The sequence below is a fragment of the Coregonus clupeaformis genome, unplaced genomic scaffold (assembly GCF_020615455.1).
Source record: "Coregonus clupeaformis isolate EN_2021a unplaced genomic scaffold, ASM2061545v1 scaf0526, whole genome shotgun sequence".
Lineage (NCBI taxonomy): Eukaryota > Metazoa > Chordata > Actinopteri > Salmoniformes > Salmonidae > Coregonus > Coregonus clupeaformis.
Genome location: NW_025533981.1, coordinates 85,354 through 154,389, shown reverse-complemented (window position 1 = coordinate 154,389; position 69,036 = coordinate 85,354). Strand labels below are relative to the sequence as shown.

At 44.1% G+C, this 69,036-nt stretch overlaps 6 protein-coding genes and 1 non-coding gene across 13 annotated transcripts in view; 6 read left to right on the top strand and 1 right to left on the bottom strand.

Annotated features, from left to right (window-relative positions):
- Positions 1–2,303, top strand: part of LOC121559076 (ADP-sugar pyrophosphatase-like) — a 2,929-nt gene extending 626 nt beyond the window's left edge. For both annotated transcript variants that reach the window (XM_041872364.2, XM_041872365.2), the window contains 9 exons: positions 1–77; positions 168–235; positions 322–371; positions 450–557; positions 691–786; positions 908–1,009; positions 1,156–1,164; positions 1,262–1,315; positions 1,464–2,303. The exon at positions 1–77 is cut by the window's left edge and continues 22 nt beyond it. In XM_041872364.2, the coding sequence (XP_041728298.1) occupies positions 27–77; positions 168–235; positions 322–371; positions 450–557; positions 691–786; positions 908–1,009; positions 1,156–1,164; positions 1,262–1,315; positions 1,464–1,573 (648 nt within the window). In that variant the 5' untranslated portion in view covers positions 1–26 and the 3' untranslated portion in view covers positions 1,574–2,303. The remainder of the gene's footprint in view (positions 78–167; positions 236–321; positions 372–449; positions 558–690; positions 787–907; positions 1,010–1,155; positions 1,165–1,261; positions 1,316–1,463) is intronic.
- A 99-nt stretch (positions 2,304–2,402) lies between these two features.
- LOC121559077 (F-box DNA helicase 1-like) lies at positions 2,403–3,656 on the top strand. Its single transcript, XM_041872366.2, has 3 exons — positions 2,403–2,730; positions 2,929–3,093; positions 3,226–3,656. The coding sequence occupies exons 1-3, from the start codon at positions 2,709–2,711 to the stop codon at positions 3,555–3,557; spliced, it is 519 nt and encodes a 172-aa protein (XP_041728300.1). The 5' UTR covers positions 2,403–2,708; the 3' UTR covers positions 3,558–3,656.
- LOC121559066 (F-box DNA helicase 1-like) lies at positions 3,576–13,648 on the top strand (the record flags this gene model as incomplete). The annotated part of the gene is given in 13 exon segments (XM_041872348.2): positions 3,576–3,722; positions 3,835–3,969; positions 6,561–6,761; positions 6,852–7,036; positions 7,152–7,222; positions 7,312–7,325; positions 7,328–7,357; positions 7,359–7,395; positions 11,653–11,816; positions 11,902–11,977; positions 12,600–12,794; positions 13,004–13,129; positions 13,305–13,648. Coding segments are annotated over 13 exon segments (1,518 nt in total), but the record flags the coding sequence as incomplete, so codon positions are not given.
- Positions 13,649–25,675: 12,027 nt separating this feature from the next.
- LOC121559070 (interleukin-15 receptor subunit alpha-like) lies at positions 25,676–40,246 on the bottom strand. Of its 3 annotated transcripts, none has more exons than XM_041872355.1 (8): positions 39,979–40,243; positions 35,379–35,576; positions 35,154–35,183; positions 29,235–29,345; positions 28,983–29,093; positions 26,173–26,214; positions 25,981–26,053; positions 25,676–25,897 (listed from the first exon to the last, which is right to left on the bottom strand). In XM_041872355.1, the coding sequence occupies exons 1-8, from the start codon at positions 40,043–40,045 to the stop codon at positions 25,834–25,836; spliced, it is 696 nt and encodes a 231-aa protein (XP_041728289.1). In that variant the 5' UTR covers positions 40,046–40,243; the 3' UTR covers positions 25,676–25,833. The 3 variants fall into 3 exon arrangements, with proteins under 3 accessions (XP_041728289.1, XP_041728290.1, XP_041728291.1); XM_041872356.1 differs by having other exon boundaries at positions 29,001–29,093; positions 39,979–40,241; XM_041872357.2 differs by lacking the exon at positions 35,154–35,183 and having other exon boundaries at positions 39,979–40,246.
- Positions 40,247–47,582: 7,336 nt separating this feature from the next.
- On the top strand, positions 47,583–53,398 carry LOC121559064 (splicing factor 45). Of its 3 annotated transcripts, XM_041872344.2 has the most exons (14): positions 47,583–47,705; positions 48,024–48,069; positions 48,222–48,356; positions 48,489–48,605; positions 48,712–48,878; positions 49,116–49,234; positions 49,411–49,464; positions 49,619–49,757; positions 49,943–50,094; positions 50,593–50,655; positions 51,116–51,192; positions 51,300–51,398; positions 51,712–51,784; positions 52,965–53,398. In XM_041872344.2, exons 3-14 carry the CDS (start codon positions 48,228–48,230, stop codon positions 53,066–53,068), a joined length of 1,293 nt encoding a protein of 430 aa, XP_041728278.1. In that variant the 5' UTR covers positions 47,583–47,705; positions 48,024–48,069; positions 48,222–48,227; the 3' UTR covers positions 53,069–53,398. The 3 variants fall into 3 exon arrangements, with proteins under 3 accessions (XP_041728278.1, XP_041728277.1, XP_041728279.1); XM_041872343.2 differs by lacking the exon at positions 48,024–48,069; XM_041872345.2 differs by lacking the exons at positions 48,024–48,069; positions 50,593–50,655.
- Positions 53,399–55,309: 1,911 nt separating this feature from the next.
- LOC121559063 (6-phosphofructo-2-kinase/fructose-2,6-bisphosphatase 3-like) lies at positions 55,310–65,620 on the top strand. Of its 2 annotated transcripts, XM_041872342.2 has the most exons (13): positions 55,310–55,597; positions 58,766–58,894; positions 59,246–59,342; positions 59,487–59,628; positions 59,768–59,824; positions 59,990–60,114; positions 60,332–60,539; positions 60,638–60,784; positions 60,876–60,980; positions 61,149–61,341; positions 61,550–61,788; positions 61,967–61,989; positions 63,770–65,620. In XM_041872342.2, exons 1-13 carry the CDS (start codon positions 55,525–55,527, stop codon positions 63,774–63,776), a joined length of 1,545 nt encoding a protein of 514 aa, XP_041728276.1. In that variant the 5' UTR covers positions 55,310–55,524; the 3' UTR covers positions 63,777–65,620. The 2 variants fall into 2 exon arrangements, with proteins under 2 accessions (XP_041728276.1, XP_045071752.1); XM_045215817.1 differs by lacking the exon at positions 61,967–61,989.
- trnat-ugu lies at positions 57,185–57,257 on the top strand. Its single transcript has one exon. It is a non-coding gene; the product is annotated as a tRNA-Thr (tRNA).
- Positions 65,621–69,036: the final 3,416 nt, after the last annotated feature.

The following is a 69,036-nucleotide window of genomic DNA, read 5'->3' as shown; positions in this document are numbered from 1 at the left end:
ATTTCCCTGAGAGCAACACTGGAAAGATGAGCAGCCCTCCCAAATCGACAACCATACCTCACATTGTAAAAGAGGAGGTAGATATGATATAATAACATGTACATTGTGTGGTGTAAATGAGTCTCTTGGTTTAGCTATATCACATTACTCAACGGTATTCTCTTCAGGTCATTGCATCTGGGAAATGGTTGAAACTTGAGAAGACCACGTATGTGGACCCTGTTGGAAACACAAGGTATGGAACAGATCAATGAGTTGCATAAGTTACTTTTGATAAAAAATATTTGTTCCCTTTTACAATTCATTTCTGTCTTTCAATAGAACTTGGGAGACTACGAAAAGGACAACCAGACAGGCCAACGCAGCAGATGGTGTGTGTGTGTACATACATTTCATACTGATGGATAAGCAGTGACATTATAGAAATTGATTCCTGTGTTATATTCCAGGTGTGGGGATCATCGCCCTTCTGAAGAGGACCCTCCACAAAGACTGCGTTGTCATGGTGAAGCAGTTCCGTCCACCAATGGGGTGCTGTACCCTAGAGTTCCCTGCAGGTGACATGGGTTTACAGTCACATCTCAAAACTCTGTTCAGACGCAGTGTATGTAGGCCTGTCATTGCTGTGTTTTGCCTTCTGTGTTCTGATATATGTGTTTGCTGTCTGTGTTTTTTTTTGCTGTTGCTCAGGTCTGATTGACGAGGGTGAGAGTGCAGAGACTGCTGCTCTGCGAGAGCTGAAGGAGGAGACTGGTTACAAGGGGGAGGTGGTGGGAGTCACCCCAGGTAGGTCTAATGAACACACACACTCAAAACACAGGACCGATTATGTCCATGTTCCATCAGCGAGGAGAAATTCAATATGCCTGTGATCCTCCTTTCCTCTCCCCTTCTCCTGACCTCGCAGTGACCTGTTTGGACCCTGGCCTCTCTAACTGCACCACACAGATCGTCATGGTGAACATCAATGGAGACGACCTCGAAAACACCAACCCCACACAGCAGCTGGGTAAGTTAGGGGTCAGACTCTTGGAATGTTATGAATCTAGAAAATGGGATACAATGTTTTTTATTGTCAAGCTGATATGTATTGTACATCGTCCTGAACTTGTTCTTATTTCTCTGCTTTCCTCCCTCTCTTTTACTATTTTCCAGGTGATGGAGGTAAATCTTTTTTTCTTCATAATCACACTTTTGGTATTTATCCACTATTAGAATAACGTTGACCTAAATCTTATTCTGGCCTCTGTTTTACTTCCAGAATTTGTTGAAGTTCTTCTTCTACCTCTTGATGAATTCCAGAGTAAAATTGATGGTGAGCAACGATTGAAGTTTCTTCTTCACAATTCATAAGTCATAGTGGAATCCAATTTGAGACAGAAAAGCATACTATTACCGTTATTATATTCTGCTTGTGATTACCTGAAGAGATCATATTTGCATGATTTCCCCCCCTCCTACAGACCTGATGAAGAAGGAGAAGATTGTGGTGGACTCTAAGGTTTACATCTACGGCATGGGGATGTCCCAGGCCTTCTTTAAACCCAATGAACTCAGAGTGCTCAAACAGTGAGAGAAGGATGGGGAGAGAAAGTAAAGTGGAGAGAGTAAACTAGATTGATGGGAATAGAGGGAGAGTGCATTAGGCTGCCTACTCTTTTGTTGTAGTCTCTGTTATACTACGAATATGGACTTAACCAGGGATGACACTGTCAACAGGGTGGCCATTTTGTGGCTTTAAGCTGTTGTCTTGGGGATCAGTCCATGAGATTCATGGAGTGTTACCCTACAGCTTGTATTATCTAAGACCCACCGCCTTTCACGGAATTCTTCTCTCTTTATATTGAGGTATGCGCCATACGTCCATGCACCTTTACCTGTGGGGATAGTCACAATTAGATACCATCTTTGTGATTAATTTGATATTACAAGCTGTCTGATAATACAAATTCTTACCCTGATCTGAATATAGTTCTAAATAATAACTGTGATTACATACTGGAACATTCCTAACTTTCACTAACTCAACAGACTAAACGTCACTGTAAAATAACTTAAAAGGTACTGTTCTAATAATAATGTGCCTTAAAAGATGATGTTACTCGAAACCGCAATACTTTTGTGCATGTCGGTGCATTTACGTTGACATCCATTAGTTCACATCAATGCTCTGTTAGACCAAGGTATAGGTATAGATGTCTCCTTACTGGTATAAGGCTGACATGCAGATGATCCTCACATAATAATTTTACAATTAGCATTAATTGAATTAACTTGGTGTCAATAAACATGTTATTCTTACAGCAACATGTAGGCCTACTTTTCTTTTCAACCTCTTTTGCCTTTTGCTATTCTCCTACTGACCAATAGGTGGCACTGTACAAACACATTGAAGAACGTAAATTCACCAAAGAACCAAGTATCCAATAAACGCTTAGCTAGCTGTGCGTTATCAACAACAACCATGCTAGACAGTTTATCAGTAATATTCAATAGTATTTAAAAATTTGAATGTATTCATGCTAAATCCACAAGTGAACTTTACTTTGCGCTGTACATTAGCTGATATAAACACGGGCTAGCCAACTTCGCCAAGGGTTGTTTGTGTGCTCAAACTAACTAGCTAGCATGTACGCTAACATTTAGAGAACTTATTCTAAAAAGCAGGAAACGAATGATTGGATATCAGCAGGTTTTCTTGAAACAACATGATGGAATCGTCCATTAAAGGTAATGGTGCTTGTTTGAGGATTAACTACTGTACCTTGCTAATGCATGTCACATATCTGTAATCTTAGCTCTACAACGGCGTCTGTAACGTTAATATGTTACGCATTCTCAGTACTGACCCAAAACACAGGACTGGTGCCATGAAGGTGTATGAGAGAGTGTAGTAGAGATGTACTCACAGCCCTGGTAATGTTGCAGGAAAAGCCAAGCGAAGGCACCTGACCTCAGAGGAGTGTCGTGAAATGAGTAGGAGACCAGAGGTCAGCCAACGCCTCACACAGCCCCACTCCGTCACTCGCAGGCACAGCAACTCAGACCCCAACCGGGGGTTGTACCCCAGAACACCCACAAAGAGAAAGAGCGGTACTGTACATTTGTGTGTCTTTAGTTTTTTTACTCTTGAGACCTGAAGTGATGTAACATTTTGTACACATATAATTTACCTTGTCATCCCCTCCCGTTGCTCCCTCTTCTCCTCTCTTGCCTGGATCTCAGATGCGAGTGATGACAAGCAGCAGCAGGGGATCACTCAGTTTTTCCCTGTGATCGGTCCTCAGAAAGCAGCCCTGTCCCAGGGCTCAGGTTCCATAAAGACAGAGGGATTCAACGGAGAGCTCATCCCCAAAAAGGAGCCTGTTGAGGAGAAGGAGGCACTAGCCACTCCTATGAAGGAGGAACCTGAGGATGAGAAGGTGGACTATCTGGAGGGGCTGACAACGGACATGTTTGGGGACGACAAGGAGTTTGAGCGCTGTTGGTTAGATCCAGCCCCAGCCTTTATGAACCACCATGACGAGGAGGTGGAGGCCCTGCCTGACGCCCACTAAGGCCTCTTGGGAAGCAGCAGGGGCCTGGCCCATCCCCAGGGCCATGTGGACGACCTCCCAGAGGAGGTGCTGATGCTGGTGTTGAGCCTCCTGCCTGCTGAGGACCTCTACTGTCATGTCAGCCTGGTCTGCCAACGCTGGGGGAACATTGTCACCCAGTCACTGGTGAGAACCTGGGACAGGGGGAGGAAGTTAGGGTTAAAGTTATGAAGATAAGCTAGTGTGAAAATGGTAATAGATGTGGTGTGTAGATTTTTTTGGGTTAAGTTGTGTTTAGTTTGTGCCCTGGAAGAAGCTGTATTACCGCTACACGAAGAAGGAAAGCGAGGCGGTGAAGGAGATCGACGCCATCCTGGAAACCCATAGAATCAAAAAGAACGACCAGGAGAGCATCCTCCATATTTACAATTACGTCATTTAGCAGACGCTCTTATCCAGAGCGACTTACAAATTGGTGCATTCACCTTATAGCCAGTGGGATAACCACTTTACAATTTTTTTATTTTTTTTATTTTTTTTTTGTGGGGTAGAATGATTACTTTATCCTATCCAAGGTATTCCTTAAAGAGGTGGGGTTTCAAGTGTCTCCGGAAGGTGGTGAGTGACTCCGCTGTCCTGGTGTCGTGAGGGAGCTTGTTCTACCATTGGGGTGCCAGAGCAGCGAACAGTTTTGACTGGGCTGAGCGGGAACTGTGCTTCCGCAGAGGTAGGGGGGCCAGCAGGCCAGAGGTGGATGAACGCAATGCCCTCGTTTGGGTGTAGGGATTGATCAGAGCCTGAAGGTACGGAGGTGCCGTTCCCCTCACAGCTCCTTAGGCAAGTACCATGGTCTTGTAGCAGATGCGAGCTTCAACTGGAAGCCAGTGGAGTGTGCGGAGGAACGGGGTGACGTGAGAGAGCTTGGGAAGGTTGAACACCAGACGGGCTGCAGCATTCTGGATGAGTTGTAGGGGTTTAATGGCACAGGCAGGGAGCCCAGCCAACAGCGAGTTGCAGTAATCCAGACGGGAGATTACAAGTGCCTGGATTAGGACCTGTGCCGCTTCCTGTGTAAGGCAGGGTCGTACTCTCCGAATGTTGTAGAGCATGAACCTACAGGATCGGGTCACCGCCTTGATGTTAGCGGAGAACGACAGGGTGTTGTCCAGGGTCACGCCAAGGCTCTTCGCACTCTGGGAGGAGGACACAACGGAGTTGTCAACCGTGATGGCGAGATCATGGAACGGGCAGTCCTTCCCCGGGAGGAGGAGCAGCTCTGTCTTGCCGAGGTTCAGCTTGAGGTGGTGATCCGTCATCCACACTGATATGTCTGCCAGACATGCAGAGATGCGATTCGCCACCTGGTTATCAGAAGGGGGAAAGGAGAAGATTAGTTGTGTGTCGTCTGCGTAGCAATGATAGGAGAGGCCACGTGAGGATATGACAGAGCCAAGTGACTTGGTGTATAGCGAGAATAGGAGAGGGCCTAGAACTGAGCCCTGGGGGACACCAGTGGTGAGAGCACGTTGTGAGGAGACAGATTCTCGCCACGCCACTTGGTAGGAGCGACCGGTCAGGTAGGACACAATCCAAGAGTGAGCCGCGCCGCAGATGCCCAACTCGGAGAGGGTGGAGAGGAGGATCTGATGGTTCACAGTATCAAAGGCAGCAGACAGGTCTAGAAGGACAAGAGCAGATGAGAGAGAGTTAGCTTTAGCAGTGTGGAGAGCCTCCGTGACACAGAGAAGAGCAGTCTCAGTTGAATGACCAGTCTTGAAACCTGACTGGTTTGGATCAAGAAGGTCATTCTGAGAGAGATAGCAAGAGAGTTGGCTAAAGACGGCACACTCAAGAGTTTTGGAGAGAAAAGAAAGAAGGGATACTGGTCTGTAGTTGTTGACATCAGAGGGATCAAGTGTTGGTTTTTTGAGAAGGGGTGCAACTCTCGCTCTCTTGAAGACGGAAGGGACCTAGCCAGCGGTCAAGGATGAGTTGATGAGCGAGGTGAGGTAAGGGAGAAGGTCACCGGAGATGGTCTGGAGAAGAGAGGAGGGGATAGGGTCAAGTGGGCAGGTTGTTGGGCGGTCGGCCATCACAAGTCGCAAGGTTTCATCTGGAGAGAGAGGGGAGAAAGAAGTCAAAGCATAGGGTAGGGCAGTGTGAGCAGGACCAGCAGTGTCATTTGACTTAACAAACGAGGATCGGATGTCGTCAACCTTCTTTTCAAAATGGTTGACGAAGTCATCCACAGAGAGGGAGGAGGGAGGGGGAGGAGGATTCAGTAGGGAGGAGACGGTGGCAAAGAGCTTCCTAGGGTTAGAGGCAGATGCTTGGAATTTAGAGTGGTAGAAAGTGGCTTTAGCAGCAGAAACAGATGAAGCAAATGTAGAGAGGAGGGAGTGTTAAGATGCCAGGTCCGCAGGGAGTCTAGTTTTCCTCCATTTCCGCTCGGCTGCCCGGAGCCCTGTTCTGTGAGCTCGCAATGAGTCGTCAAGCCACGGAGCAGGAGGGGAGGACCGAGCCGGCCGGGAGGATAGGGGACATAGAGAGTCAAAGGATGCAGAAAGGGAGGAGAGGAGAGTTGAAGAGGCAGAATCAGGAGATTGGAGGGAGAAGGATTGAGCAGAGGGAAGAGATGATAGGATGGAAGAGGAGAGAGTAGCGGGAGAGAGAGAGCGAAGGTTGCGACGGCGCATTACCATCTGAGTAGGGGCAGAGTGAGTAGTGTTGGAGGAGAGCGAGAGAGAAAAGGATACAAAGTAGTGATCGGAGACATGGAGGGGAGTTCAAGTGAGATTAGTAGAAGAACAGCATCTAGTAAAGATGAGGTCAAGCGTATTGCCTGCCTTGTGAGTAGGGGGGGACGGTGAGAGGGTGAGGTCAAAAGAGGAAAGGAGTTGAAAGAAGGAGGCAGAGAGAAATGAGTCAAAGGTAGACATAGGGAGGTTGAAGTCACCCAGAACTGTGAGGGGTGAGCCATCCTCAGGAAAGGAACTTATCGAGTAAGGACTCTTTACTGTAAACTGTTCCTTTGGGCCATTTCTGATAATTTATGATCTATTCTGTGTGTGTGTGTGGTTTTTTTCCAGGTTCATGGCCCAGTACAAGCCCAGTCAGAGGGTGAAACCTGAGGCAGTGTTACAGAGTGTGAGGACACATTGTCTGTTCCCTCAGGCTGAGGCCTGCATTAAACACAGACTCCCAAAACTGGAGGGTATCGAGGGGGTACGTAGCCCCACACGTGTGTGTGTGTATATGTACACGGTTGGAACTACTACTATACTGAACTGATTGGACTGTGTGTGTCTTTGTCAGGGCCCTAACCCGTGGGCAGCCATGGCCCTGATGCTGGTGCTGTGTGACGGGGTGGGAGATGTTCTGGACCTGGTGGTCTGTCTCAGAGGCTGCCTGCTTTCAGCCAGTGCCATCACAGAGTACCTCAGCGCCATGGCAACCATGCTGCTCGCCATGAGGAGGAAGGACATCAACATCAGCAACAGGTCAAGATGGAAGTTATATACAGATGGAAAGATAGAGACATGTACAAACAGATGGATAGACAGGCGGACATTGACTGTCTCTCTCTGCACCTCTCTTCTCCTTCCTCCACTCCAGGTGGCACTACAATATCTTCTACGTCCTTCACCTGATAGAGAACGCCCTGCCCACAGCAATAACCAATCAGAGTGGGTGAAGACTGATAACTTTCTGGAAGGAAGTATTTTGAATGAGTCAGTCATAACCTGAGTCTCATGCCCAGTCCTCTCTCTCCCAGGAGAGCCCAGGTTCAGGTGACCCACGAACAGCAGCAGATCCTCCATCCATAAGGACCACGTGGTCAAGATCATGGCCTTCGCAGGTACCACCAGACCGCTACTACCAACATCATGTCACACCTGTGTTTTTAAAATATTTTTTAACAGATAACAAGTTAGATATAGAGTTGGTACTTTTGCTAGCATTCTCTGAATTATCGCTAGAGGGCATCCTCTCCCTGTCAGTTCAGCTCAGTCTGTGCTTCATCAGTTCAGGATGAGAATGAGAGTACTCTTTCTATATCGTGACAATTGCAGAGTATTTCAAGTGGATACACACACATGGTCCACCCCACATTGTGAGCTGTTGATCGTGCCTTATGTGTGAATGTTCCTGCTAGGATGTAGTGTAGGGGTTAAAGGTTGTTGCTGTGTTTCAGGCACAGGGAAGACCACCACCCTGGTTCGGTATGCCCAGCAGAGGCCACACCTCCACTTCCTCTATATGATATTATATTCACTTCACTTCACTTTCTTACACACTTGGAAAATTGTGGCTCCAATGTAGGCAATCTCAGAACCAAACCTAAAGTTCTGAGAAGATATTCAATACAAACACTTTGAGCTTTTGTTTAGTGAGTATATACCTGAGCGAGGGAGAAGTGTGTGTGTGTGTGAACATGGGTGAGGTAGTAGAGGTGTGTGTGTTCAACCAGGTTCAGGGCATTGACTGCTCCTCTGAAGGTATAGATTTGCTGGTGAGGGTCTCCCACCAGGATCTTCCCACAGTGCTGAGGCAGCATGATGTCCATGGTGGCTAAGACACACACACACACACTTATCATGGACCTGCTAATAGACCTGTTATCAGGTGAGTGGTGCCTGGTGCAGGTGTAATGTAGACCCAGGTTTGGTCCAGGTGTGGTACAGTGCAGTGGTGTAGTTAAGTTGTGTACCCGGAGTGCAGTCCTGTGCCTCGTCTATAAAGATTACATCATACTTGTCCAGAGTCAGCCTCTGCAGATGCCACAGCTTCAGATACCCTGGAAGACATTCAGTAAGGACCCAATCCTAAAACACTGACATATTAAAAAGTTCAAACACATCTCCAATGGATTACTAAGTAGGCTTAAGAAAAGTGCGTGCCAGTGCGTGAAGAAATGAATGAATGCGAAATTGTAAGTCACTCTGGATAAGAGCGTCTGCTAAATGTTGTAAATGTAAATTCCATGGCCCACTAGGTCTAGTTGGGGAACGGATTTCAAAATCCCTCAATCTACCGTTTGCACCCATTCAAATTATCCCCAAGGTTGCCTTGTCCAATTTAGTTCATTCTCTTAAATTAAATGCTATGTCTGTTTTCTCATTAGCTGGGAACGTTGTTTGAAATGTCCAATGCAACATACTTTGGTGATATCGTTATCAACCTACTACATACCCCTTAAAAATACAACAAATTGTGTGCAGGTGTGCTATTAGCATGCTAACAATCATTTAAAAAGACTGGTAGAATAGCTAGCCATCGCTAGCATTCACTGGTTGAAGTTGAAGTAACTTTTGAGTGTAATGGAGTTGACTGGTGACTATGACATGAATATACACTTAGTAGCATCTAGTACCGGGTCGGACCTCCCTTTGCCTCCAGAACAGCCTGAATTCTTCGGGGCATAGAAACGTTGCTCAATTGGGATAAAGGGACCTAACGTGTGCCAGGAAAACATTCCCCACACCATTAGACCACCGCCACCAGCCTGTACTGTTGACATCGGGCAGGATGGGGCCATGGACTCATGCTGCTTACTCCAAATCCTGACTCTGCCATCAGCATGACACAACAGGAACCGGGATTCGTCGGACTATGCAATGTTTTTCCACTCCTCAATTGTCAAGTGTTGCGTGTCCACTAGAGCCGCTTCTTGTTTCTGAGATACTGGAACCGGCACGCCTGGCACCGACGATCGTACCACGCTCAAAGTCGCTTAGGTCACTCATTTTGCCCATTCTACCGTTCAAAAGAACAGTAACTGAATGCCTCGATGCCCGTCTGCCTGCTTTATATAGCAATCCACGGCCACGCGTCTGTAGGAGCTAACCATTTTCGTGAACGGGGGTGGTGTACCTAATAAACTGTGTATATAATTCACAACATTTGGACGGGAGCTATAAAGAAAATGTAAATTATGTGTGTAGTTATTGCTTGAATTCAGGCTTGGCTGCACTGCTTTCAATGGGGAAAGATTGCTTCCATAGAAAACGTCACTTTCCCGTGTGGACCTATTAGTGGAGTTTTGGCTTGCCTGGTGACATCACCAGGTGGTATAAATTAATAGACCAATAACAAATAGATTTCCAAACCTCTCTGCCAATAGCTAGTTTTCAGATTACATATCCCTCCTATTAGGCCTCACCGCTCCGGCGATTGATCCACACTGTGGTTAATGCACCGCTTTGGTGCCCTTCCCCGCCCCCACTCAGAGAGCAAAATTCTTGCTTGAGAAATAGCTTTTTGCTAAAAGGGTATTTGTTTCTTTGTGACCATTTTAATGTACAACTATTACAGTAAAGGACTTAATTGTTACTCAGAAATGATTTGATATTAAAATAAGAATGGCTGCATTGGACGTTTTTTGAAGGTTGACTCAGCGAAATGACGTTGCATTGAGCGAGATGCAAGACTTCGCTCTCACACCGTCACACACAGTATCTTCGCATGTGCATGGGTTCGCTTCACGCTGTTAGAGCGTGGTGGGTATGGAACCAAAACTGAGAAGTTTAGCCTCACGCTTTAACGCTCTTAGTTGTTGCTGAAATTGACCCACTATGCTGTTTACTTGGTGCACCTACTTCATATTGCTGGGTCTAAGGTTGATTTTTCTGAACTGTGTAATCATGCCAGTAAAATATCCATGGTGTTCCATGACTACTGTGCTCTTAGTTTGTTTCTTTGGTTCTGATTGGATCCGTTTGTTTTAAAGGGAAGATTGTAGAATTAGGTTGCTGTTAAACATTCTGATTTGTTTCCTCCTTCCAACTAAAAGTCCCAATACGACATATCACTTTACATTTGTATTTTGGGAGAATTTAATATTTTATTTGACCAAAGATATGTCGGAAAAGTGACTTAAAGAGGAGCAATACACGAGCAGGAGTGAAGCCACTGTCCACATAAGACGGTGAAGACCGTTTCTGCAAAACATGCAGTATTCTGGGGATGGAGTTGTTGTAGCTTGCTTGCTAGGTAGCTAGCTTATTCCCTCACCAAACACTGTGCTAGATCCGTGTGAGTGGTGTCAAGTTGCGTAAATTCAATTCTGGTATAGGAACAAAAAGAGGTCAATACACGTCTTCTAAAATAGACTAGTATTTTAATTAATGCAAATACTTGAATGGTAAATATGATGTTCGTATATACGGGCTCACTGAAACACCACGCAGGGCAGACAGAGAACTGAGCCATTGTTATAAGTTCTTCTTTAAATACTCTGACAGAGATAGTTCCCGCTCCCTGCTGGGCCTGTCAGTAGAGGCTGGGTGTGGTTTAAACTTACCCAACCTATCGATGGCGCACAGGCTGGTCCCAGCCCCTTGGCGCTTCACTGTTGCCGGGCATTAGTTGTTATCTTTACAACTTGTCTCGAGTCAGCAACCTCAGACATGGTTTGTTCTTCTTCATTGTAGCAGAACACATGTCCTTGAGCGGTTTAACAAAGAGGCAGTGTGTGTGTGAGTCACAAGTCTGTCTCAGCCTACCCCCTAACGGTTCCTCACATTAATCACAGCTTGTTATGTTAAACAATCTATATCAGTACAGCACAAACCTATTATGTTTAATCATTAATGTATTCTTTCTAAGCTAGGCATCACATCTAGTTGTAAGAAAATAGATCCCCACAGTGGGCCATTTCGTTTTGCACGGCCCGGTGCACTTAGCAGGCTAGCTTTAAAAAAAATAACTCTTCCACTGTTTGTAGCCATCACAATCGTTTAGGGGAAAATTGAGCCCCGCATATGACTGAAGCGCCAGGGGTTCCCCTGGCCCAGTCTGCCCGCCGTATCCTCATGAAGCGGTTTCTTCCCAACTTCTCGCATTTCGACCAAACATGCATGCCGGTAAACAGCAGTTGTAGTTCACTGCCGCCACCACCAGGCTGTTCTCTTCTTGACATCAAAGATGCAATATATTGTTGGTATGCGTTTTTGATCAATGTAATTCAAATGGAGAAAATAGAAGTGTATACATTTTTTTTTTAAATACGTTTTTGCATAAAGACAATTTTAGATGGAATATCATCAATCTACGTTGTTAGATTTGTGGAAATATATAGTGCAACCTGCCCTTTAATGTGTGCGTTCGTCCACAGGCTGTGTGCAGGGTAAGGTTGTGGACTCACTGCGTCCCCTGACTTCAGGGTTGAGTCCTGGCCGGGGCAAGTTAGCAGTGCTGTCTCGCTCTAACGTCTCTGTGTTCGACCAAGCTGTCAGACTCACCGACGACAACCCCCGCTGTAGACTGCACATCGTAGGGGTGAGTGTCCATACACACCCACACACACACACAATGTGTTTGGGTCTTGTGTAACACATTGTAAGACATCTATTTTCCACTCCAGGGGTTGGAGAATTTTGGGCTGAACAGAATCATGGACATTTGGGTTCTAATGCAGCCAGAAAACAATCGCTCTCGAGGTGAGTGGCACACACACTGCCCCTTGCCTCAGTTCCGCAATTCTAATACAAGTGAATTAGTATGTTGTACCTGTGTGATATATCTGTTTTTGGTAAGACAGTATTCTTCCTTGGTTCTCAATGCTCATAGTTTTATTGGTAGATTCTTGTGTGTCAGTCAATAGCTCTACTCTACAATGTGAGTAGTGTTCGTTTTTACTCTTAATGGACAGTTAGTCAAAGCTCAAACCAATTTTATTCACCCACTGGGTCAAACAGCTGCATAAGACAAAGACATGTTTCCACCAGCACAAGTATTTATACCCCCCTTTAGGCAGTGTCCGCCTTTTCTCTAAACACTACATCTCTGTTGCTAGGCAGGAAGTTAAATGATGTGGGTAATAAACTGTTCCTTCTCCCTTCATGTGACCTGACCTGACCTCGGCCCACATTCCTCACTAATGCACAGCTATCCACCTTCATCAGTGACAGCAACCATGTGTTTGACCTTTACCTTACTTAGTAACTCTCCAGGGCCTTGGCTCTTATCCAACCTCCATCGACCCCACCATATACATTCCTCATACGTGTGACCATTAACACTTTTTAAACCTACTCCCTTCTTCTTCTCCCTGTTCTCTAGGCATCAAGGACAGCTTCATCCGTAGGTTCACCAAGCAGAGTCTGGGGGGCTACTGTGGGCTGAAGAGTTATGCTAAAAACACAAAGGACCGTGACTTGGAGGGTAAACTCTCCATGGTGGAGAAATACAACAGCCGCATCCCTGAGCTGGTGGAGCGCCTCTACGGATGCGCAGAGAGAGAGGCCCAACACGCAGGTACACACACACACTGTACAGACAAACTACCACACGGGTACATACTGTACACGCGCAAACACATAGACATACACACAAGTACAGTACATGCCACACACACACACACAACTGTACAGACACACAGCGTTATGAATTGCTGTATTTTGTATTTGAGAGTGATTTTTCAAATGTTTCTCAACCCTCCCCCGCTCTCTCTCGCTCTCTCTTAGATTTTATCCTGGGGACAGTCCATAAATCAAAGGGTCTGGAGTTTGACACGGTGGTGATCACTGATGACTTCGCTAAGGTCCCCTGTGCCGCCCACAACTTACCCAGACTCTCCAGCTGCTCAGGAGGTGTGTGTGTGTGTTATGGCTGCACCACAATTAGTTTGAACTAGACTACTAAAGACACACTAAGCATTCCATGGAAGATGATCCAAGCAATCATTAGGCATTTGGAAAACCTATCCATATACCAACTCTGATCTAAGGCCAATGACTGTTAGCTGTTTTCTCCCTTCTCCTCTAGGTGACATCCTAGAGGATGGGTGGAACCTGCTGTATGTGGCGGTGACGCGGGCCAAGAGCTCTCTGGTCATCACCAAGAACATCAACAACATCCTCACACTGGCTGGGGTGAGAGCATTGACCAGTGGAGGCTGCTGAGGGAGGACGTCTCATAATAATGGCTGGAGTGGAGTATAATGGCTGGAATGGAGTGAATGGAATGGCCGTTATGAGTTGTCCACCCCTCAGCAGCCTCCACTGGCACTGACCCCCTCCACTACACTCTTCCCTCTTATAATAATAATAATATGCCATTTCGCAGACGCTTTTATCCAAAGCGACTTACAGTCATGTGTGCATACATTTTTACGTATGGGTGGTCCCGGGGATCGAACCCACTACCCTGGCGTTACAAGCGCAATGCTCTACCAATTGAGCTACAGAGGACCACTTAACATGGTTAAATGGTAGTGGTTTCCCTGAAATCAAAGGTCACGGTTTGTTTTCTCTGTAATTGCTGAATCATTTCCTTGCTTGTCTATCTCTTCTCTGTAGGTCTGTATCTTCACTTGTCTCTCTCTGTTCTTCCACTCTATCCCCCTCTACCCCTCCATAATCCTCTCCATCACTCTCTAAAACACTCCTTCGCTCTACTTAACTCTCTCCTATTCCCAGTCTTTCTTTTTTCTATGTGTGTACTGTTCTCAAACACCATCTCAGATTTCAGAGAAATGTACTAGCTGTTAATTGAAGCAGGATGTTGTGGTTATGTAATTCTGAGAAAGCCTTATTCCTCTGTGGGTGACATTTATGTGACGCAAATGAGCACATCACTGCAAGTGTTATGACGAGTTTCTCTGGTATCTCGTACTTCAGGATGTAAGAGAATAATTGAACCCTTAGATGGAGAGTTGATTCATATTATTTAATAGTTACAGTATTGGATTCATGTGACAAGCGGTACGGACGTAGCCTCTTGTCATCCGAATGACTTACATAGAAAATCTCTGTTTATATAATGTTCTCGGAGCTACTTCCATCCAACAGTTGCCAACCATTATTGAGTGTCACTCATCTCCTACAATAGGATCCCCCTACATGGTATCATGTGGCCTTTGATGATACCCTTGATGATGACGGGCCTAGACCTGCCCCTCATGATCTCTGTTAATTGAAAGGTGTGTTCCTTGCTGATTGGATAAATGTTTGGGGAAGAATGCCATTATTGTTTTTTAGTGTGGTTATATTTTGCTGCATAGAAAATGCACAAGTTCATATCTGTCTTTAAATAGGTCTCATTTTCTCGTTTCTTTTTAAAATGTCTCTTATTTGTGATTTTTTTTTAAATTACAACAAAATAAACAGATTTGTGTCTTAAGTTGGAGTACTTTGAGGTTAGCAACATAAGCATCATCATAAGTCATGTCCATTGTTTCCATAAAGACACATAAAATAGTTGCCAATACTCTAAAGGAAACGGTAAAGTAAGTATTTATGAATTGTGGTTAGTTTGGAATGCAATTGAAAGTGTATGTGTTTGGACAGAGTAAGATGACTGTTCACACCTCCCATACAAGGAATAGGGTGCCTTTTGGGATGAGGCCTGTGGCTGTGTTCGAGAGGATCAAAACCGCAATGTATCATGGGTAAATTCACTCAGTAACAGATCTACACATAATAATGAGTCGTTATTTATGATGCAAGGTGATTTGTAGATCAGTCACTTGGTAGTCGCCTGCAGTCGTTTTGATGCTCTCGAACACGGCCTGTCTCTCCATGCACAGCTGCATCCTTACAGACACAACTGTGTTTAAAGAGTTGGAGAGAAGGGGTTTACCAAGAGCAGCTGTTTGCTCTGAGGGGGTGGCATCATGTCTGTGTTTAATTTGGTCCTGGGAAAAAGTATACCGTCTCTGCCTCCATTCGAGATGAATGAATTTAGGAATGGCCTTTATATGGGAGGGTTTTTCCTTCTACACTGAACAAAAATATAAACGCAACATGTAAAGTGTTGGTCCCATGTTTCATGAGATAAAATAAAAAATCCCAGAAAAGCTTATTTCTCTAAAATGCTGTGCACACATTTGTTTACATCCCTGTTAGTAAGCATTTCTCCTCTACCAAGATGATCCATCCACCTGACAAGTGTGGCATATCAAGAAGCTGATTGAACAGCTTGATCATTACACAGGTGCACTTTGTGCTGGGACAATAAAAGGCCACTCTAAAATTTGCAGTTTTGTCACAACAAAATGCCACAGATGTCTCAAGTTTTGAGCGAGTGTTCAATTGGCATGCTGACTGCAGGAATGTCCACCAGAGCTGTTGACAGAGTTGAATGTTAATTTCTCTACTATGAGCAACCTCCAACGTCGTTTTAGAGAATTTGGCAGTACGTACAACCGGCCTCACAACCGCAGACCACGTGTAACTAGGCCAGCCCAGGATCTCCACATCTGGCTTCTTCACCTGCAGGATCGTCTAAGACCAGCCACCTGGACAGCTGATGAAACTGGGTTTGCACAACGAAAGAATTTCTGCACAAACTGTCAGAAACCGTCTCAGGGGAACTCATCTGCGTGTTCGTCATCCTCAGCAGGCTCTTGACCTGACTGTAGTTTGGCGTTGTAACTGACTAAAGTGTGAAAATGCTTACCTTGGATGGCCACTGGCACACTGGAGAAGTGTGCTCTTCACAGATCCAGGTTTCAACTGTACTGGGCAGATGGCAAAGGTGTGGGCGAGTGGTTTGCTCATGTCAACGTTGTGTACAGAGTGCCCCATGGTGGCGGTGGAGTTATGGTATGGGCAGGCATAAGCTATGGACAATGAACACAATTGCATTTTATCGATGGCAATTTGAATGCAGAGATACCGTGACGAGATCCTGAGGCCCATTGTTGTGCCATTCATCCGCCGCCATCATCTCATGTTTCAGCATGATAATGCATGGCCCCATGTCGCAAGGATCTGTACACAATTCCTGGAAGCTGAAAATGCCCCAGTTCTTCCATGGCCTGCATACTCACCAGACATGTCACCCATTGAGCATGTTTGGGATGCTCTGGATCGACACATAAGACAGCATGTTTCAGTTCCCGCCAATATCCAGCAACTTCGCACAGTTATTGAAGAGGAGTGGGACAACATTCCACAGGCCACAATCAACAGCCTGATCAACTCTATGCGAAGGAGATGTGTCGCGCTGCATGAGGCAAATGGTGGTCACACCAGATACTCACTGGTTTTCTGATCCACGCCCCTACTTTTTTTTTAAAGGTATCTGTGACCAACAGATGCATATCTGTATTCCCAGTCATGTGAAATCTATAGATTAGGGCCTAATGAATTTATTTCAATTGACTGATTTCCTTATATGAACTGTAACTCAGTCAAATCTTTGAAATTGTTGCATGTTGCGTTTATATGCGTAACACCACGTTTGGTCTTGCCAGAACCTGACTACTCTAGGGAGAAACTGTCTGACCTGTGAAACAAAGTACCATTGATCTAATGAACAATTAATATTTAGACAGAAACCGTCTGGAAGATATAGGGGCTGTCTGGGGAATTCTGACTGTCACACATACCTACATACAGTGCCTTGCAAAAGTATTTAACCCGCTTTGCGTTTTTCCTATTTTGTTGCATTACAACCTGTAATTTAAATGGATTTTTATTTGGATTTCATGTAATGGACATACACAAAATATTCCAAATTGGTGAAGTGAAATGAAAAAAAATAACTTGTTTCAAAAAAGTAATTTAAAAAAAATACGGAAAAGTGGTGCGTGCATATCTATTCACCCCCTTTGCTATGAAGCCCCTAAATAAGATCTGGTGCAACCAATTACCTTCAGAAGTCACATAATTAGTTAAAGTCCACCTGTGCGCAATCTAAGTGTCACATGATCTGTCACATGATCTCAGTATACATACACACCTGTTCTGAAAGGCCCCAGATTCTGTGACGGTAATGCACCATAACGTTGGATGCCAACCACCGATAAACCCCACTGAAGAAGAAGAAGGCCCCAGAGTCTGCAACACCACTAAGCAAGGGGCACCATGAAGACCAAGGATCTCTCCAAACAAGTCAGGGACACAGTTGTGGAGATGTACAGATCAGGGTTGGGTTATAAAAAGATATCAGAAACTTTGAATATCCCACGGAGCACCATTAAATCCATTATTAAAAAATGTAAAGAATATGGCACCACAACAAACCTGCCAAGAGAGGGCCGTCCACCAAAACTCACAGACCAGGCAAGGAGGGCATTAATCAGAGAGGCAACAAAGAGACCAAAGATAACCCTGAAGGAACTGCAAAGCTCCACAGCGGAGATTGGAGTATCTGTCCATAGGATCACTTTAAGCCGTACACTCCACAGAGCTGGGCTTTACGGAAGAGTGGCCAGAAAAAAGGCATTGCTTAAAAAAATAAATAAGCAAACACGTTTGTGGGAGAATCTGGTCCTCTGGTCAGATGAGACAAAAATTGAGCTTTTTGGCCATCAAGGAAAACGCTATATCAGGCACAAACCCAACACCTCTCATCACCCCGAGAACACCATGCCCACAGTGAAGCACGGTGGTGGCAGCATCATGTTGTGGGGATGTTTTTCATCGGCAGGGACTGGGAAACTGGTCAGAATTGAAGGAATGATGGATGGCGCTAAATACAGGGAAATTCTTGAGGGAAACCTGTTTCAGAGATTTGAGACTAGGACGGAGGTTCACCTTCCAGCAAGACAATGACCCTAAGAATACTGCTAAAGCAACACTTGAGTGGTTTAAGGGGAAACATTTAAATGTCTTGGAATGGCCTAGTCAAAGCACAGACCTCAATCCAATTGAGAATCCATGGTATGACTTAAAGATTGCTGTACACCAGCGGAACCCATCCAACTTGAAGGAGCTGGAGCAGTTTTGCCTTGAAGAATGGGCAAAAATCCCAGTGGCTAGATGTGCCAAGCTTATAGAGACATACCCCAAAAGACTTGCAGCTATAATTGCTGCAAAAGCTGGCTCTACAAAGTATTTACTTTGGGGGGGGTGAATAGTTATGCATGCTCAAGTTTTTTTTGTCTTATTTCTTGTTTGTTTCACAATTAAAAATATTTTGCATCTTCAAAGTGGTAGGCATGTTGTGTAAATCAAATGATACAACCCCCACAAAAAAATCCATTTTAATTCCAGGTTGTAAGGCAACAAAATAGGATAAATGCCAAGGGGGGTGAATACTTCCGCAAGCCACTGTAGATCATCACACACATTCCTACTCATGTCATTAAATCAAGGTTGTCTGGTATGTTCCAGTGTGATCCTATGTGTGTAAGAATATACAGTAGAAACAAGCAGGAAGCCACTGGCACCACTTCATGTTTATTAGGGAAAGGGGCAATCTTCCAGATTTTACCATTTCAACTTCTTAGCACTGTACAAAAATGTGCCCAAATGAAAAAACAGAACTTAGCAACAGTAATAATATGGCAACTACTGTCTAATAATAATAATAACAATTAAATAATAATAATACAAAAACGTGCATATAACTTACATAATAATAATACAAATAAAAAACGTACAAATATCTTCACATGGTGATGTTTCTATTAGTTAAAAACACAGTTTGTTCTTATCATTTGAAAAAGGGCTTTCTTAAATTCACTGTGTGATTTTAATGCGCTGATTTCTATAGGTAAATTATACCAGTAAGTTGGGCCTTTGTATCTGAAAGATACTCCAACCTCATGATGTACCCTTGGAATTGTGTATTACTGCTGTTGTCTAAAGGAGCAGCATGAGTCTTGTAAAGTTAGGTGTTACTTAATATACAGTACCAGTCAAAAGTTTGGACACACCTACTCATTTAAGGGTTTTTCTTTATTTTTTACTATTTTCTACATTCTAGAATAATAGTGAAGACATCAAAACTATGAAATAACACATATGGAATCATGTAGTAACCAAAAAAGTGTTAAACAAATCAAAATATATTTTAGATTCTTCAAAGTAGCCACCATTTTGCCTTGATGACAGCTATGCACACTCTTGGCATTCTCTCAACCAGCTTCACCTGGAATGCTTTTCCAACCATCTTGAAGGAGTTCCCACATATGCTGAGTTGGCTGCTTTTCCTTCACTCTGCGGTCCAACTCATCCCAAACCACCTCAATTGGGTTGAGGTTGGGTGATTGTGGATGCCAGGTCATCTGATGCTGCACTCCATCACTCTCCTTCTTGGTCATATAGCCCTTACACAGCCTGGAGGTGTGTTTTGGGTCATTGTCCTGTTGAAAAACAAATGATAGTCCCACTAAGCGCAAACCAGATGGGATGGCATATCGCTGCAGAATGCTGTGGTAGACATTCTGGTTAAGTGTGCCTTGAATTCTAAATAAATCACTGACTGTGTCACCAGCAAAGCACCATTACACCTCCTCCATGCTTCATGGTGGGAACCACACATGCGGAGATCTTCCGTTCACCTACTCTGCGTCTCACAAAGACATAGCATTTGGAACCAAACATTTCAGATTTGGACTCATCAGACCAAAGGACAGATTTCCACCGGTCTAATGTCCATTGCTCGTGTTTCTTGGCCCAAGCAAGTCTCTTCTTCTTATTGGTGTCCTTCAGTAGTGGTTTCTTTGCAGCAATCGACCATGAAGGCCTGATTCACGCAGTCTCCTCTGAACAGTTGATGTTGAGATGTGTCTGTTACTTGAACTCTGTGAAGCATTTATTTGGGCTGCAATCTGAGGCGCAGCTACTCTAATGAACTTATCCTCTGCAGCAGAGGTAACTCTGGGCCTTCGTTTCCTGTGGCGGTCCTCATAAGAGCCAGTTTCATCATAGCGCTTGATGGTTTTTGCGACTGCACTTGAAGAAACGTTCAAAGTTCTTGAAATTTTCCGGATTGACTGACCTTCATGTCTTAAAAGTAATGATGGACTGTCGTTTCTCTTTGCTTATTTGAGCTGTTCTTGCCATAATATGGACTTGGTCTTTTACCAAATAGGGCTATCTTCTGTATACCTACCCTACCTTGTCACAACAAAACTGATTGGCTCAAACACATTAAGAAGGAAATAAATTCCACAAATTAACTTTTAACAAGGCACACCTGTTAACTGAAATGCATTCCAGGTGACTACCTCATGAAGCTGGTTGAGAGAATGCCAAGAGTGTGCAAAGCTGTCATCAAGGCAAAGGGTGGCTACTTTGAAGAATCTCAAATATAAAATATATATTTGATTAACACTTTTTTGGTTACAACATGATTCCATATGTGTTATTTCATAGTTTTGGTGTCTTCACTAATATTCTACAATGTAGAAAATAGTAAAAATAAAGAAAAACCCTAGAATGAGTAGGTGTCTCCAAATTTATGACTGGTAATGTACAGTGAGGGGAAAAAAGTATTTGATCCCCTGCTGATTTTGTACGTTTGCCCACTGACAAAGAAATTATCAGTCTATACTTTTAATGGTAGGTTTATTTGAACAGTGAGAGACAGAATAATAAAATAATCCAGAAAAACGCATGTCAAAAATGTTATAAATTGATTTGCATTTTAATGAGGGAAATAAGTATTTGACCCCCTCTCAATCAGAAAGATTTCTGGCTCCCAGGTGTCTTTTATACAGGTAACGAGCTGAGATTAAGAGCAAAAAGGGAGTGCTCCTAATCTCATCTTGTTACCTGTATAAAAGACACCTGTCCACAGAAGCAATCAATCAATCAGATTCCAAACTCTCCACCATGGCCAAGACCAAAGAGCTCTCCAAGGATGTCAGGGACAAGATTGTAGACCTACACAAGGCTGGAATGGGCTACAAGACCATCGCCAAGCAGCTTGGTGAGAAGGTGACAAAAGTTGGTGCGATTATTCGCAAATGGAAGAAACACAAATAACTGTCAATCTCCCTCAGCCTGGGGCTCCATGCAAGATCTCACCTCGTGGAGTTGCAATGATCATGAGAACGGTGAAGAATCAGCCCAGAACTACACGGGAGGATATTGTCAATGATCTCAAGGCAGCTGGGACCATAGTCACCAAGAAAACAATTGGTAACACATTACGCCGTGAAGGACTGAAATCCTGCAGCGCCCGCAAGGTCCCCCTGCTCAAGAAAGCACATATACAGGGCCGTCTAAAGTTTGCCAATGAACATCTGAATGATTCAGAGGAGAACTGGGTGAAAGTGTTGTGGTCAGATGAGACCAAAACCGAGGTCTTTGGCATCAACTCAACTCGCCGTGTTTGGAGGAGGAGGAATGCTGCCTATGACCCCAAGAACACCATCCCCACCGTCAAACATGGAGGTGGAAACATTATGCTTTGGGGGTGTTTTTCTGCTAAGGGGACAGGACAACTTCCCCGCATCAAAGGGACGATGGACGGGCCATGTACCGTCATATCTTGGGTGAGAACCTCCTTCCCTCAGCCAGGGCATTGAAAATGGGTCGTGGATGGGTATTCCAGCATGACAATGACCCAAAACACACAGCCAAGGCAACAAAGGAGTGGCTCAAGAAGAAGCACATTAAGGTCCTGGAGTGGCCTAGCCAGTCTCCAGACCTTAATCCCATAGAAAATCTGTGGAGGGAGCTGAAGGTTCGAGTTGCCAAACGTCAGGCTCGAAACCTTAATGACTTGGAGAAGATCTGCAAAGAGGAGTGGGACAAAATCCCTCCTGAGATGTGTGCAAACCTGGTGGAAATGTCTGACCTCTGTGATTGCCAACAAGGGTTTTGCCACCAAGTACTAAGTCATGTTTTGCAGAGGGGTCAAATACTTATTTCCCTCATTAAAATGCAAATCAATTTATAACATTGTTGACAAGCAAAAACAGGTTTAGACATATTTGCAAATTTATAAAAACATTATTTCAAAAAAACCTTATTTACATAGGTATTCAGACCCTTTGCTATGAGACTCGAAATTGAGCTCAGGTGCATCCTGTTTCCATTGGTCATCCTTGAGCTGTTTCTACAACTTGGAGTCCACCTGTGGTACATTCAATTGATTGGACATGATTTGGAAAGGAACACACCTGTCTATATAAGGACCCACAGTTGACAGTGCATGTCAGAGCAAAAGCCATGAGGTCGAAGGAATTGTCCGTAGAGCTCCGAGACAGGATTGCGTCGAGGCACAGATCTGGGGAAGGGTACCAAAAAATGTCTGCAGCATTGAAAGTCCCCAAGAACACAGTGGCCTCCATCATTCTTAAATGGAAGAAGTTTGGAACCACCAAGACTCTTCCTAGAGCTGGTCGCCCGGCCAAACTGAGCAATCAGGGGAGAAGGGCCTTGGTCAGGGAGGTGACCAAGAACCCGATGGTCACTCTGACAGAGCTCCAGAGTTCACTGTGGAGATCGGAGAACCTTCCAGGACAACCATCTCTGTAGCACTCCACCAATCAGGCCTTTATGGTAGAGTGGGCAGACGGAAGCCACTCCTCAGTATAGTATATTCTTTGGCCTGAATGCCAAGCGTCACATCTGGAGGAAACCAGGCACCGCTCATCACCTGGCCAATACCATCCCTACGGTGAGGCATTGTGGTGGCAGCATCATGCTGTGCGGATGTTTTTCAGCGGTAGGGACTGGGAGAATAGTCAGGATCGGGGGAAAGATTAACGGAGCAAAGTACAGAGAGATCCTTGATAAAAACCTTCTCCAGAGCGCTCAGGACCTCAGACTGGGGCGAAGGTTCACCTTCCAACAGAACAATGACCCTAAGCACACAGCCAAGACAACGCAGGAGTGGCTTCGGGACAAGTCTCTGAATATCCTTGAGTGGCCCAGCCTGAGCCCGGACTTGAACCTGATCGAACATCTCTGGAGAGACCTGAAAATAGCTGTGCAGCAACGCTCCCCATTCAACCTGACAGAGCTTGAGAAGATCTGCAGAGAAGAATGGGAGAAAGTCCCCAAATACAGGTGTGCCAAGCTTGTAGCGTCATACACAAGAAGTCTCAAGGCTGTAATCGCTGCCAAAGGTCCTTCAACAAAGTACTGAGTAAAGGATCTGAATCCTTATATAAATGTGATATTTGTAATACATTTGCAAACATTTCTGAAAACCTGTTTATGCTTTGTCCTTATGGTGTAGTGTGTAGATCGAAGTCTGTAACAAAATGTGGAAAAAGTCAAGGGTTCTGAATACTTTCCGAACGCACTGTAGTTAATTGTTTTCTAATATAATTTAGAATCTACCCTCAAACCCAGATATTTCAAACAATCAACACTTTCAGGCATTGTTCCATCACTTGAATTTTGAAATGTCCAACTGTGGAGTTCATTCTTTGTCGTACAAAACAGCATGATATAGGGCTTTGTTTGATTTAAAACCAGATTATTTGCTAGAAACCATTTTTGTAAAGTGTTAAAATCATTTTGGAGAGTTGCTTGTATCTGCAAAATATTTGAACCAGATGTATACCGCACTGTATCATCAGCATATAAGTGATAATGTGCATTCTGACAAATTAGAGGCAATTCATTTATTAATATAGAGAAAAGAAGGGGGGGGTCAATACTGAACCTTGAGGCACTCCTTTACTGAGTTCAAGAAGTTGTGATTTGTGTCCTTCTATGAAAACAAATTTTTTTCTATTGCTAGGATATGCATGGAACCAGTTTACTGATCTGTTAGTGAAACCAATCTTTTAACGTTTTGCTAGTATGATAGAACGATCTACTAAATCAAATGCTTTTGATAAATCAGTAAAGATGGCACCAGTTAGTTTGCCATGGTCAGATGAAGAATTTATATAATTAGTCAATTTCCATGCTGTAGTGGGTCTAAAGCCAGATTATTAAAAAAGTAATTTGGGTATTTCCAGAACTGCTGTGGATTAAAAAATATATATATTTGTAAGACTATCCATTTAGATGGAGGCTTTTCTAGCTTTAGTTTTACTAATGTTTCTTAATTTTCTACAGAACTCCCAATCTGTTGGACCTTTGGTTCTTTGGTACTTTGCCCAGGCTTTATCCCTTTCTCTGAACAGCTGTATTAAATCACAGTAAAACAAGTCCTATATCGACATAATCTGAAAGGCCGCTCAGCAAGGAAGAAGCCACTGCTCCAAAACCGCCATAAAAAAGCCAGACTACGGTTTGCAACTGCACATGGGGACAAAGATCGTACTTTTTGGAGAAATGTCCTCTGGTCTGATGAAACAAAAATAGAACTGTTTGGCCATAATGACCATCATTATATTTGGAGGAAAAAGGGGGTTCCTTGCAAGCCGAAGAACACCATCCCAACCGTGAAGCACGGGGGTGGCAGCATCATGCTGTGGGGGTGCTTTGCTGCAGGAGGGACTGGTGTACTTCACAAAATAGATGGCATCATGAGGAAGGAAAATTATGTGGATATTTTGAAGCAACATCTCAAGACATCAGTCAGGAAGTTAAAGCTTGGTCGCAAATGTGTCTTCCAAATGGACAATGACCCCAAGCATACTTCCAAAGGACAACAAAGTCAAGGTATTGGAGTGGCCATCACAAAGCCCTGACCTCAATCCTATAGAAAATGTGTGGACAGAACTGAAAAAGCGTGTGTGAGCAAGGAGGTCTACAAACCTGACTCATGGGCCAAAATTCACCCAAATTATTGTGGGAAGCTTCTGGAAGGCTACCCGAAACGTTTTACCCAAATTAAACAATTTAAATACTAATTGAGTGTATGTAAACTTCTGACCCACTGGGAATGTGATGAAAGAAATAAAAGCTGAAATAAATCATTATCTCTACTACTATTCTGACATTTCACATTCTTAAAATAAAGTGGTGATCCTAACTGACCTAAGACAGGGCATTTTTACTAGGATTAAATGTCAGGAATTGTGAAAAACTGAGTTTAAATGTATTTGGCTAAGGTGTATGTAAACTTATGACTTCAACTCTACCTTTGTGAATTCAGTGAAAAAGTAATCCCATGCATTTTGTGTTGTTGTGATTAGTTAGAATCTTTTCCAGTTTATGGATATTAATTAATCAATGAAATAATCAATATTACAATTTTTACATTGTCTTAAATTAATCACTTTTGGTGGTGTTTTAGATATTTACATTTTCCACACATGAGGACACATTAAAGACAATCTCAGAATGCTTATATTCTTGATTTGCCTTTGTAGCAGCACATTCACCACTCTCAAATGGCAAGGGCCTGAGACGTGAAATGAACGACCCCAGCTCGCAGTTGGCTCAAGCAGGCAAATATAGCATGCTAGGTGATAATGGCTGGGGTCATTTTTGCTTGTTTTTACTGTTCTCCAAATAGCATTTTAAAGTTGTTTAATTGTATAGAAATACAGTAAAGGAGCTTCAACTTTCAACCCCCCCCGCCCGCCCCCTTCCGGACCTCATTATAACTCAAACCCTGGTTACGGCCCTGCTCACGTACACACACACATGGTCCACGTCTTGTCCAGTCCAAGGTCATTGTTCACCCACCATCAGACTGATGCACCTTTGTCCTTTCTAAGTGGCTACTGGTTGTCCGTCAGGGCACTAAGGGGTGTGGCTCATGTCACAACATTAATTTGCTCCATTTCGTCTTGTGTTGGCGACAGATCAAGCCGCTGCATCCTGCCATAAGGGAGAGAAAGTGTTAGGAATTAAACAGAGACATCATTAGACCCCTTCCCCACAAGGAAACCAGCCAATCTTACCCTTTCCTTCTCCAAAACATTAGTACTCCAATCGCTGCAGCCAGCAATATTGTTACCACCACAACGCCTACACCTAGGATTTCCATTCAATGGGAACAAGAGACAGAAACAAAACCATCAGGAGAAAGGACTCAGACTTCCTTTCTCAGACGTACCTCCCTCCATGTAATCTCTGTGTGGTAGCCTACTCACCTGCATATATGACTGTATCAGATCTCTTCTCAGTTATTTCACCTGAGAGTGAGAGAGATAGAAAGACTGTATAAGTAAGTAAAAGTCTTGAGAGAGAGAGATTCATGAGTGTGGTAATAATGGTCAAAGAATGTTGCCAGGAAATGGTTGTAGTGAGTGTGTAGTTAGCATGCCCATGCCAGGGGAGATCAGTGGGAGTGAAGCCAGCAGGCAGAGGTACACAGGCAGTTTTCTCTAAAGACTAGCTGTCACGCCCTGGCTCTGGGGACTCTTATATGTTGAGCCAGGGTGTGGATTTTCTATGTTTTGTTTTCTATGTTTTTGGTTCTAGTTCGTTTTGATCTATGTTGGCCAGGGTGGTTCCCAATCAGAGGCAGCTGTAGCTCGTTGTCTCTGATTGGGGACCATACTTAGGCAGCCTGTTTGGCACTAGTATTTTGTGGGATCTTGTTCCGTAGGGTTTTGTGTATAACCTAGGACTTCACGTATTGTTTGGTTTATTGTTTTGGTTCGTGTGTGTACACAAATAAAGTATGTACGCTTATCACGCTGCGCCTTGGTCCGCTTCATCTGTCGACGATCGTGACACTAGCATTGTCTAGCACAGTGGTTCCAAAACTAGGGGTCGCGACCCCATGTGCGGTCGGTCGCCTGATATAAAAATGGGGTCATGAGAAAATATTCAAGATCCGTGAGAAAAAAAGTATATATTATAATATCGTCTTTGTATCTCAAAATCATTGTAATGTGGTTAACCTTAAAAATCTAAATGAACATTATTCAAATATGAAATTCTACCAGAGAGCACCCTTTGATCATGGGAAAAGTCAGCACTTGACCGTTGCACTTGAATCATTTCCAAGGTGAATGTCTAGGCCCCCTACGCTATGAAACCACACACTACTGCAGAGACTTTGATATCACTGGCCGCAAATGATATGGTGAAAACAATGTGCATCGGCACAGAAGCTCACATCAATACCTTTGTCAGATAACACTGTTAAACAAATCCTATGCCATTGCTAGCAATCAAGAGGAAACTGACTGAACGACTCAAAAACTCCCCATCTTATGCTCTCTAAATTATTGTTAGCTGTGAGGGCTGAGATGCCCATGCATTGACTTTAGTTCGCTATACATGTCGGACATAATGTTGTGTCTCACGATTCCCGAGCATGAAACGGCACAGGGTATGTTCAGTGTGCTGAGTGGCTATATTGACGAAAAACAGATTCCATGGATCGAATGGTGAGCTTTGCACAGATGGGGCTCCATCTATGGTGGGACGGTGGGCAGGCCTCTGCACTGTAGTTATGAATGTCTCCCTCTGCCATATGGACGCGTTGTACCATACACCAACAGCAACTGGCGGCAAAAGAGCTGAGCACAGAGCTCGGAGATATACTACAGCAGGTAACTTCGATTGTAAACTACATCAAACCACATCCACTGCGCGCACGCCTGTTCGCAAAACTATGTGGAGATATGGGATCAGAGCATGACAATGTTCTAATTTAACACAGAGGCTAAGTGGTTATGGAGAGGAAATATTTTTCGCATTGAGAGAGTAACTGTTGTCATTCACAATGGATGTAAAAAAAACAGACTTGGTTGACTTTCTGTGTAATGAAAAGAAAATGTGTCTCCTTGCCTATGTAACAAAAACTGAACGAACTGAACACAAGCATGCTGGGTGGGGAAACAAAACAACATTCTACAGATGACTGACGGAATCAGTGGATTCAAAGGAAAGACTTCTTATTGGAGAGTCTTTCAAAAGCCAACCATGCCCCCTTCCCTCGGCGGTGCATGTTTCCCACACGAGTGATGACTGCTCACCTTCAACGCTTGGAAGAGCACTTTCGGACCTACTTCCCAATCCGTTTGACTGTAATTCTGGCTCAGTTGACATGCTGGTAAGTGAAATCGAACAGCTGATCGAGCTGTCATGTGACCAAAAGCATTCACGGGTCACTACGGAAGAGTTTTGGTTCCTGACTCAAAGAGAATACCCTGCCGTCTTCCTCTGAGCATTAATGGCGCGTTCAAAACAAATGGGAACTTGGAAATCTCTGACTTACAACTTCAGTACGTTCAAAACAACTGGGAACTCTGATAAGAACAAGCTCCGACTGGGAAAAATCGCTTTGAACTATCATCCAACTCGGGAACTCTGGCCTCTTTCTAGAGCTCCGACTTTCCGACCTGAAGATCACTAACGTCATGATTTCACCCTGTATATTTCCAGGTTCCCAGTTGTCTTGAATGCACCATAAAACTCATGCCACCCTTCGCCGGCTCATATCTGTGTGAAGCTGGATTCCGTGCTCTCGTTGGATGTGACGGCAGAGATTAGGTACGCACTATCGACCACACCCCTGACCTTTGAGAAGCTCCGACACTACATGCATCAAGCACACCCATCTCATTAGTGGCAGTGAGATAAGATACATTATGTCAGACTAATTTGCAATTGACTGTCATAGCCCCACATTAAAAGTATGTGATGGTGATCAGAAATACTGTTAGAATGTTTTTCAATTGGCTGTCATAGCCCCAAATAAAAAAGTCACGTTGGCTGTTAATTACATTTTAATTACATTTTTTTCACATGGTTGGGGCCATGAGAATTTTCAGATATCAAAATGGGGTCGTGGGCCAAAAAGGTTTGAGAACCCCTGGTCTAGCATGAACAACAAAGAACAGTACACCAGAATGGACCATTACCCAACACAGATCTTTAGATAAATGCAACAAAAATGTATCTGTACTATTCAATAGAGTGATATACTATGGACAAGTCTCCTCACCGCCAACTGGATACTCACTGGGAGTTGGGGCTGATACTGATGTGATGTCATCGATGATGATGGTTGTCACTGTAACCGTAGTATTGACCTCTTGGGTCCCTGTGATAGGATCTAGGGTTAAGGGGCAAAGGTCAGAGTAACGGTTTTAACTGACCTGTCCAACCATACCTCTCATAGAGGCACATGGGACATTTATCATTAACATATAGAGAGAAAAAAGGCAGCAATTGATGAAAATTGGGAGGGACATACGCAGTGTTTGAGATATTGGTGAACTGGGAGTGGTTGGTCTTGGGCTAACTCTCTTTGTGGGCACTGAGAGGTGCGTTGTGGGAGATGGAGTTGTCTTGTGGGTTGTTGAAGCTGTTGGGGGAGAGAGGATGAAAGAGGTCAGTCACAGGAAATCAATACAACCAGGGCAGGGACTTACAGTGCCTTCAGAGAGTATTCACACCCCTTGAATCTTTCCACATTTTGTTGTGTTACAGCCTGAATTTAAAATTGATTGCAATGAGATTTTGTGTCACTGATCTACACACAATATCCCATAATATAAAGTGGAATTATGTTTTTAGAAATGTTTACAAGTGAATTTAAAACGAAAAGCTGAAATGTCTTGAGTCCATGGGCTCACTCTATGTGCAAAGTAGTGTTTAAAGGTCCAATGCAGCCGTTTTTAGATCAATATTAAATAATTTATGGGTAACAATTAAGTAACTTACTGTGATTGTTTTCATTTAAAATGGTTAAAAAGAAACCAAAATAGCAAAAATGTGGCTAGGACTGTCTGGGAGTGGTCTGAGTCGGGAGGGGGAAACAGAAAATTAGCTGTTATTGGCAGAGAGGTTTGGAACTCTTGTTCTTCTTGGTCTATTTAAGAAATAATGCACAAGGGGATGTGGTATATGGCTAACATACCACAGCTAAGGGCTGTTCTTAAGCACGATGCAACGTGGAGTGCCTGGATACAGCCCTTAGCCATGGTATATTGACCATATACAACAAACCCCTGAGGTGCCTTATTGCTATTATAAACTGGTTACCAATGTAATTAGAGCAGTAAAAATAAATGTTTTGTCAATACTCGTGGTATATGGTCTGATATACCACGGCTGTCAGCCAATCAGCATTCAGGGCTCGACCCACCCAGTTTATCATAACTAATTTACCGCATGGTGATGTCACCAGGCAGGCCAAAACGCCATCCCACCAAAACAGGCTGACATTTCAGACAGGCTTTTCAAACAGCTCCTACGCTAAAAGGGCATTATCATCATTTTCACAGTATTATTCCAACCTAGTGAGGACATATATACACTACCAGTCAAAAGTTTGGACACACCTACTCATTCAAGGGATTTTCTTTATTTTTACATTGTAGAATAATAGTGAAGACATCAAAACTATGAAATGGAATCATGTAGTAACAAACAAGTGTTATACAAATCAAAATATATTTAATATTTGAGATTCTTCAAATAGCCACCCTTTGCCTTGATGACAGCTTTGCACACTCTTGGCATTCTCTCAACCAGCTTCACGAGGTAGTCACCTGAAATGCATTTCAATTAACAGGTGTGCCTTCTTAAAAGTTAATTTGTGGAATTTCTTTCCTTCTTAATGCGTTTGAGCCAATCAGTTGTGTTGTGACAAGGTAGGAGTGGTATACAGAAGTATCACGGCTCAGGAGAAGACCCAGATGCAGACAGTTCGAAGTAACAAAAGTTTAGTACAAAAACAGGAGGCAGGCAAACGACAGGTCTAGGGCAGGCAGAGGTCTGTAATCCAGAGCAGAGTCCGAAAAGTATAGAACGGCAGGCAGGCTCAGGGTCAGGGCAGGCAGAGGTCAGTAATCCAGGGCAGAGTCCGAAAGGTACAGAACAGCAGGCAGGCTCAGGGTCAGGGCAGGCAGAATGGTCAAAACCGGGAAACTAGAAAACAGGGACTAGAGAAAAAAACAGGAGTAAGGGAAAACCGCTGGTAGGCTTGATGAGACAAGATGAACTGGCAACAGACAAACAGAGAACACAGGTATAAATACACTGGGGATAATGGGGAAGATGGGCGACACCTGGAAGGGGGTGGAGACAAGCACAAAGACAGGTGAAACAGATCATGGTGTGACACAGAAGATAGCCCTATTTGGTAAAAGACCAAGTCCATATTATGGCAAGAACAGCTCAAATAAGCAAAGGGAAACGACAGTCCATCATTACTTTAAGACATGAAGGTCAGTCAATACGGAACATTTCAAGAACTTTGAAAGTTTCTTAAAGTGCAGTTGCAAAAACCATCAAGCGCTATGATGAAACTGGCTCTCATGAGGACCGTCACAGGAATGGAAGACCCAGAGTTACCTCTGCTGCAGAAGTTCATTAGAGTTACCAGCCTCAGAAATTGCAGCCCAAATAAATGCTTCACAGAGTTCAAGTAACAGACACATCTCAACATCAACTGTTCAGAGGACACTGTGTGAATCAGGCCTTCATGGTCGAATTGCTGCAAAGAAACCACTACTAAAGGACACCAATAAGAAGAAGAGACTTGCTTGAGCCAAGAAACACGAGGAATGGACATTAGACCGGTGGAAATTTGTCATTTGGTCTGGAGTCCAAATTGGAGATTTTTGGTTCCAACCACCATGTCTTTGTGAGACAAGATGTGGGTGAACAGATGATCTCTGCATGTGTATGTCCCACCGTAAAGCATGGAAGAGGTTTTATGGTGTGGGGGTGCTTTGCTGGTGACAGTGTCTGTGATTTATTTAGAATTCAAGGCACACTTAACCAGCATGGCTACCACAGCATTCTGCAGCGATACGCCATCCCATCTGGTTTGAGCTTAGTGGGACTATCATTTGTTTTTCAAAAGGACAATGACCCAACACACCTCCAGGCTGTGTAAGAGCTATTTTACCAAGAAGGAGAGCGATGGACTGCTGCATCAGATGAGCTGGCCTCCACAATCCCCCGACCTCAACCAAATTTAGATGGTTTGGGATGAGTCGGACTGCAGAGTGAAGGAAAAGGAGCCAACAAGTGCTCAGCATATGTGGGAACTCCTTCAAGACTGTTGGAAAAGCATTCCAGGTGAAGCTGGTTGAGAGAATGTGAAGAGTGTGCAAAGCTGTCATCAAGGCAAAGGGTGGCTATTTGTATATATATTAAATATATTTTGATTTGTTTAACACTATTTTGGTTACTACATGATTCCATATGTGTTATTTCATAGTTGTGATGTCTTCACTATTATACTACAATGTAGAAAATAGTAAAAATAAAGAAAAACCCTTGAATGAGTAGGTGTTCTAAAACTTTTGACCGTTAGTATATATATATATATATATAATACTTTTTTCCCACTTTGACAGAGTATTTTGTAATAGTTTTTTGACAAACAATGACAATTAACAGTAACAGAAAAAAATGTGGAAAAAGTCAAAGGGTGTGAATACTTTCTGTTGTATGGAACATTCTGTACATTGCCAATGTGCCTTTCCATATACTATATCAAACAGATCACGTACCGAAAAGGATAGGACCGAAAGTGAAAGTAGTAGCGAAGGATGACAAGAAGAGGAAAGGAGAGAGGATATTATTCATATAGACTCAAGGGGCGTTCGACACGGCAGTCAGTTATTATTAGTCTGATGTATTAAAAGAAATCTGCACCCACTCCCCTATGGTACTTTCCATTTTCTTTCCATAGTACTTTCGAACTTGTACTTTCCATTTACTGTTATTTTTTTAACTGCCTTATGTTCAAACCCTACAGTAACATTATGGAAATGTTGTGCAGCTACTGAAGTGTTTTTAGATGGTTTCACCCTACGTCTATGAGGTTAACATTAACACAAGTCCCATGCTAACCGATTGGCTCATTTCCCAGATATCAGTGATAACGATTCCAGTGAGGGAAAAAAGTATTTGATCCCCTGCTGATTTTGTACGTTTGCCCACTGACAAAGAAATTATCAGTCTATAATTTTAATGGTAGGTTTATTTGAAAAGTGAGAGACAGAATAACAACAAAAAAATCCAGAAAAACGCATGTCAAAAATGTTATAAATTGATTTGCATTTTAATGAGGGAAATAAGTATTTGACCCCCTCTCAATCAGAAAGATTTCTGGCTCCCAGGTATCTTTTATACAGGTAACGAGCTGAGATTAGGAGCACACTCTTAAAGGGAGTGCTCCTAATCTCAGCTTGTTACCTGTATAAAAGACACCTGTCCACAGAAGCAATCAATCAATCAGATTCCAAATTCTCCACCATGGCCAAGACCAAAGAGCTCTCCAAGGATGTCAGGGACAATATTGTAGACCTACACAAGGCTGGAATGGGCTACAAGACCATCGCCAAGCAGCTTGGTGAGAAGGTGACAACAGTTGGTGCGATTATTCCCAAATGGAAGAAACACAAAAGACCAGTCAATCTCCCTCGGCCTGGGGCTCCATGCAAGATCTCACCTCGTGGAGTTGCAATGATCATGAGAACGGTGAGGAATCAGCCCAGAACTACACGGGAGGATCTTGTCAATGATCTCAAGGCAGCTGGGACCATAGTCACCAAGAAAACAATTGGTAACACACTACGCCGTGAAGGACTGAAATCCTGCAGCGCCCGCATGGTCCCCCTGCTCAAGAAAGCACATGCCTGTCTGAAGTTTGCCAATGAACATCTGAATGATTCAGAGGAGAACTGGGTGAAAGTGTTGTGGTCAGATGAGACCAAAATGGAGCTCTTTGGCATCAACTCTACTCGCCGTGTTTGGAGGAGGAGGAATGCTGCCTATGACCCCAAGAACACCATCCCCACCGTCAAACATGGAGGTGGAAACATTATGCTTTGGGGGTGTTTTTCTGCTAAGGGGACAGGACAACTTCACCGCATCAAAGGGACGATGGACGGGGCCATGTACCGTCAAATCTTGGGTGAGAACCTCCTTCCCTCAGCCAGGGCATTGAAAATGGGTCGTGGATGGGTATTCCAGCATGACAAAGACCCAAAACACACGGCCAAGGCAACAAAGGAGTGGCTCAAGAAGAAGCCTAGCCAGTCTCCAGACCTTAATCCCATAGAAAATCTGTGGAGGGAGCTGAAGGTTCGAGTTGCCAAACGTCAGCGTCTAAACATTAATGACTTGGAGAAGATCTGCAAAGAGGAGTGGGACAAAATCCCTCCTGAGATGTGTGCAAACCTGGTGGCCAACTACAAGAAACGTCTGACCTCTGTGATTGCCAACAAGGGTTTTGCCACCAAGTACTAAGTCATGTTTTGCAGAGGGGTCAAATACTTATTTCCCTCATTAAAATGCTAATCAATTATAACATTTTTGACATGCGTTTTTCTGGATTTTTTTGTTGTTATTCTGTCTCTCACTGTTCAAATAAACCTACCATTAAAATGATAGACTGATCATGTCTTTGTCAGTAGGCAAATGTACAAAATCAGCAGGGGATCAAATACTTTTTTCCCTCACTGTATCTCTCTCTCTCTCTCTCTCTCTCTCTCTCTACTGACAATTTACCCCAGTGTTTTACCCAAAAGGCTCAGACTTTTCTGTTTCCCTCTATGCGGGCCGGCACCCGTGTCCCACTGGGCCATAGCTCCGGCGGGCCAGCTCTGACTTGGAGCCAATGCAAGGCCCTGGGTACTTTTCAGCTCTCATTTACATAACAATGGCTAACTGCGAACTTTAACACCTTCTCACAAAAGCAACAATCTTGAATGATGCCAAGGTTGTTGATTCTGCTTGCCACAAGTCTTTAGTGTCGAACTCCTGATGGAAACACAATAACACTAGAGCTCACATTAACATAAAACACTGGTGACACCCTGGTGTGGGAGTAAATCTAGGTGAAAAGTACCAATAAGGAACTGAGAACAACTTAATAGAACTTTTATCTGCACTGTTTCTCTTTCACTTGTATTTTTTGGTGTGAATAATACAACTAAAACTAGAGAGATGCTGGATGCTGGCTTTAATCTCACTTATCTCCCCTGACATGAAACGCACTACAACCATTTCCTGCCATCACGCTTTGGCCCTTATTAACAACATTCATGAATCTCTCTTTTTCTCTCTCTGGCAGACAGACAGGCAGGCAGGCAGGCAGGCAGGCATGCAGGCAGGCATGCAGGCAGGCATGCAGACAGGCAATACTCACGTTCTATCGTAGTTGGAATAGATGGGTCAGCTGGAATAAGCATGCGAGAATCAGCCAGACAATACACACTTTTGTTCCAAATATCTAGTCTCATACCTGCTCTTTATATGTAAATGATATGCATTACACATATAGTCTATAGTTATTGCATAATTGGAATACCTGATCTTATAGGTGTGGTTTGTCTGTCTCAATGTGTCATAGGTGGGTAGTGTGCCTACTTACGAATGCACATCAGTGTTGGGCGTGTCCACTCAAGCTTCTGATCAGTCCGTTTGCACCTGATGAGATTGGAGGTCCCCGCCTTCCTCACATAGCCATCCACACACTGGTAGCGCAGAGAGCTGTTTTCTTGATAACCGTTTTCTTGATAACCGTTCAGGGGCTTGGTGAGATTCAACTGAGACGGGGGTGGGCACACGTCTGAGGGGTGATGAGAAGGTGATTACGTAAATAAGGTGTGTTCCCATAATACTGGGCTGGAACCAAAGCCTCAGTGGCGCAGTCGTTTACATCCCAATATTACACTTTAATATACAACGCAGAAGCTCAAAACATAAAACCCCCTAGTTTGTTTTTGAGGTGTACATGAAGAGTACTATTCAAAGATGCTCTGTTGGTCAATATTCCCCTTCGGTCAATTCCTATAATCTTGTCAACATATGCAAGAAAACAGATATATTATACCAATCTGTCTGTATAGGCTTTTATCCATAACAAGTCCCAGGCATCGTATCTTCTGTTTCTGTAACATGAAGCCACTTGATGTACAAGTACACCCCCTAATCTGTCACAAGGCCTTACCCCCAATCCATATCCTTAATAATGTGTGCCAAGCAGAGAGGCATCAGGTCCCATTTATAGTCTTTGGTAGGACTCACCCAGGGCTCAAACTCCCAACCTTGCAATCTCAGGGTGGACACTTCAACCACAAGGCCACTGAGGTGGTTCCAGGTGTCATATACAGTGGGGGAAAAAAGTATTTAGTCAGCTACCAATTGTGCAAGTTCTCCCACTTAAAAAGATGAGAGAGGCCTGTAATGTTCATCATAGGTACACGTCAACTATGACAGACAAATTGAGAAAAAAAAATACAGAAAATCACATTGTAGGATTTTTAATTTATTTATTTGCAAATTATGGTGGAAAATAAGTATTTGGTCACCTACAAACAAGCAAGATTTCTAGCTCTCACAGACCTGTAACTTCTTCTTTAAGAGGCTCCTCTGTCCTCCACTCGTTACCTGTATTAATGGCACCTGTTTGAACTTGTTATCAGTATAAAAGACACCTGTCCACAACCTCAAACAGTCACACTCCAAACTCCACTATGGCCAAGACCAAAGAGCTGTCAAAGGACACCAGAAACAACATTGTAGACCTGCACCAGGCTGGGAAGACTGAATCTGCAATAGGTAAGCAGCTTGGTTTGAAGAAATCAACTGTGGGAGCAATTATTAGGAAATGGAAGACATACAAGACCACTGATAATCTCCCTCGATCTGGGGCTCCACGCAAGATCTCACCCCGTGGGGTCAAAATGATCACAAGAACGGTGAGCAAAAATCCCAGAACCACACGGGGGTACCTAGTGAATGACCTGCAGAGAGCTGGGACCAAAGTAACAAGGCCTACCATCAGTAACACACTACGCCGCCAGGGACTCAAATCCTGCAGTGCCAGACGTGTCCCCCTGCTTAAGCCAGTACATGTCCAGGCCCGTCTGAAGTTTGCTAGAGTGCATTTGGATGATCCAGAAGAGGATTGGGAGAATGTCATATGGTCAGATGAAACCAAAATAGAACTTTTTGGTCAAAACTCAACTCGTCGTGTTTGGAGGACAAAGAATGCTGAGTTGCATCCAAAGAACACCATACCTACTGTGAAGCATGGGGGTGGAAACATCATGCTTTGGGGCTGTTATTCTGCAAAGGGACCAGGACGACTGATCCGTGTAAAGGAAAGAATGAATGGGGCCATGTATCGTGAGATTTTGAGTGAAAACCTCCTTCCATCAGCAAGGGCATTGAAGATGAAACGTGGCTGGGTCTTTCAGCATGACAATGATCCCAAACACACCGCCCGGGCAACGAAGGAGTGGCTTCGTAAGAAGCATTTCAAGGTCCTGGAGTGGCCTAGCCAGTCTCCAGATCTCAACCCCATAGAAAATCTTTGGAGGGGAGTTGAAAGTCTGTGTTGCCCAGCGACAGCCCCAAAACATCACTGCTCTAGAGGAGATCTGCATGGAGGAATGGGCCAAAATACCAGCAACAGTGTGTGAAAACCTTGTGAAGACTTACAGAAAACGTTTGACCTGTGTCATTGCCAACAAAGGGTATATAACAAAGTATTGAGAAACTTTTGTTATTGACCAAATACTTATTTTCCACCATAATTTGCAAATAAATAAATTAAAAATCCTACAATGTGATTTTCTGAATTTTTTTCCCCTCATTTTGTCTGTCATAGTTGACGTGTACCTATGATGAAAATTACAGGCCTCTCTTATCTTTTTAAGTGGGAGAACTTGCACAATTGGTGGCTGACTAAATACTTTTTTTTCCCACTGTATATTTCAAAAATCTCTCCTAAATGTATATTTAAAACATTACATTTACATAAAGAAATCTTTCTATCCATTTCTATAACTTATATAAGAGTATATTATGTCCAAAATAACATTATTTGATTATAGACAATAAATGTTTCATGTTTTCATGAGTGTTTGAGTTTAGGTCCATAACTGGCCTCTGTCTGCTTAGACTGCTTTCAAGGTAAGGACATGGTTTCTTTCAGCATTCCTTAAACTTATTTGTGCCAGGGACCAGTAATTAGGCCTTCTTCCTCTGGGGACCATTTGGGTAAAGAATAATTGCCCATCGCTTTTTTTATTAAAAACACATTTTTCTTTATATCTACTACCCTAAGCTATAATTGATTTAAGATAGTAATAACATGGACAATCAAGCTATTTGATTCTCTATTTTAGGAGACCTGGTAGTATCTGAAATAAATTATTTGATGAAACTTTTCAATTTGGCCTTACTGCCATTATGTCAACAAATGCATTAAATAACAAACAAACACACTGAGTGTACAAAACATTATTGAGTTGCACCCCCTTTTGGGGGGGCATGGACTCTACAAGGTGTTGAAAGCGTTCCACAGCGAAGCTGGCCCATGTTGACTAAAAATGCTTCCCACAGTTGTGTCAAGTTGGCTGGATGTCCTTTGGGTGGAGGACCATTCTTGATACACACGGGAAACTGTTGAGCATGAAAAACCCAGCAGCGTTGCAGTTTTGACACTAAAACTGGTGTACCTGACACCTACTACCATACCCCGTTCAAAGGCACTTAAATCTGTTGTCTTGCCCATTTACCCTGTGAATGGCACACATCCACAATCCATGTCTCAGTTGACTCAAGGCTTAAAAATCCTTCTTTAACCCATCTCCTCCCCTTCATCTACACTGATTGAAGTGGATTTAACAAGTGACATCAATAAGGGATCATAGCTTTCACCTGGATTCACCTGGTCAGTCTATGTCATGGTTCCATGTAGAACCCTTTCGCCAGAGGGTTCTACATGGAACCAAAAGGTGTTCTACCTGGAACCAAAAAGGGTTCTCCTATGGGGACAGCCGAATAACCATTTTTTCAACGTGTATGAGAGAATGATAGTTCTACCTGGAACCAAAAAGGGTTCTTCAAATGGTTCTCCTATGGGGACAGCCAAAGAACCCTTTTAGGTTCTAAATAACACCTTTTAAGAGTGTTGTTCAATCTATGCGGATGGCAGCCCCCAACAGGTGAGTAGCATCCTCAACAACATACACACACCAAATAACCATTAATGAATAAATGACAGAAAGAAAAACACATAATATGCTTATTATTCAGTGTGAAATAAATCAATAAATAGTAAGGAAGGGATAAAACGCTGATGTTCTGTACATTACCTTGGAATTATACAACGAGTGGGTCTAATCCTGGATGCCGATTAATTAAAACCGCATTCCAGCCGGTGTCTATTCCACAAATTACCATCGGCTAAATCTAATCACGCCAGCCTAGGCCCTCCACATCCAGCTTCTTCACCTATGGGGTCGTCTGAGACCAGCCACCAGACAACTATTTTTGTTCAGTTTTTATACTAGATCTACACTGTAAAACGCATCTAGACATTATCTCCAATTTATTTTATACTAGCATTTGGTTAAATGTTATTTCTACCGGTAAATGTGTGCTTATAGTATTGTTTTATTTGGTAACTGTGGTATAAGTGGGATAAACAGCTTAAACAAACGCAACCGAATAAACTTTGCTGTTATTCTGGCTGCAGAGCCGGGTCGTGGCTTTGTAGCCGTAGCTAGTTGCCTAGCTAGCAGCAAGCAAAGGATACCAACGTTGCAACTGAGCATGGCACGGAACATAAAGAACGAAAGACTCGCGCCCATATATATCGAACGAACGACTGGGTCGCGAATTTAACTAGCTAAATAGTTTGCTGCTAGCAACCCTGCTATATTGGACAACCTTATAAAAAAAATATAAATTGCTTAAAACAGCTGGTCAAACTAGAAAATGTGGGAGGATCCAACTCGAACTAACAACCAAAATATGATAAAGTATGAATTCGCTTATAAAAATGTAATACCAACGGAAAAACAAATATTTATACCGGTAAATGTGTGCTTTCATATTTTTTTCTTAGATATAAGCGGGATAAACGCCGCCGTTCTGTAAAATACTTTGGAAAAATGAACTCCGCAAAGGGATGACGTTTATCCCTGACATAATTGTAACAGACAAAATGTACTTACCTCGCCTGACAGTACTGAGTCGACACACTTTGATGATAAGAAGGAGGGAAATTAGACACAGCTGCATGACCCTGTCGCCTGCTATTCCAATGTTTAGATCAAGGACTCTCTTTCAAGTCTCTTCGATGATGAACTGAGCCACAGGAAAATAATATGAATTGCAGAACGTTTGATGTGGTCTGTGATAACGCCGGACACCTTTCATCTACATGTGTAGCTCACACTTTGGTACTTTCACTTTCATTCTCAGTCATTCAAGTCTACGGCTGCAACCTGGACTCAGGGGTACACGTAGCATAGTAAACGTAACTATTCAATATTAAAATAGTATGATATGTTACGTTTCCTATGGTATGTATTAATTTGTGGATGTCCATCCATTTTGAATGATATGTGACGATTTGCAATTCGTACAATATGTTACGAATTTGCAATACATATCCCGAGTGGCACAGCGGTCAAAGGCACTGCATCACAGTGCTAGAGGCGGGCCTGGTTCGATCCCGGGCTGTATCACAACCGGCAGTCCCATAGGACAGCGCACAATTGGCCCAACATTGTCCAGATTAGGGGAGGGTTTGGCCGGGGTAGGCCATGATTGTAAATAAGAATTTGTTATTAACTGACTTGCCTAGTTCAAACAAGTATATGTTTTACTGTTGCTAACGTTACCTAGGGATTAATGCCCTGTGTACACTAGCACGTAGAACCACGCGGTTTAACACCGCTCCCCATTCATTTTCAATGGAAGGAAAGCGGTGAGAAGCGGAGAGGGCGAGGGATCGTCGGGCGGTGAGAACGTGGCGTGGGAGGCGGTGAAAAAGTTAACGATTTCCCAACTTTATGTAAATCACCAGCGGCGACCGCTCCCACGCCACTATTCTCCATGGTTGGTCCACTTGCCTATTCTTTGAAGGTGGAAGGAGCCACAGTTATACAAATGAGCCTGCTTTTTATTTATTTAATACATGAGTGTGTAGGTGTGGGTTATAGGGTGTCTAATTGTTCTAAATGTTTTCAATATGGGTGACTCATAAAAGAGAATGTTTTGTTTTTGTACAGACATCACCCTTACCTGAATAGCACCCTCAACTGAGAAGTAGAAATCAAAAGGAGAGAAACTGGGAATTTAATAACTGCAGTTGACATAGCTAATTACATTTACATTTTTTTACATTTTAGTCATTTTAGCAGACGCTCTTATCCAGAGCGTGTGAATACATCTTCTTTTTTATACTGGCCCCCCGTGGGAATCGAACCCACAACCCTGGCGTTGCAAACGCCATGCTCTATCAACTGAGCTACATCCCTGCCGGCCATTCCCTCCCCTACCCTGGACGACGCTGGGCCAATTGTGCGCCGCCCATGAGTCTCCCGGTCGCGGCCGGCTGCGACAGAGCCTGGATTCGAACCAGGATCTCTAGTGGCACAGTTAGCACTGCGATGCAGTGCCTTAGACCACTGCACCACTCAGGAGTACAATTAAATGGAGGAATACTCTAATTGCAATGTGGATGGCTCTTAAAAGAGCATTTGGTTGTGCATAGTGTAGTCTATGCTGTTGCCAGGGAACAGCACACTATTCGAAGAAGTAGGAGGTGAAGATCTCCCGCACATGGATTGCCTTCCGTACTGCGTTGTTGGCCCCTATCCTTGAAACGTCCTGCAGACCAGCAGCCCTCTCCTCTGGCACACAGCAGCGAGCTGCAGATCCCCTCCTGGTCCTCGTGTCCATCCTGATGAAGTTATGCAGGACACAGGTAGCCTTCACACGCCTGAATTTCCCCAGGAGGCAGTCCCAGATGGCCCTGGTCACCCAACCTTGCAGTGCCCTACACGGTAACTGTAGGCAATCGTTTTGAAGGAATCTTCAGTTACAAGGTATCTGTAGGAATATGGAATAATGTCATTATTAGACTTTTACATCACCAGGTCAATGTGGATTACTAAAGTACACTGCTAAAAAAAGGGAACACTTAAACAACACAATGTAACTCCAAGTCAATCACACTTCTGTGAAATCAAACTGTCCACTTAGGAAGCAACACTGATTGACAATACATTTCACATGCTGTTGTGCAAATGGAATAGACAACAGGTGGAAATTATAGGCAATTACCAAGACACCCCCAATAAAGGACTGGTTTTGCAGGTGGTGACCACAGACCACTTCTCAGTTCCTATGCTTCCTGGCTGATGTTTTGGTCACTTTTGAATGCTGGCGGTGCTTTCACTCTAGTGGTAGCATGAGACGGAGTCTACAACCCACACAAGTGGCTCAGGTAGTGCAGCTCATCCAGGATGGCACATCAATGCGAGCTGTGGCAAGAAGGTTTGCTGTGTCTGTCAGCGTAGTGTCCAGAGCATGGAGGCGCTACCAGGAGACAGGCCAGTACATCAGGAGACGTGGAGGAGGCCGTAGGAGGGCACAACCCAGCAGCAGGACCGCTACCTCCGCCTTTGTGCAAGGAGGAGCAGGAGGAGCACTGCCAGAGCCCTGCAAAATGACCTCCAGCAGGCCACAAATGTGCATGTGTCTGCTCAAACGGTCAGAAACAGACTCCATGAGGGTGGTATGAGGGCCCGAGGTCCACAGGTGGGGGTTGTGCTTACAGCCCAACACCGTGCAGGACGTTTGGCATTTGCCAGAGAACACCAAGATTGGCAAATTCGCCACTGGCGCCCTGTGCTCTTCACAGATGAAAGCAGGTTCACACTGAGCACATGTGACAGACGTGACAGAGTCTGGAGACGCCCGTGGAGAACGTTCTGCTGCCTGCAACATCCTCCAGCATGACCGGTTTGGCGGTGGGTCAGTCATGGTGTGGGGTGGCATTTCTTTGGGGGGCCGCACAGCCCTCCATGTGCTCGCCAGAGGTAGCCTGACTGCCATTAGGTACCGAGATGAGATCCTCAGACCCCTTGTGAGACCATATGCTGGTACGGTTGGCCCTGGGTTCCTCCTAATGCAAGACAATGCTAGACCTCATGTGGCTGGAGTGTGTCAGCAGTTCCTGCAAGAGGAAGGCATTGATGCTATGGACTGGCCCGCCCGTTCCCCAGACCTGAATCCAATTGAGCACATCTGGGACATTCATTCAGATCTAGGATGTGTTATTTTAGTGTTCCCTTTATTTTTTTGAGCAGTGTAAAATATCCCTTATAACAAATCATGATAACATTGGATAGACAGATGCATGTGCACACACATGTGCATGTGTAGCATGTGACAATAGCAGGATCATATCAAGGATAGCATCACAAATTAATACATAAATACCACTTGAAGCTTGATGATGACTTGATCAGTTGAATCAGCTGTGTATTGTTAAGGCAAAAACAAAAAAAGTAGTGAGTAGTTGCAAAGCTGCTAATGAGATAAAATGCTAAAGTTGTCCATGATGGGATTTGAACACAACCTTTGGATTGCTAGACGTGGCTTGTGTTGGTTGGATTCCAACATGCAATCATTGATTCCAATTGTAAGACTATGTCATAGATTTTTATAACTAACCAAAGATAGACCACAGCCTGCCGTTTCCAATGTGAACAATTTAGTCATAGTGGGCAGAACAAGCAAAGAGGAGGGCAGAGCCAAGCACGAGCTAGCGAGATCCTATTGGCGCGTTCTATCATATATTTGCATATTTCCGTTAAGGAACGCATACTCTATGAAGTGCGCCTGTGCAATGACTCAATTCGCCCTTGCACTCCTTCTAAACAACGCAATTTTATCTACTTTGGCAAAGGGTAAAATCTACAAAACTTAATATACTCTGTTAGTAACATATTCTTGTTTTGGGAACAGAAAACTGTATTGAGATGAAATATTTAATCGATAAGAAAATTAACATAACGTCGGCCAAAATCCATCTCCCTCCATCTTCTCCCACTGTCGGCCACTGGGCTTCTTGTCATCACCATATTTGGTAGTGAGTGAAAACGCCAACCGAATGCTTCACACTTATACATCCGATGAAATATCTGGCTCATTGTTCTATGTGAATATATGACATCGTGTGAGGTCCGCATACGGTCAACACTTGTGAAAAAGTTGTCCTCTAGCCCCATCTAGTGGTAATCTGAGAGTTTTGTTTTCCAGTTGTGATCATCCGAACCCTAGGTGGAGGCAAGATAGTGTTTGATGAGACCACAGGGCCTCACTTACACCCTATCTGACTAACTAATGCCGTAGAGAAAGAGGTAGGTGAAGTAAAATTAGCTTGGTTCATTGGAAATGGTAGATTGTTAATATTGTGTGGTAGCCAGGCTCATCAAGAGAAGATTCTGAAAATGGAAAAGCTTAATGGGAAGAAGATTAAAAGCCATGTCCCTGGTGCTTATGCTAGATTGAGGGGAGTCATCACTGGGGTCCCAATATCTATGTCCACAGATGATATTAAAGAAAATTTGAAGGGAGGCAGAGTGATTGAGGCCAAAAGGTTGATCAGTAGGAAAGAGGGTCAAAGAAGTGAAAGTTATCAGTAATGCTGAGGTTTGAGAAAGTCTTGCCGGGAAAAGTACAGATAGGATTCCTTAGTTTCAGTGTTAGAGAATTTGTCCCATATGCACTGCAGTGTTTTAAATGCCAAAGAATGGGACAGTGAAAAGGAAAGAAAATATATGCCAAGTGTGGAGGGGCACATGATTACGGTGAATGTGGAAGCAATGTGAAGGTTAAGTACTGTAATTGTGGGGGAGAACACAGTGCAGCATTTGGTGGATGCCAGGTACAGAGAGAGGCTAGAGAGGCTCAGAGAAATAGGATCAGTCATGATGTATCGTATGCAGAGGTCGTAAAACAGATTGGTAGAACCTGTAGTAAGTGGACCTACTGTTGGGCTGGTGCTTCTGATGGTCCTGGCATGGTTTCGAGGCCTGTTCAGAAATCTTGTGCTCATGAATGTGCGGTGTCAAAGCACACTTTGATCATGAATAAATTTGACTTCATAGCTTTTATTGGTAAGGTTATCAATACGACTCAGGTTGTGGAAAGCAGAAATGCCAGGTTGAAGGTTGTTGTGGGGAGGGTATGGTAGAAGTTCGGGATTTATCTGGTTTTGAATTTTATTTTCATGGTAGTACAGAATTGGCCAGATCATGATTGATCGTACATTCCAGCACAATAGGTGGCGGCATGTACTTAAATGATTGTTTGTGGACCGCCATGATATCATAGAAGAAGAAGAAGTTAGAGGCAAAATACACTGCTCAAAAAAATAAAGGGAACACTTAAACCACACAGTGTAACTCCAAGTCAATCACACTTCTGTGAAATCAATCTGTCCACTTAGGAAGCAACACTGATTGACAATACATTTCACATGCTGTTGTGCAAATGGAATAGACAACAGGTGGAAATTATAGGCAATTACCAAGACACCCCCAATAAAGGACTGGTTTTACAGGTGGTGACCACAGACCACTTCTCAGTTCCTATGCTTCCTGGCTGATGTTTTGGTCACTTTTGAATGCTGGCGGTGCTTTCACTCTAGTGATAGCATGAGACGGAGTCTACAACCCACACAAGTGGCTCAGGTAGTGCAGCTCATCCAGGATGACACATCAATGCGAGCTGTGGCAAGAAGGTTTGCTGTGTCTGTCAGCGTAGTGTCCAGAGCATGGAGGCGCTACCAGGAGACAGGCCAGTACATCAGGAGACGTGGAGGAGGCCGTAGGAGGGCAACAACCCAGCAGCAGGACCGCTACCTCCGCCTTTGTGCAAGGAGGAGCAGGAGGAGCACTGCCAGAGCCCTGCAAAATGACCTCCAGCAGGCCACAAATGTGCATGTGTCTGCTCAAACGGTCAGAAACAGACTCCATGAGGGTGGTATGAGGGCCCGACGTCCACAGGTGGGGGTTGTGCTTACAGCCCAACACCGTGCAGGACGTTTGGCATTTGCCAGAGAACACCAAGATTGACAAATTCGCCACTGGCGCCCTGTGCTCTTCACAGATGAAAGCAGGTTCACACTGAGCAGATGTGACAGACGTGACAGAGTCTGGAGACGCCGTGGAGAACGTTCTGCTGCCTGCAACATCCTCCAGCATGACCGGTTTGGCGGTGGGTCAGTCATGGTGTGGGGTGGCATTTCTTTGGGGGGCCGCACAGCCCTCCATGTGCTCGCCAGAGGTAGCCTGACTGCCATTAGGTACCGAGATGAGATCCTCAGACCCCCTGTGAGACCATATGCTGGTGCGGTTGGCCCTGGGTTCCTCCTAATGCAAGACAATGCTAGACCTCATGTGGCTGGAGTGTGTCAGCAGTTCCTGCAAGAGGAAGGCATTGATGCTATGGACTGGCCCGCCCGTTCCCCAGACCTGAATCCAATTGAGCACATCTGGGACATCATGTCTCGCTCCATCCACCAACGCCACGTTGCACCACAGACTGTCCAGGAGTTGGCGGATGCTTTAGTCCAGGTCTGGGAGGAGATCCCTCAGGAGACCATCCGCCACCTCATCAGGAGCATGCCCAGGCATTGTAGGGAGTTCATACAGGCACGTGGAGGCCACACACACAACTGAGCCTCATTTTGACTTGTTTTAAGGACATTACATCAAAGTTGGATCAGCCTGTAGTGTGGTTTTCCACTTTAATTTTGAGGGTGACTCCAAAACCAGACCTGCATGGGTTGATAAATTTGATTTCCATTGATAATTTTTGTGTGATTTTGTTGTCAGCACATTCAACTATGCAAAGAAAAAAGTATTTAATAAGGTTATTTCATTCATTCAGATCTAGGATGTGTTGTTTAAGTGTTCCCTTTATTTTTTTGAGCAGTGTAAAAGCAACTTGGCTCACTAGTTGCCAAGCTTATGGTCACGTTGCAGCAGTGTTTAGGAAGGAGATTCCTAGTTGTGAGAAGTGTGCAGGAGGGCATGAAACAAAGGAATGTGTAGTATCGGTGGAAAAAGTTGTGTGTGTTAACTGTAGGGGTACCCATGGTACCAGAGATCAGAAGTGTCCATTGAGAAAAAAGCAGGTTGAGGTTGCCAGGATCAGAGTACTACAGAAGGTGTCATATCCTGAGGCAGTGAAGAGAGTAGTAGAGGAAGATGGGTCCAGGGCAAGGGATCCTAAGAGGCTACCTGTGAGTAGGCTGAGGCCAATAGAGAGTGAAAGGAATTATGTAAGGTTGGTTTCTTGGCGTTTATAGCCATGGTTATCAACTGTAAGCAGAAATGGAACGTCAATTACAGAAAATAGATGTTGTGGTGGCAGCTGCAGAGAAGTACTTGGATGTTTGAGATTTTACTACAGAAGAGTTACAAGGTGTGTTGAACAATAGTGTCCCGTCCTCCCAGGTTGCCGGGCCTGCATGATGTAGGATCAGATAGGTCCAGCTAGTGGAATAGTGGTGAGGTTTTAATGGGTGTAGGGCCATTTTTCTTGCCTTTTCCCTTTCCTATTTTGTGTCACAAAGTGTAATTAATTCACACTCCAGAACAGTAGGCAAAAACACAGGACTAGATAAGAGAAATAGATTAATAGGAGCCATGACCGGCCTCGCACTCCAGTATAGTAGGTGGCAGTGTATGCACCTTGCAGTTGGTTGCGATCCGCCATTACAATTTTAAAGAAGAAGAGGTTGACCATTTTTGATGACGTTTATTGTATCGATTTGAAAGTCCGTGTAGCAAGCTATGTAGGTAAATGTGCTTATAAAAAGGCACACATTCACGCATTACAACGATTTATTTGGCTACTAGTTGTATTTTATCAGGTGAGTATTTGAGTCTTAGTTGGAAAGGGGTTGTATCTGAGGGAAATATAGTTAGTGTGCCTCTGCGACAAAAGACCGATACAATTGTTGTTGAACGTTAGTTGGCTAAAAGTAACGCGTTAGCTAGCTAGCTACGTCCTCACAAATACAATGTAATGAGTTTCTAAACCTACTGGACTGTTTGGTAATGGTCTGCTCAGTGTATTGTGTGTGATGTGTGGTCGCGCAGTTGTTGCAATCCAAACGTCGACAGCTCTAACTAACGTTAGCTAGCTATGTCAGTTACCTATTTTGTCTTGACATTGTTTTTATTTACAGGTCTATTTACCCACGCCACTTCGATACAAAGTTATTTTCGTAGCAGGTTAGGAGAGCATTTTCGCTAACCCTAACCCTTTTCCTAACATTAAGCTCAGTGTCCTAACCTGCTACGTTAATTATCCTAACCTGCTACGAAAAAGTTACTTTGGTATCGAAGTGGCGTGAAAATAGTGTTTCCTTTGTCTTTAAACTCAGAGAACCATGTCGCTTTACGACGACATGGGCGTCGGGAGTGCGACCAGTGACACCAAGACCGAGGGCTGGTCCAAGAATTTTAAGCTACTGCAGTCACAGCTGAAAGTAAAGAAGGCAGCTCTGACTCAGGCTAAGGTGGGTTCCAATGGCACTGCAGGTTTAGGAATGACTCAAAGCTGTGTTTACCAAAAGCATTCCTAGCCATATCTATGAACCTTGGCCCCTCATCCAGAGGTATTGATGATGCGTTGTGTGTGTTCCCCTCAGAGTCAGCGGATGAAGCAGGGTACTGTCCTGGCTCCAGTCATCGACCTAAAGAGAGGAGGTTCCGCTGATGACAGACAGATCATAGACACACCCCCACACATTGCAGCAGGACTCAAGGTGAGGGTTGTGTGTGTGTTTCTGTGACACAAGTATTTGTCAGGGTGTCTGTATGTGAAATGTGCGTTACTTATGTGTGACCTATGTGATGTGATGTGTGTGTCAGGACACAGCACCCAGCGGGTTCTCCTCGGGGGATGCGCTAATCCCCCTGGCTGATGAGTATGACCCCATGTTCCCCAACGACTACGAGAAAGTGGTGAAGAGACACCGTGAGGAGAGGCAGAGGCAGAGAGAGCAGGAACGACTGAAGGAGATAGAGGACAGAGAGAAGTACGACCTCCTCTTACGGAACAGCACCAAAGTTACACTTCTAGAACATTCAACAGGATTCTGTTGTTATTGTTGACAATGTTATATCCCTCAGAAAACTGTAAGGAAACTGAGGATGACGCATTGTTTATAGACGTTTTCACACTAGGAATATGGACCTGACAGTGACCACATCATTTCAGTCCATGTTCTGTCCTTCGTTCTTTCTCTGACCTCATGTGTGTTCTTCCTGTCCAGGAAGAGGAAGGACAGACACGAGGGCAGCAGCGCTCCGAGCGGATTCTCCCGCTTCCCCGCGGCAGAGGGAGAGTCTGATGATGAGGAGGAGGACTATGAGAAGGAGAAGAGGAAAAGGAGTGAGTAGACTACCTCTGGTTTCACTGGTCTCCACACTGAGCCTTCACAGCAGTTATCACCAGTATTAGGAGCCATTATTGAGGAAGGATAATGTTGTGACTACGTCAGGATAATGTGTCAGACTGTATGTGGTGATTAGACTGTCCCTTGATTCTTACCCATGTCTTTATTTTAGGTATGGGTGGAGCAGCCATCGCCCCACCCTCATCGCTCGTGGATAGTAGAGACAGTGAGTAATGGCTCACAAAGGGATTTGTGTCTGTCTGTTTGGGATGTGGGGGAGTTTGTCCAGTAGATAGCAGTGTTATTCAAAATTAGGATGATGTTCAACATGCTTCATCAGGGTGAGGTGTGTGCGTTAACTGACAGTCTCTCCCCTCCAGGCTCGTCATACTCCTATGAGGATGAGGGGCGACCCTCCCGTGGCTCTAAAGCAGCCATCCCTCCCCCCATGTACGAGGACTCCGACCGTCCCCGCTCGCCACCCGGCGGTCCCACCAACTCATTCCTGGCCAACATGGGGTGAGTCTGATACTCCCCTACTGGGCTAGAATGTCCTATTAGTTGTATGTCGTCTCACATGCCCAACTCAAAACACAACACACTGAAATAGCCTGAACACTGGCCCTCTAATGGCATCAACCTGTATAGTACAACAGCTCAGTGTTCTGTCCGGTGGTGTTGTCTGATGTTCCCTTTCTCAACAGAGGGACAGTGGCCCATAAGATCATGCAGAAGTATGGCTTCCGGGAGGGCCAGGGGCTGGGCAAACACGAGCAGGGTCTCAGCACGGCCCTGTCTGTAGAGAAGACCAGCAAGAGGGGTGGCAAGATCATCATAGGAGACGCCACTGAGAAGAGTAACGCCATACTTCCTGTCTCACTGCCCTGTCTCGCACTCTCTCACTCATTTCCCTGTCTCTCACTCCTGTCTCTCTCAGCTCTCCTGTCTTTCTCTCAGATTTCACTTATCTCTTACTCTTTCTTATCATATATGCACGGCATCTACTCCCTCCCCCTCTCCTTTTTACACCCCCCCCCCCCTCTTCTTTTCTCTCTAACACCAATAGTCATGATCTCTTTCTACTAGATAAGATAGATACAAGCTTGTTTTCATTAGCCTGTCTAGATGCTTGTTTTTATCATGTACTACATAGGCCCAGAATGAATGGTCTTGGTTTCTAGTTCCAAGACTGCCTATTGTAATGTTATTTGTAGCTGTGTGTTTGGTCATCCTCAGTTTTTTAATTGGTGTTTTTCATTCATTGATGATTTTAATCTTCAACATTTGTGACCGTAGTTGGTGTCTTTTTGTTTTGTTTCTGTGTTCATGTAAATGTGTGTCCCCCTCTCTAAAGCACCAGGATCCAGTAGCCAGACGGCAGCAGCTGAGCCTTTAGGCTGGGGCTCGGCTTCAATAGGTTTGGCACTGTTACATCACTTCCTCCCTACCTTGACGCATCACATCTGGTTTCGCCCCATGTGTCTTGTCCCATGTCTGTGCTGTCTCCATCTGTTCTCATTTCAAACCATCTCATTTTGACAGGCAAATTATAGATTTTTTTTTTGTTATACAGTTTGCTCATCTCAATGTGGGTGAAGTTTCATTATGGAACTAGTAACCACATTTATTTTGGGCCTACATTATGATGGTTAATAACCTAGAAAATTATGAAAATATTATGTGTTAATTGGATTTTAAGGTTAGTGCCAGTAACGCTCTCATAATCTAATTGATAAATTAGCGTTCTTAAAACATCAATTGTGGTCCACATTCTGGTCCAATCTACACAGTCTTAACGACGCTCCTCCTGTTTACGTTTACCAGTATATTCAGTTATTTTTCCTATTGTTGACATTCTGTTCTCTTTCTCCCATCAGCGGACCCCTCCAAGAAGTCAGAGGTCAACCCCCTCACAGAGATCCTCAAATGCCCCACCAAAGTAGTGCTGCTACGGGTGGGTGCTGTGTGTGTGTGTCTTTGTGTCTGTGCATGAGTATTTATTGTCAATTGTTGTGTGTTTGTTTATGTGCATAGGTTCAATGAAGTGTGTTTGTGTTTTAGAACATGGTGGGCAGAGGAGAGGTGGATGAAGATTTGGAGGGGGAGACCAAAGAAGAGTGTGAGAAATACGGCAAGGTCATCAAGTGTGTCATCTTTGAGGTGAGAGGAATACGTCTGTCTGTGTGTGTATGGTTAAGTTCATAGTGTGTTAACTCATTAAGCAATAAGGCCAGGGGGGGGTGTGGTATATGCCCAATATACCACGGCTAAAGGCTGTTCTAATGCACGACGCAACCTTTGAGGTGCCTTATTGCTATTATAAACTGGTTACCAATGTAATTAGAGCAGTTAAAATACATGTTTTGTCGTACCCATGGTATACGGTCTGATATACCACGGCTGTCAGCCAATCAGCATTCAGGGCTCGAACCACCCAGTTTATAATGTGTATTAAACTATGTGTTCTCCTCAGATTGCCCAGGTGACAGATGATGAAGCAGTGAGGATATTTCTGGAGTTTGAGAGAGTCGAGTCAGCCATCAAAGGTCAGTACAACCTAACGTGTGTTCTGTCTGTCTGTATGGTTACTTTATGTGTGTGCCCTTGAGGTCTCAGTAAGACGTATGTGTGTGTGTGTGCCCTTGTTTGTCTGTATAACTATAACGTATGTTTGTGTGTAATTGTTGTGTGTCTATAACTGTTACGTGTGTAATAAGGCTAATCTGAGGGCCAGTTTAAATGGGTTGTCCCAGATCAGAAAGCAGGTGAGACTGTCTCCCCCAGGTGTTACATCACAGCTGTCCCTACACGGCCTGCATAATATATACACACTAGACTGGGCCGGACACACACACACACACACACACACACACCCTATTCATTTCTAAGAGGATATAGAATGCTACTAATACCAGACTGGACACACTCATTCTTACTATCTTTTTCAGGTGTTTTGACTTTTATTTAGACAGTAAGAAATTCAAAGGGGGAGACAGGCAAGTGGTAGAGAAACCGTGGGAAAGGTGGGCGCTGGGATTGAACCCCGGTATCCGGTGGGGAGACATATATATGTGACTTATGCCGGGGAGGGTTACCAATACACCACGGCTCTGCACGTGTTTCCATCTTTTGTCCACAGAAGTGCCTGTTTTACTGGGAATGTCCCGGCATTGGTGTTAGGATGACTAGATACTTGTAATCACTGCTCAAACACACGCCCCCGTGAGGTCATGTACCTAGCGTTGATAAGGAGCTCTCACACAGTGTGTCCATCTCACTACTGTAGACTGGGTGTGTGTTTGAACTCTGCCTCCAGGACTGTGTTTGTTGTTGTTGTTTATCTGTGACGTTCTTGGGAAGGAGAAACTCCTGGGAACTTGGGTGATGTCATGGCTGTGTTTTCCACAGTGTTTGAATACCAGGAAATGCCAAAGCCTCTCATAGCCACAACGTTTTGGTTTTTCAAGCTTTGATAAACATGAATTATGGTCCATGATGAAAACACTGTAGACTATCAAAGAGGAGCACCATCCCATAGACCGTGTTAGGATGACAGTATGTTTGTTCACTGTCCAAACTAACAAAACGACCCAATACCTCACTAGTCTTCACTCAATGTGATATTGCAGACATGTCTGGCCTAAGCTGACAGAAAAGTCAAAAGTCAGTAATGTTAATAAATCATGTTTGCACTGTAATGTTTGTCTCCTGTCTTCTCTCCTCTAGCTGTGGTGGATCTGAATGGGAGGTTCTTTGGTGGTCGGGTGGTAAAAGCCTGCTTCTATAACCAGGATAAGTTCAGAGTGTTGGACCTGGGAGAGCAGATGTGAGAGACACACACACACACACACACACTCCGTCCCACCTGAACCGTTATGACCCGCCTCATCCATACCAACAGGAACGGAAGAAATGCTCTGACACAAACATACACACTGGTAATCACCAGTAGCTCTTTCTGTCTCTTAAGTAGCCCAAACATTTATACTCTCAACAGCAGCACAATGTGTCTGTATTTAGTAAAGAGTTTCACCTGTAGTTTTTGTTTTGCCAGCAGAAAAATCTTGTATGTGAGGTAATTAACTACTGTCTTGATCTCTGTGTCCCGATATGAACCTGTACAAGTGAAATCTGAAAATAAATGTTTCTTTTGTTTTAAATCTTTTATTTTAATCTCTCACTCTTCTAGGGCAGAGCGTAGTCTAGGAAGCCCATTTTCTTTCTGTCTAACATAAGAAGCACCCAGAGGACCAGACCCCCAGCTTTCCATCTTTACATAGCCCAGCACGGGCAGTTATGAAAGAAACACAGCCCTCCCTCCTCCAGCCTCATTCAGATATTATGTAAAACAGACGGTCTATGGGGGAGTTAGAGGACTGTCATAATTAATAATCTCTGTGGAGGATTAATTCAGGACAAATTAATTCAGACTGTAACAGTCTGAATTTAGCTAATTCATAGATTTTATGACTAACCTCAAAATAAAGGTTAGATACATAGAAATCAGTGGAGGCTGTTGAGGGGAGGACGGCTCATAATAATGGCTGGAACGGAGCGAATGGAATGGCATCAAACACATGGAAAGGGAAGAGAGTGTGTGTATTAGGGAAGGGGACACACAAGTGTTTGGTGGGGGGGTCTCCTCTCCCCTGGCACCCAGACTGGGTCACAGTCCTGTCAAGGGGAGGTATTCCCTAGAATCCCTAGTGTGGGTGATCGGGGTCTGGGTCAGGCTCTGACCTGGTTCAGGAGAGAAACAGATGGGTGAAGAAGTAGGCTAGGCTATGAAGAGTTTCGTGTGGAGAGGTTGACAGGCCCACATACAAACACATGCACTCTATTTGTATTTATTTTATTTTTACCTTTATTTAACTAGGCAAGTCCGTTAAGAACAAATTCTTATTTACAATGACGGCCTACACCGGCCAAACCCGGACGATGCTGGGCCATTTGTGCGCCGCCCTATGGAACTCCCAATACAGCCTGGAATCGAAGCAGGGGGTCTGTAGTGACGCCTCAAGCACTGAGATGCAGTGCCTTAGACCGCTGCGCCACTTGTATCTCCCCCTTTCTGAAATATACACCTTGCACTTGGATCCAGAAGAATTTAGAAATAATCAGATCCAAATGGCACAATACCATTATTCACTGGACAAATCCTTTCACTGGTATCTTAAGTTTGTTAATGATATAAACTCAAATGGTCCTACATGACTGCAGGCTACAGCCATGCTCAGGACAAGTCTACGTGCCACTATGGCAATCACATAGCCTATAATCTCGGTTACCCAGAAGTAAAATTCTTGCAAAAGTTTGTCACTTCCTGAGAGTGTAGGCCGTTATTTAAAAACCCAGCACTTCTCTACTTTTGTATTTTCCTGCATCATATCCTGTGTTGCTCGAATGAAAAACGTTATTTGATAATTTAGGGTGATATGGTTGTTGCCAAATAGTTTTAATGATTTGCATTTAAAAAATATATATGAATCTGCACCAGAAAGTGTCATTATAGGACATTGGCATGGCACCACATAATATCTGGAGACCGCAAAGTGCAAATGCAGAAAAGCATCTCCTTGGGTCATATTTGTGTCTCCTTGGGTCATATTTGTACGTCTGTCTGAACTGCGGTGCAATTCTGCACGTGCACCGCCGGGATACTCCCATTTACCCCACCCCACCTCTTTAAGGAACACCTGGGATAGGATAAAGTAATCCTTCTACCCCCCCCCCCCCCCAAAAAAATAAATAAAATAAAAGTATAATTGTAAAGTGGTTATCCCACTGGCTATAGGGTGAATGCACCAATTTGTAGTCGCTCTGGATAAGAGCGTCTGCTAAATGACGTAAATGTGCCCTTGAGCAAGGCACTTAACCCTAATTGCTCCTGTAAGTCGCTCTGGATAAGAGCGTCTGCTAAATGACTAAAATGTAAATGTAAATTTGCAAATATAGTGGATTACCGTCATCAGCCACAAGGTCGCGCAGCATCACTCTCGGTTATAAAGCGCGCGCCTGGGTGGAGTCATCGTGTCACGTTGTTTCCTTCTCCGACAGTTTAAATACTGGAACTGGGACACAGCGGGGTAGATTAATGCACCGGCACAGGCTGAACGGTATTACAATAGAACACAGCAGCTCTTAACGATCGCTTAGCTCGGCAATACATTCTATTACAGACTAATTTTCTGCTGATCTGAAAGCACGCAGCGGTGGTATTTTGGGGGGACTGATATTAGTGGGAAACCTAGGTTTCTTTCGTGTTTTATTTCACTACCCTCTAGGAATGCTTACTCAGAACAGGATACAAAAGATCTGGATTCCTTCAAAGGATGACAAACCGGCAGTGCCCCGGCGATGTAAGTAGTAGCCTAACCTGCGCTGGCATCAGCACCCATCTGATTCATTCAGGTTTCATTTAGAAAAAGTCCATAGGATAAATGTATTACTTGGCATTATCTGTGATAATTATGCTATTGATTAATTCACAATAATCAGATAAATAATCTAATTGAGCCTATAATAATAGCTACAATGTAACAGCTGGTTGGAATATTAGGCTATATTAGCGGTCCAGGTTAGGGAGACCCCAGACAGGTCACCAGAAATTGTTGCAAAATGTAGTCTATTGAACTTTAAGTTCAAGGGTGCACAGAATGTGTAAATTTGTTTAAAAAAATGTGATTGCATGTTTTGATGCTTAACTCGCATGGCTTTATTTTCAATGGGCTGTTATGGGCCTAGCTTGCCTACTTTTTGAAACCATTCAACAGAATAATTTCAAAGCAGCTTAGTTTTCAAATTAACCTACCGACTTAAAAAAAAGTACACTGTGTGTAATTACTATAATTATACTAAAAGTTCCTAGATAGCATATGCACTATTAGCCTAGCCTATCCAAACTGGCCATTGGCACGCAGCCAGGTCAGGATTCACAAGTAGCTATAGAGAGTAATGGTTGATCGTGCTCACCATAGCAACCACTCAATATCCCCCATCCGGTCCCTAGTATCCACTAGTTACTATAGCCACAAAGTCAAACAAAAAATAGCTTTTTGGTCTTCATTTAATGTTAGAGCTAGGCATAAAGTTAGCAGTGTGGTAAGGGTTATGTTTACAATCACATTTTAAGAAGAGAAATTGTAGAAATAGGCGGCCTGTATGACTTTGTGGCTGTGGTCCCGGGGGCTCCCCGCTCTGCTCGTGACAGCCAGGAACCGGTGTGTGGGTGGGCGTGTCGAGGGTACTTCACATGCAGACGCATCGGGCTCGGATTGGACTAACTGTCGTGCGTGTCCGCATGGCGCGAGCTGGACAATGGCCGAGAAATCGCAGAAATGGGGCGGGGTTTATTACTTTATGGATGTGGTAACTAGTGACGACAGTTTGTAAAGAGCCGACTGATCAATATCAACTGCCTGAATAGCCACTGCTTAATTCACTGACGTCAGTTTATTTGTCATGCTGCGTGTCATACAGAGGTGAAGGAATTTATGCCGCGTTCATAACAACGGTGAACTCGCAACTCGGAAATCTCTGACTTCCGACTTCAGTGTATTCAAGACAACTGGGAACTCGGGAAAAAAACTAGCTCCGACTTGGAAAATCGTTTTGAACGGTCATCCAACTCGGAATACAAGTCGGAAACTCGGGCATCTTTCTAGAACTCCAACTTTCACTGACAACAGGATTTGACCTAGTTTTTCCCCGAAGTTCCCAGTTGTCTTGAAAGCACCAATAGCTAGTGACGTCTGTATCACATGGAGATTCAGTATAGGTGAGGTAGGCAATGAAAACTAATGCTCACAAAGTCCTAGCCTGTAAACACACATACACACCATCATAGGCATTGTATTAAACCACAATAACAAAATCTTTAGCTAATGCCGGAATCCCACCTCAAAATAAAATAAAATCTAAGTTTATTTGTCATATACACAGGATACATTCCTGTAGCTCAGTTGGTAGAGCATGGCGCTTGTAACGCCAGGGTTGTGGGTTCGATTCCCACTGGGGCCAGTATGAAAAATGTATGCACTCACTAACTGTAAGTCACTCTGGATAAGAGTGTCTGCTAAATGACTAAAATGTAAATGTAATACAAAACAGTGCAATCAAATGCTTACTTGCGAGCTACCTCTCAACAGTCCAGTGAAAAATCTAAGAAACAAATAACACAATAAGGCACCTCTTCCCCAGTCTAAGCTATATCTCACTTCCCTGCATTGTCTCCATAAACCCTTTCATGCCTTAAAGACTGACTTGCATTCACTCATGCACAGTGGTCCTGACATTGGAACCATCTCTCTAGCAGGAGGTTTATCAGCCGACTGTTCAGTCAGGATGGGGGAGAGACAGCTTCAGCAGTGTCTCTGCTGGTAGATGCACTGTCTTGACCTCTGGGGAACTGGGGAAGGGTCTACCTGGGGGCAGCAGAGCAGACAGACAGGGGGGAGGGAATTAGTATTAGGGCTGATTACCTGTGTCTATCCACTCCCATGACCATGACTAACCACCTCGCTGTGCTGCAAGGACCAGTCAGACAGACAGAGCCTCAGTCTCCACAAGTCTATAAGACACTGAATGAGGGAGAGCAATGGAGAGAGAGAGAGATAAAGTGGGATGCTGTGAATATATGAGGGAAGGAGAGAGAGGGAGGGGTGGATAGAGGGAGATGGAGAATGAGAGAGGGAGTGATTGGAGGGAGAGATAGCTTTATAACTGTTTTTCCGTTGAGGAGGCACTGTGTCTTGGAAAATGGATTAGAGCTGGTAGGAGCGTGTGAATGAGAGGCATTAGTCACTGGATGAAAATGCAGTAATGTTTACACTGTAGACAGGTATTGGCCAATGAAACAACAGTCATGGTATGGGTGCCATTAGAAAAAGACCCTGGAAAATAATCTAGTATCTGATGCACAGGCTACATGTCAGTTTGACATGAGATATCCTCAGGGAGAAACTGGTTTTAGCTTGACTTTTGCATTAGATTGCACACTCACGTGAGCTATTCTCTGAATACAGTATGCAGTACAGCGGGGATGTGGGCTGGATGTGCTGTGATGCAGAATCGATGCCCCACTCAGGCTCTGTTGCTAGGGCAGCAAGGCACGTTCCTGGGCAGCACGTGGGTGGGCTCTGCGGCTGGAGTGGCATGGGGAGGACTCATGCAGTCACAGAAGGGCCCTGATCCCGTTCTGTAGGGCTAGGGCAGGAGGGCTAGAAATCGGGCAACCGGGTGTCAGAATTGGGGCAGTGGGCTTATTCAGACTGCTGTTAGTTTATTTATATACTGGAGAGGAATAATCTAAAATATGGGTTAGATTCAGAATAGATTAAGAAATACTAAAGGTTTGTGCGGATTATATGCAGTGTCATTATTGTGTGTAAATTGAGAGTACACAATTTATCAGGTTGATTGTGTGTATGGCTATTGAACAATATTTGAATCTCTCTCTCTGTCTCTGTGTGTCTGTGTGTCTGTCTGTGTGTCTGTGTGTCTGTCTGTCTCTGTCTGTCTGTCTATAGCAACTGGGGGCCCCCACCTGGCCAACCCCCCTACAGTGATTGTGATGGTGGGTCTACCAGCCAGGGGGAAGACCTACATGTCCAAGAAACTCACCCGATACCTCAATTGGATCGGCATGCCCACCAAAGGTACACACACACTCAACAAACACACTGCACATGATGAGTCACATCAACAGCTGTAGCTAACAGATTGGTAACGTTATTATTGGTCATAATAATGTGCGTCTCACTGCCCTAAAATGACCTCAATTTTAGAAATGTTTATTTGATCTTATTGTTGAATTTATTCACTAAGAGGAAAGCTGGGGTTAAGAGGGTGGAGGTTGGATTATTGTTCTTGAATCTGAATTCCTGCCATCTCATCCAGTTAATTTTCCTCTGTTTTAGTTTGCAGATTTACCACAAACTGGGCTTGGGCTCATTTTTCTCCCTCCAGAACATTCTATTTACCATTGTTAGTTTGTTCCTTGCCTCCAGTCTTCAACGTGGGAGAGTATCGCAGAGAAGCAGTCAAGAACTACAGCTCCTACGACTTCTTCAAGGCTGACAACGAGAGTGCCGTGAAAATCAGACAGTGAGTCCAGCCCTACTCCCCATCCTACTCTGTATTTTACCATGACAAGTTCTGAGCATCATGTGATGTCATTGATACTCTAGCATTGATCATCAGAGTGTACTTGAAACAAGGCTAACAGAGATTATTTATTTGATTCCATAGACAATGTGCCTTAGCAGCTCTGAGGGACGTAAAATCTTACCTGACAGAGGAGGGAGGGCAGGTTGCAGTCTTCGATGCCACCAACACTACTCGTGACAGACGAGACATGATCCTGGACTTCGGCAGTGAGAACGGCTTCAGAGTCAGTGGTGTTTCTATGGTTACGAGAGGATTGATGCGATTTACATGGAATGACTCAAACAGAGACGTGATCGAATGACTCATGTCTTTCAATGTAAAGATGATGAAATGACTCTAAATGGTTCTCCGTGTGTGTGCAGATCTTCTTCATCGAGTCGGTGTGTGATGATCCCAGCGTCATCGCCACAAATATCATGGTGAGTCAGAAATCTGAACAGAACATGTGAAGAAACATGTTATTGGTTGGCTCATGTTCCTGCAAGGTTCCTCTAATGTTGCAGCCTGATGTTAGCTACTGATGTTGTAATATCTATAATAGTGTTTTACGCTGTCACCTAACCTTCTACTTCCTCCCATGACAGGAAGTGAAGGTGTCCTGCCCAGACTACCAGGACTGCAACAAGACAGACGCCATAGAAGACTTCCATAAGAGGATAGAGTGTTACAGGGTTCACTACGAACCCCTGGACCCAGACCAGTATGACAGGTAGCCCCTAAACCTCATCTAGCTTATTCACTGTTCATACCTGTTGACCCTAGCTACTGTTTACTGTGTGATCTGAGAGTGGCTTAAACCTGATTTAGAATCAGTTTGGCCTTTTAGATAATAATAAATATGATTTATATGGAACTCTGAGACTCCTACTCTGAGACGTTTTGTGAATTCAGGCCCTAGACTAAACCTGTTCTAACCTTCTCCGTAGGAACCTGTCCTTCATCAAGGTGATAGATGTAGGCAGAAGGTTCCTGGTGAACCGGATCCAGGACCACGTCCAGAGTAAGATCGTCTACTACCTGATGAACATCCACATCCAGCCCAGAACCATCTACCTGTGTCGCCATGGAGAGAACATGCACAACCTGGAGGGACGCCTGGGGGGAGACTCAGGGCTGTCGCCAAGGGGGAGAAAGGTACGAGAGTAGATACACACACACTAGGTTGACACATAAACACACACACACACACACTTTTCTGGTCTCTTACTCTCTCCCCCTTTCTCTCTGTGTAGTTTTCTGGGGTGTTGTCGATGTTCGTTAACGAGCAGAACTTGACGGATCTGAAGGTGTGGACCAGTCAGATGTGTTGCAGCATCCAGACTGCTGAGAGCCTAGGAGTTCCCTACGAACAGTGGAAGGCCCTCAACGAGATAGACGCTGTGAGTCACACACACTAGAATAGACTACTCACTGGAGTGTGTGTTGCTTAATTTAAACAGCTCTAATGTGAGGTGTGTGTTGTGTGCACAGGGAGTGTGTGAGGAGATGACGTACGATGAGGTGAAGGAGAAATACCCTGAGGAGGTTGCCCTGAGAGACCAGGACAAATTTTACTACCGCTACCCCACGGGAGAGGTTAGCACAGTACAATATACTACTAGAATCAACCTTCTACTACAAACTCCTGTACAGTTACACATGGTCCTAGTTCTAGTGTGTCAAATGCTGCGAATCGATGTGCCTGTGAAAGTATAATGTTAACCTTTCTCTCTTCTCCCTCCCTCCCTCCCTCCCTCCCTCCAGTCGTATCAGGACCTGGTCCAGCGGGTGGAGCCAGTGATCATGGAGCTGGAGAGACAGGAGAACGTTCTGGTTATCTGTCACCAGGCTGTGATGCGCTGTCTGCTGGCTTACTTTCTGGATAAGAGTGCAGAGGAGATGCCCTACCTGAAGTGTCCCCTCCACACGGTGCTGAAGCTCACCCCCATTGCCTACGGTGAGAACTTGTGTACACTTTTCACATTACTGAGCCAAGCCAATGTGACCAGAACATATCAGAGACAGGACAGTACGGTTCAGATTGGCTCTATAGTCTAAATCGGGTATTAGGATCTCTTGTATGGTCTACAGCTTGTCTACGGCAGGAGAAAGGTCTAAATATCTGTTCTGACTGTGGTGTGTGTGTGTTTTCACTCGGTGTGCAGGCTGCAAAGTAGAGTCCATCTCGCTCAACGTGGAAGCGGTGAACACACACAGAGAGAGGCCAGAGGAGATGAAGAAGTATCCTGGGACTCTGATCAGGAGGAACAGTGTGACTCCCCTGACCAGCCCAGAGGCCAACATCAAGAAGCCCCGCATCGACGGCCTGGACGAACACCTCCAGGCGCTGCCCCCCTCGCCCATGTCCCTCTGCACACCTTCCCATCTCACCTTGGCCGGACAGGTGAGTGTCTGTCTCTCTCTCTCTCTCACACACATCATTGATTCCTCAAAACAACGGAAGGACATCTCTTATCCCTCTCTTCTGCTTTAAGTATTTTTCCATTCTCTTTTCTTCACTCTCTTAACATTCACTCTTCTTTTCTTTTCATACTTTCTTCCTTCTCTTCTTCACCATGCAGCACTGGCTGGGCAAAGTCTGCCTGTAAGTACCTGTCTCTCGCTCGCTCTCTCTCTTTCTTTCCAATCCTCTCCCCCATAGCATGAAATAGATCATCCTCAGTCAGTGTTCCATTGAAAGTACTGTGTAAGATCCCAGTCGTTTTCCCAGGCTAGTTTCTCACAGACACGCTACAATGTTGTCATGAAAACTGTCCCGTTACTCCCTGAGGAATACATGTGCCAAGTGCCTCCCTCACGTCCTGTGTACCATTCCAGCCTCCCATTCCTTCTAGCTGATGTCAGAGCATTGCACTAGCATTGCTATCTGCATGTTACTACACCAACCCCTACACACTGTTCTGTCACTCACGTCTTTAGAACATTTATATTTGTTTCCCCGGGGGAATCGAACCCACAACCCTGGCGTTGCAAGCGCCATGCTCAACCATTTAAAAAACATTTTAGTCATTTAGCAGACGCTCTTATCCAGAGCGACTTACATGCGCAATTAGGGTTAAGTGCCTTGCTCAAGGGCACATCGACAGATTTTTCACCTAGTTGGCTCGGGGATTAGAACCAGCGACCTTTCGGTTACTGGCACAACGCTCTTAACCACTAAGCTACCTGCCGCCCTTTACAACCAATTGAGCTACAGGAGTCCATTTTCTGTTCTGTTTAAAGACCTCTGCCCATCTGCACCATCCTTCACTGTCTGAAATGGGTCTCTCTTTTAGTGTTTCAAAAATAAAGCGAGAAAGCATCTAGATTTAGCTGCCAGCTTATTCTGTAGTAGTAGTGTTGTTGTGTCTCAGACTGTGCAGGTATATGTTGACAGGTGATAATTATTCAGGGTGTGGAAAGATCCTGTCAATTTAAGTCACAATCAGAAGGGGCACTTAGACACTGAGTGTGAAAAACATTAAGAACACCTTCCTAATATTGAGTTGCACCCCCTTTTGCCCTCAGAGCAGCCTCAATTCGTCAGGGCATGGACTCTACAAGGTGTTGAATGCGTTCCACAGGGATGCTGGCCCATGTTGACTCCTATGCTTCCCACAGTTGTGTCAAGTTGACTGGATGTCATTTGGGTGGTGGACCATTCTTGATCCACATGGGAAACTGTTGAACATGAAAAACCCAGCAGCGTTGCAGTTCTTGACACAAACCGGTGCGCCTGGCACATACTACCATGCCCTGTTGAAAGGCACTTCCATCTTTTGTCTTGCTCATTCACCCTCTAAATGGCACACATACACAATCCATGTCTCAATTGTCTTAAGGCTTAAAAGTCCTTCTTTAACCGGTCTCCTCCCCTTCATCTACACTGACTGAAGTGGATTTAACAAGTGACATCAATAAGGGATCATAGCTTTCACCTGGATTCACCTGGTCAGTCTATGTCATGGAAAGAGCAGGTGTTCTTAATGTTTTGTACACTCAGTGTACAGTAACACCCATAGACAAGTAAATAAACATACTCTTACACACCTATTGTAGCTCTATAGTTAGCTGTTGTGGTGTACTTAGGCGTGGGATAGGGAGATTGGATAATAGTTTTTGAGCCCACACATTGTTTAAATTTACCATGGAATAGGAATGAGTAGCTCATCGAGGCTTCAGACGACATGGATGAGCCAAAACACAACCTCTGTCATGTTATGTCATCTCATGTTAAGCCTGGAGTCACTTAGCCTATGGGACAGGATCTTTCCCTCACTTTATGCTTTATGTGTCTTGTCTCACAGATGACTCTTAGTTTGTTTGTCATATTGTAATGGTTTCCCCATGTCTTCTTAACCATTTTATGCTTTTGTTTCCCTCAGAACATGAAGAGAAAGTCCAACGATCGCCATGAGATCCTGCAGCTCTGCCAATGAGATCGCACCGCCTCGTCACCTGATCCAAGACCCCAGGAAGTGATGCCGGCAAAGAAAATTCAACAATGTCACCAAAATCGACATTGTTGTGTTTTTCCCCATCTTCCTCTTTCTGAACATCACAGGACACTTCTGTTGTCTTTTCTCACACAGACGTGTTAGTGAGTGTCTGGTCTGTGTTATCTGCCAGTGCTTGTAGTTCAAACACTTTGCCTCTGGGAAAGAGATGGAGATAACACTGTACATTAGAGGTCTTCACGGGTCCACCCGAATACCCGTGCGGGCCCGGGTCCAAAATTCTAAGTTTTCCCTCGGGTCTGGGTCGGGTTTTGTTTAGATTCTCATTGGGTCTTGGGTCTACAGTATGTAACTACAGCTGATTGACCCGAGTGGACGCGAATGGACCCGGCCACGGCTCTGCATAGACTATAGCATATTTATTTACCAGTAAAACATAATGCTACTGTACAATATGTTAACATAATGTCTTGAGGAACACTGACTCACCTAAGCTGTGGTTGATTCTCACAGGGTTTGTTCAAAAGATAGGGGCAAACTAACAGGTCTCAACCACTTTGCTTTCTCCTCTGGTTCCTCAGAAGTGAGTCTGTAGTGACATCTCACCCTGGAATTTTGATTTAATTAGGGTAATAGCTCTGTGATTCTAAGGAACTATTATCATATCTGGTTTGAGTGACTACTTGGCACTCGGCAAGGCATCCTTCAGAGAGCTGGAACCAGGCCAAATTTGAAATCTCCCTTTCTTGACACCCTCCTGAGATCTGAGTGATGAATCATGTATCCATGGTTATATCACTCTTTTAAAAACAGATGGAGTCATTTAGTTTACGATGTAAACATTTTCCTATAGGGATGCCTCTGAAATAATGACTACCCAAATAGTGTTTATCTCTCTGACTTGTTGATGTTGAGCACTTATTCACTTTTTTGTTATGATTTATTTCTAAAGATTTGAGTATCATACTGTTACTTAAAGGATGTTAAATTGACCGATCTGTGTGCTCATGTGCTATGAAATGCATGATAATTTTGCACAGCAAAGATGATATTCCTGTTGAGTTGTGTGTATGACTGTCCATAGACACAATTGTCTCTTTCAGTCTTTCTCTCTGAAAATAGATTTGGACCTAGAGTGCCTAGTGCTTGTCCTGCAAGCCCAATGTTGCTTCTGTACCCATATAGCTGGCCATAGAAATGCAGACATATGCTACCTTCAGACTACATGCAGTATAACATGACTATATCATGATTCACTTGTATTTGTAAGCCAGCTGCTAAAATGTGTGAGCACTTAAATCTTTGTTATGAAAATATGTTCTGTAACTAGACATGTAAATATATCAGACTTGAAGGAATGCTCAGTGTTTGTAATGTTCAAGTCTAGAACTGAGTGGAAAGGTGAATTGTAAATGCTATTTTGTACTGCTCTCTGATTGGCTGATTCATACTTAATTGTAAGTAGTGTACTACTCTGCCCTATAAAGGTAAAACGCAGTAACTACGCCAACAGTGAAACTGAGAAAAATGGCTTTAAAGTTTTTTTGCTAGCCAGCCAAATATGTTCTACATATAATGGCAGTACTACCTTTGTTCATTTGTTTGCTTCTGATATTTGAATTTTGTTTTTTTGTAAGAAATGTTCTCTAACTATTTATTTATATGTTGATTTTGATGATCGTTTGGAGCAGATTGCACCTGGTCTTGCCTGAGTACTGTGTATGACTTGAGTATGACAAGCAAAGCTTTTGCTGGGCCAATAAATATCCAGGAAAATAAGCCATCTTGTGGATGTCATATCTTCATTATTTATGTTTGTTGGGTCACAAACGTGCACACTATCTGAAAGGCAAACACCCTATCAATGTGTTTCCCTTTGGAGAACGATGCTTGAAACTTTAAAGCAACTAAATTGTCACCAAAACACTTGCGATTCTAAAAGGTACTATAGGTCAGTATAGAAGTGTATTGAGGCCAGTAGAAACACTATCTGATAGGCAAACACCCTATCAATGTGTTTCATTTTGGAGAGGGAGACCAGAAACTTTACCATGCCACGTTTTAACACATCTGTTCAAAGTGTCACCACCTAAACTGACCTATAGGTAACTGCCAAAATAAAGGAAACGCCAACATAAAGTATCTTAATAGGCTGCTGGGCCACCACGAGCCAGAACAAAGCGCCTTGGCATAGATTCTACAAGTGTCTGGAACTCCATTGGAGGGACGCAACACCATTCTTCCATGAGAAATTCCATAATTTGGTGTTTTGTTGATGGTGGTGCAAACCACTGTCTCGGTGCCACTCCAGAATCTCCCATAAGTGTTCAATTTGGTTGAGATCTGGTAACTGAGATCTCTTATTCTAGCCATGGTAGCCAAAATAATGGGCAACTGGGCATTTTTATACATGACCCTAAGCATGATGTTAATTGCTTAATTAACTCAGTTATCTGCTGTAGCTCGGTGTGTCTGGTGCTGAGAATGAATGAAAACATTCTCTGTTAAAAATACACTCCCAAACAGTCCAGGGAGTAAAACATGTTGGAGTAGGTGTTTCACAGGTCAGTAGAACACACACTCAAGAACAGTGATGTGGGTTTCGCAGTGTTTCTTAATCCTGGTCCTTGGGACCCAAAGGGGGGCACATTTTTGTTTTTGCCCTAGCACTACACAGCTGATTCAAATGATCAACTCATCATCAAGCTTTGATGATTAAAATGGGGTGTTTGGTGCTAAGGCAAAAACAAAAATGCACCCCTTTGGGTCCCCCAGGACCAGGCTTAAGACACACTGGTGCAATTAATTAAATCTGTGTTGAACTGAGGTAGGTCCAGCTCTCCCCGAACTCCTCGTCATTTACACCTATTCCCGTCTCCTCTCTCCCCTGCTCTTCTCATTTGTCTGTCAGATTTCATTCAGGCGGCCATCAAAGGACAAGTCTATGATACGACAAAGGCTCTGAAACAGTGCTCTGGAATGAAGGTGCTTGTGTGTAATAACAGGGCCATTATTTATCCGTTAGTAATCCTCCTAGAATAGCAGGGTCCAAGGCTTCTCTGTCCCTCTGCCCCTGTCTCTATTGTCTAGACACACAGATCTGCATGGCAGTACAGAATGTGTGTCTGTGTCCTACAATCAGGGAATCCCTGTGCTGTACTGTGCTGGACAGGATTAGCCTAGCATTCTGTTGTCTGGCCCTCAGCACAACAGCAGTCTATAAACCACTGGCTCTCAACCCATACCCAGCTCTACCATGTATCGCCCTATTGGAAAGAGAGAGAAGGTGATAGCGGTCTCCCTCTTCATGTCTGGGACAAGCAACCTTCTCTATCTATTCTATGGCCGCATCCCAAATGGCACCCTATTCCCTATCGCCTGTTACTTTTGACCAAGGCCCATAGGGCTCAAAATAAGTGCACTATGCAGGGAATAGAGTGACATTTGGGACACAGGCTATTTCTATGTAGTGGTCCAGTACCCTTTGACCTGGTGAGATACAGTAGAGTGTCCATAAAACAGCGGAGGCCATCAGGTTAATGTCATGTGGTGTTGATATGGCAGAGGCCAGAGGGTTGATGCGTAAACCAAAGGCAGGTCAGCAGCATTCTAGCTCAGATGGCAATACAGTACTATTTACAGTGGCCACATGACTGCAGTTACATGTCACTAAATCACTCATGATTGCAAGGTTGAGGGGTTTTGTGTTGCAAATAGTCAGACCATGTTGTCTGGGCAGAGTTAATGATGTTGCTCTTGATAGTTGTTTGTTTGCTGTGTCGTCGTCGTTGTATAATTCATTCAGATGGGGCTTGTGCAGGGAGCGTGGGGTGACTGTGGTGTGTATGCGGCGGTGATTCAACTCCAGCCAAACGTACGCTTCTGCTACTTGCCAACCCTGGCAGGCGCTACTGTCTGACTCACAGCCTGGTGTGGTTGGCCTGTGGTGGGTTGGCTGGGTTTTTGGTCTACAGTGGCCAGAGTGTATGTGACTAGTCTCATGTACACTTCTGTCTCTCAGTTCGACCCAGTCACATGAGCTCATGCACACACACAAGCAAACTTCAGGAAAGTTAATTTGCATTGGATTTTGCATACCCAGCTCAGGTTCAACTAATGGTTGATAGACTCAGATAGAACATTTCTATACGTGACAGATACCTGCATAGGCTATCACTATCACTTGTGTATGATTATACATAAAGAATGAGTCCTGGTTTTGGCTATTGGGCCATGTTTCTGTCTGTTTGTATGTTCTGTATGTGCTGGTGCAGATCGGCTTTCTCCCTGTGTATTTGAGTGTGTGTGTTCATGCATGAGTGCGTGCACACGTGTGTGTACAGTATATGCATGCGTACATGTGTGTATGTGATAATCTCTGTGGGAGAGAAGAGAAGCTGCAGAGTCAGAGACATGAATGGAACATGGGTCTGGTTTACAGTCCATTCGGAAAATATTCAGACCCCTTGACTTTTTCCACCTTTTGTTACGTTACAGCCTTATTGAAAATGTATGAAATCGTTTTTTCCCCTCATCAATCTACACACAATACCCCATAATGACAAAGCAAAAAACGTTTTGCAAATGGTCACCTCCCTGACCAAGGCCCTTCTCCCCTGATTGCTCAGTTTGGCCAGGCGGCCAGCTCTAGGAAGAGTCTTTGTGGTTCCAAACTTCTTCCATTTAAGAATGATGGAGGCCACTGTGTTCTTGGGGACCTTCAAAGCTGCAGACATTTTTTGGTACCCTTCCCCAGATCTGTGCCTCGACACAATCCTGTCTCGGAGCTCCACGGACAATTCCTTAGACCTCATGGCTTGGTTTTTGCTCTGACATGCACTGTCAACTGTGGGACCTTATATAGACAGGTGTGTGCCTTTCCAAATCATGTCCAATCAATAGAATTTTACCACAGGTGGACTCAAGTTGTAGAAACATCTCAACGATGATCAATGGAAACAGGATGCAACTGAGCACAATTTCGAGTCTCATAGCAAAGGGTCAGAATACTTATGTAAATAAGGTATTTCTGTTTTTCCTTTTTAATAAATTAGCAAAAATATATAAAAACATGTTTTCACTTTTTCATTATGGGGTATTGCGTGTAGATTGATGAGGATTTGTATTTATTTAATCCATTTAAGAATAAGGCTGTAACGTAACAAAATGTGAAAAGGTCAAGGGGTCTGAATACA

What these genes read in the sequence shown, in the direction of transcription:
- LOC121559077 (XM_041872366.2), top strand. Translation starts at nt 2,709, where the DNA reads ATGATGGAATCGTCCATTAAAG. An exon ending in GATGGAATCGTCCATTAAAG is followed by an intron (nt 2,731 to 2,928) that starts GTAATGGTGCTT and finishes GTAATGTTGCAG; the next exon opens with GAAAAGCCAAGCGAAGGCAC. An exon ending in ACCCACAAAGAGAAAGAGCG is followed by an intron (nt 3,094 to 3,225) that starts GTACTGTACATT and finishes CCTGGATCTCAG; the next exon opens with ATGCGAGTGATGACAAGCAG.
- LOC121559070 (XM_041872355.1), bottom strand. Translation starts at nt 40,045, where the DNA reads ATGCAGCTGTGTCTAATTTCCCTCCTTCTTATCATCAAAGTGTGTCGA. An exon ending in CCCAACACTGATGTGCATTC is followed by an intron (nt 35,184 to 35,378) that starts GTAAGTAGGCAC and finishes TGCTTATTCCAG; the next exon opens with CTGACCCATCTATTCCAACT. An exon ending in ACCAATATCTCAAACACTGC is followed by an intron (nt 29,094 to 29,234) that starts GTATGTCCCTCC and finishes CCTTAACCCTAG; the next exon opens with ATCCTATCACAGGGACCCAA.
- LOC121559064 (XM_041872343.2), top strand. Translation starts at nt 48,228, where the DNA reads ATGTCGCTTTACGACGACATGGGCGTCGGGAGTGCGACCAGTGACACC. An exon ending in ACATTGCAGCAGGACTCAAG is followed by an intron (nt 48,606 to 48,711) that starts GTGAGGGTTGTG and finishes TGTGTGTGTCAG; the next exon opens with GACACAGCACCCAGCGGGTT. An exon ending in GAGATAGAGGACAGAGAGAA is followed by an intron (nt 48,879 to 49,115) that starts GTACGACCTCCT and finishes CTTCCTGTCCAG; the next exon opens with GAAGAGGAAGGACAGACACG.
- LOC121559063 (XM_045215817.1), top strand. Translation starts at nt 55,525, where the DNA reads ATGCTTACTCAGAACAGGATACAAAAGATCTGGATTCCTTCAAAGGAT. An exon ending in GACCCAGACCAGTATGACAG is followed by an intron (nt 60,115 to 60,331) that starts GTAGCCCCTAAA and finishes CCTTCTCCGTAG; the next exon opens with GAACCTGTCCTTCATCAAGG. An exon ending in TGTCGCCAAGGGGGAGAAAG is followed by an intron (nt 60,540 to 60,637) that starts GTACGAGAGTAG and finishes CTCTCTGTGTAG; the next exon opens with TTTTCTGGGGTGTTGTCGAT.